The sequence below is a fragment of the Wolffia australiana genome, chromosome 8 (assembly GCF_029677425.1).
Source record: "Wolffia australiana isolate 7733 chromosome 8, ASM2967742v1".
NCBI lineage: Eukaryota > Viridiplantae > Streptophyta > Magnoliopsida > Alismatales > Araceae > Wolffia > Wolffia australiana.
In genome coordinates, this window is record NC_135842.1 from 11,421,674 (window position 1) to 11,493,762 (window position 72,089).

General features: G+C 40.5%; 4 protein-coding genes across 8 annotated transcripts; 2 read left to right on the top strand and 2 right to left on the bottom strand.

Moving 5' to 3' along the window:
* Positions 1 to 16,073: 16,073 nt before the first annotated feature.
* SAE2 (SUMO-activating enzyme 2) lies at positions 16,074 to 27,228 on the top strand. Of its 3 annotated transcripts, none has more exons than XM_078579335.1 (12): positions 16,074 to 16,196; positions 16,301 to 16,390; positions 19,126 to 19,209; positions 19,347 to 19,565; positions 23,277 to 23,378; positions 24,048 to 24,500; positions 24,569 to 24,798; positions 24,934 to 25,027; positions 25,114 to 25,296; positions 25,398 to 25,495; positions 26,437 to 26,743; positions 26,863 to 27,228. In XM_078579335.1, the coding sequence occupies exons 1-11, from the start codon at positions 16,143 to 16,145 to the stop codon at positions 26,729 to 26,731; spliced, it is 1,902 nt and encodes a 633-aa protein (XP_078435461.1). In that variant the 5' UTR covers positions 16,074 to 16,142; the 3' UTR covers positions 26,732 to 26,743; positions 26,863 to 27,228. The 3 variants fall into 3 exon arrangements, with proteins under 3 accessions (XP_078435461.1, XP_078435462.1, XP_078435463.1); XM_078579336.1 differs by having other exon boundaries at positions 19,449 to 19,565; XM_078579337.1 differs by lacking the exon at positions 19,347 to 19,565.
* A 5,876-nt stretch (positions 27,229 to 33,104) lies between these two features.
* On the bottom strand, positions 33,105 to 42,464 carry LOC144707212 (cysteine synthase). Of its 3 annotated transcripts, XM_078580348.1 has the most exons (11): positions 42,325 to 42,464; positions 42,189 to 42,256; positions 41,984 to 42,093; positions 41,825 to 41,882; positions 39,720 to 39,983; positions 39,486 to 39,623; positions 39,351 to 39,402; positions 33,858 to 33,937; positions 33,674 to 33,733; positions 33,510 to 33,590; positions 33,105 to 33,381 (listed from the first exon to the last, which is right to left on the bottom strand). In XM_078580348.1, the coding sequence occupies exons 2-11, from the start codon at positions 42,231 to 42,233 to the stop codon at positions 33,289 to 33,291; spliced, it is 981 nt and encodes a 326-aa protein (XP_078436474.1). In that variant the 5' UTR covers positions 42,234 to 42,256; positions 42,325 to 42,464; the 3' UTR covers positions 33,105 to 33,288. The 3 variants fall into 3 exon arrangements, with proteins under 3 accessions (XP_078436474.1, XP_078436475.1, XP_078436476.1); XM_078580349.1 differs by having other exon boundaries at positions 42,189 to 42,331; XM_078580350.1 differs by lacking the exons at positions 42,189 to 42,256; positions 42,325 to 42,464 and adding an exon at positions 40,883 to 41,039 and having other exon boundaries at positions 41,984 to 42,048.
* An 89-nt stretch (positions 42,465 to 42,553) lies between these two features.
* Positions 42,554 to 43,635, top strand: LOC144707213 (Ribosomal L18p/L5e family protein). Its single transcript, XM_078580352.1, has one exon. It carries the CDS (start codon positions 42,554 to 42,556, stop codon positions 43,466 to 43,468), a length of 915 nt encoding a protein of 304 aa, XP_078436478.1. The 3' UTR covers positions 43,469 to 43,635.
* Positions 43,636 to 45,044: 1,409 nt separating this feature from the next.
* On the bottom strand, positions 45,045 to 45,949 carry LOC144707214 (microtubule-associated protein). The gene has a single exon (XM_078580353.1). It carries the CDS (start codon positions 45,904 to 45,906, stop codon positions 45,178 to 45,180), a length of 729 nt encoding a protein of 242 aa, XP_078436479.1. The 5' UTR covers positions 45,907 to 45,949; the 3' UTR covers positions 45,045 to 45,177.
* Between the last annotated feature and the right edge of the window lie 26,140 nt (positions 45,950 to 72,089).

Below are 72,089 nucleotides of genomic sequence, written 5' to 3' on the forward strand. Positions count from 1 at the left end.
TGTCAAACTCTCACTAAATTTGTCAAAGTACATATTTGGTTGAAGCGTAGAAGTGATCTCTATACGTGGACATTCGACAACGTACAACACCTACAACCATAGGTATTGTAAGCATGATCATCCTGGTGGATGAGTTTGTGGCCCCTACAAATAGCTTCAAATTTTTTATGAACTCAGTGAGCATGTCCCACTCGTCATCAGTAATGTGGAGGTTTGGTTTTTGCATATCGATAAGGAGGGTCATGGTGAACAAGGCCTGCCAACATGTTGAAAGCCCAACATGTTGCGTCATCGCTTCCAACATGTTGCGGGTGGAGTTCCACCTTGTTGGCATGTCAAGGGTGAATTTGTTGCTATTTGGAAGCCCAGTTGTCGCACATGTCTCCCCTTATCATAGTTATCAACTATCTAACTCATGACACAACTTTCCAATGAGAGAAAAAACTAGCACTTGTACCAGATGACTCCCTCATTAGATCATTCTCTCGAGTCATGCTAGTATCGTCCTCCTCTATGAAGGCATGTTCTCAAATGTAAAGATTTGCTAGCCCAGCTTGGACAACAGGGTTAATGATGTGGGTGAAACAAAGAACATGAAGGGCATGCATGACACACAGATTCATATCCATTTCTTTGTCTGACAATACTATGATCATTCTATCGTTGCATAAAGCATTTACATTATAAAACGATCATCTAAGTATTGGTATGGAATATACATTAACTACAAGTTTGAATTCTTCGAGCACTGACATGACAACTTTGCTCATTTTCTTTCCAAAATGGTCGCAGGCTAGTTCCCGAATAGACAACACCTAGTTCCTTAACTTCCACTCATCATCAATCTAACTATAGTGATGCCAAGTAGTTCAATATCATTCTCTGATGTCCACGTGCCCACATTTAGGGAGATATGGTCGACATTTGTGAGTTCCTAAGTAAATTGATTCTTCATCTCACGATAGGACTCCATGAATGACTCTTACGGTACTCTCGAGCTTGGAATATGCATGTCCAATTTTACATAGAACTGAGACCATCACACAAAACCCTTTTGTCTGCTATACTACATGGTCTTCAATTCATATGCGCTGCCCAAGCTCTACTTTAGATGCTTCATGGATAATCCCAGTCCTTCTCAGTGCGCAGGCCACCACATAATTGGTCAGCGAATAATTTCTTTATCTTCCGTAGTCCCTTCAATTCGTCGTGTGTAACACAATGAAAATTCTTGAGATGCCTCCAAAAGAAAGTTGTACTGCCTGCATGTTCCTATTGATGATGGCCTTGATTTGGGGGGGGGGGTTGACCTTCATTCATACCTTACATACGTATTGTTGAGGTCTTGTCTTCCTGAAATACTAGAATACCATGTACCTTGGTGCATAGTGTCTGCTTGCATCGGTCAACCCCTCAATTAGATCAATCGCTTTTCTTGGCATACCACTAACTAGTGCTTCGTCACTTGTTTGATCACCCATGTGTTCACCATCGTTATGCGAACCAATAGGAGATGAGCTTTCAGATGTTTCCTCGTTAGGGGATGGATATCCAAGATATGAGTCTGCATGTTTATCGATAGAATCACCATTGAATCCATCATTTATATTAAGCATAGATAATAATGTTTTATTAGATTTTCATGTAGGGTCCATCGTGATGAATCAAAAATCATGATCAGTCATGAGAAAATAAATAATGTAGGAAAAAAGACTCCAACATAAGATCCCTATTTCTAGGAAAATGACCAAGAGATGCAATTTTGGTGGGGCATGAAGAAGATGAATGACTCATTCATCTTGGAGAGGGTATGTGAAGATATATGTTGGAAACAAAAGAAAATGAGATATATGATGGAATAGTGTAGGCGACTGCTAGTCATTTTTTATCTACGTTTGAAATATAATAGAAAAATGCCTACAACTGAAATATAAAAAAGTAACTGGACCCCAGAAAGCCATTTGTCTTCTCTCTCAAAATTTTTTCATCTTGACAACTTTCACAGACAAATTCCCTCTTTTTCTATCTAGACTAGGTGTAATTAGATGACAAGACATAATCTTCGGCTTATTCTCTCATATTTTCAACATAGAACTGCTCTTAAATCACTTCACAAAGATAAAAGCCCCATGTGATATTTCTCTAGAGTGATTACACCTTCTTACTTCCTCTTTTTTTCCTTTGTCAAAAGTATTTATGGAGAGTGAAAGGCAGTTAATTTGCTTCAAAAAACTCAATAAAAATAATATATTTATGTTGCTCTTCTTCTAGTAAAGACGGAATATTATTTGGATTCCCAACGTGAAAATAAATTCTGTCATCTCTATCTATACTTGTCAAAAAGCTATAAATGGAACATCAGTGAAATTTTTAGTATATTTTTAGCCAAGATCACATGTTTGGGACGTTCATTACCATTCTCAGATTATTGGCTGAAGCATTTGTTGTAGAATCAGAAGTTCCCTTGAAGAGGGGGCAGCGAAGACCTTTGTCTGAAAGAAATACTTCAGAAGAAAGAGAAAGGTCAGGTCCGAATGTGTTTCTCTTAGAGTCATCCAATAGATGGAAGACAGAGAGAGATAAGACAGCTCATTTCTCTTAGAGATTGTGTTTCTCTTAGAGTCACCCTATTTCTGATGGGGATTGCATTCCAAATCACACCATACAGTAGATCCAGACAGCTGATTTAGACTCTCACATGCCCCAAACTCATGGCAAGGTGCATCTCCCAAAAAGAAGCAATGATTCTTGTAATAGGTCATGCACCTTCAAGATTCTCTGCAAACTGTTCGCACATGTCCTTCTCTTGTTGGAAGCTAAGAGGGGGGGTGAATTAGCTTATCTACTTTTAATTTGCCTAAATTACTTTTAAGATTCCTTGGATTGTCGCTCACCTTCTTTCTCTCGAAACCAAGATTTACTTGGTTCCTCAATCCGCTAGTGATCGAGTCAATCCAAGGCCCCCCCCTTCGAGTCCAAATTAGGACTTAGGATAACCTTACTAAGGATCCTCCCTTGTAAGGCACCCTAACCCAACTCACCGAGTTGCCTCTGCAGAGGAGTCTTCCGATGGTACGTCACGTCCTTGGGTGCATGAGCTTCACCCCTGAATCGCCTTCGGGTAGACCGTCACGAGCTCTTCCTCGTAGGTTCACTTCCCTCGTCACCGTCACGTCCTTGGTGCCACCAACGTCACCTCCCTGCCTTCTCGATCTTCAACACCTGTTCAGATTAGTGGAAGAAACGATATACCGCTCCCCGTGATTGATCAAAGGTCAATCACCGCTCTCAATGATGTATGAATGATCAAACACTAAGATTCAAATGTGATATCAAGATCAATTCTGAAAACCTGTCTCATAAGTACTTTCAAGATCAACAAATCAATTCCTCTTAATCACTTTCAAAAATAATATCAATCCCTTCACTATCCTTCACAAAATCTCATAAAAATCACCACTAACTCAATGATTGTGGAGGAAACTATCACCCTTTTCAGTAAATGAATGAATGATGAAAGTGAAAAACTTCACTTGAGATTCGAGAAGCACAAGCACACTGATTGCAGGGGAAGAACTTCACAAGAGGGAGCACTTTCTTCTTCAAAGAGGAGCTCAAGAGAGATGGATTTCCAAGTGGATGCCTCAACCCTTGCTCTGAAGGGGTATTTATAGGGCTAGAGGGATAGATTGTAATTTTCTGAGAATTTCAAAAAAAAATTCAAGCTCAAAAGGAGCTGTAATTAATTTTTTATGATCTTTCAAAGTTTTATAGAAAGTTTCCTTAATTAAAAAATTAATTATAGTAATTAGTGCTAATTAAAGTAGTTAGGTTTAATATAGGAATTCCAAAAGTCGGAAAAAATATGATTTTTAGAAATGACAAATGAATTTTGGAAAGTCAACTGTCGGACCGGACCTTTGGAATAAATCAAATTTCCTAATTCGATTTATCGGGTCCGAAGTGAGTTAAATATAGAAATTTTATTAAGTTCACACGTGGCGCACTAGTCAAGCGCCACATTGCCAGGGCGGAGGTCGCGGGTTCGAATCCCGCCCGCCCCGTTTTTTTTCCTTATTTAGACTTTCTACTGTGGACCCGACCGCGGACTTAACTGGTTAAGTCCGCCCGTCGGGTCCGCCACTAAGGCTAATGGGCTCCGCCCATTGAGGCCTTATTGGGCCCTTTATAACCCAAAATAAATCCAAAAAAAGTGATTAAAAAACCATTTCTCATTCAATAAAAATTCTTTTAATTTCTTTATTATTATTTTTTGACATTTTAAAATATAAATCAATGTTTTAAAGACACTTTAAAACCTAAAACGCCCTTTATATTATTTAAAACATTTTAAAAACATTTTCAGAATATTTTAAAAGCATTTTTAATTATACAGAAGGTTTTAACAATTTCTTTAACAATTATATTAATAGCTCTTAATATTTTAAAATATATTTTTTAAAGCATTCAAAAACCTTTAAAAACCTTTAACTTCAAAGAACTTATTAATTTATAAAGTCATGATTACTATTTTAATTTAATGTACATTAAAACACAAAAACCTCAACATCTCTGTTGATCAAAATCTGAAGTTTTATGGTCTTATAAATTTTCTAGATGCATATTAAACAAAAAAATAACATATCTGTTTGCATTTTTTGTTAAAAAAATCTAAATAGTATTGTAATACTTACTTAATGTCCTTTTAATAAGTGCAATAAGACGTCCGACCAACACTCCAAAATTACTATGTTTTCTACATACTATTGTGCATTTCAAAGTCAAGAACATGGATCCTAGGCAAAGCCTGAATTTAGGGTTCCACATTTCGTCAACCCAATAGTCAATCTCGATCTCAATTTACAGTTCCACATTTCTAGTCTTCATGCCCATTTTCTTTCAAACTAAAAATAAACGAGAGATAAAATTGAGTCGTCAAGCATTTGGCCTTTTTGTAATGTTCACAGAACTCAAGATAAACGATATCCTAGGACTCTTTAATCCCTCCTTTCAAACCAAAACTCCAAATGAACAAATTTCTAGTCTAATTGGAATGTCATTGATCAGTTTGTGCAGAGATGACGGAAATGTGTAACAATGAAACATGGTAAATAATGAAACTTGATAAATAAGGAAATATGGTAAATAACTAGATACACAATCCAAAATATAAAATAACAATGAAACATGGTAAATTCATAGAGACCTCGACTACGCTCCTCTATCTCTTTCATGTTAACACCTCCACAGACATTCCGAATGCATAATGCAGATGCAATATTGCAGAAGAGAAAAATAATTGATTCACCGCACGTATCATATTTCAATTAATAAAACTCCTCTCTAGACCTCCACGACCTAATCTCAATGCAGAAAGCTTTCTCAAATATCCTCACTACCCTGGCCTAGGATTTGCTGTATCACCTTCCTTGTGTCAATCTCCTCTTATGTTGAGGGTGAATGATCCTGTCTTGACCACTCAATCATCTCGTGAGCTTCTTAGTACATCCGAGCTATGACTTGTTTGAATCCTGTGATTAGGGACTCATAAGTCGTAGTCAAAATATAGTTATTCATCCACCAGATGCCCTTGGTGTCTCAGGTCAATTGGTCACTTATACAACTATGACATGAATCAACTTGATTGACATTTACATATAATACCATTTGGGGATTCTTTAGATCAATTTAGTGCAACTCTTTCTCCAAAGAGAACCCATAATTTGTCCATATTATCACCACACTAATAGTCACATGATCACCTACACTCATGTATATGTAGGATTAGATAATGTGATTCTATGCGGATAATTTGATGTTCATCTCGACTATGCATCGAATATGAATATTTTGAATACATGTTTAAAGACTAGCGATCATTGTATTATGATCTCATCATAATTCACTCTATCATTGTACGTGTTAATGAACTTCATTATAAACATCACACTGAAATAGTAATGAATGTAATATTTTATTTAATGAACTTAAATAAAATTTGGGAGTGTGGTTTGGCTTGATGACACATTATACCTTGATTCATCCAAGGGGCATCAAGAAAATGAGCTACTAAAATTTTATGGTAACTGATAGTAGAAATGTTTCATAAGAGAGTCAATATACTCATTTGTATCTTTTAGAGCACTAGGTGTAGCTTAGAATCTTATGGAGCAGAAAGTCTACTTCTTGATTAGGTTTAAATTGATATTTGAGTAATTGATTTGTATGTTGATACAAATAAATAAATAGATCAATGAATAAAGGCTATTGAGATGATAGAGGAATTATCTAGACTGATACAATGGATTAGAAGGTCATGAGCAAATGCAATTTTAGATATCACAAGATATGCTTAAATTTGAAGGATTTTTTATGAAAAATACCCCATTATGTACAAATAGGGGAAGGCCCTAAAACAAATTCAACCAGGCTAGGGTCCTTAAGGTGCAAAACCTTAAGGATTGATAAGGAAGACTAGTGATATAAATGATGAGATTTGACATCCTGGGTTCTCTGAATATGTTTAGAGATTGGTCTTGTGAACAACTTAACACATCTCACATAAGGAACTGACAAGTTGAGCATCCAAGCTACGCCAAGGTGATTTGATTGTTTGATTTTAATGCATCATTGCAAGTCCATGCTCAATCTTTCATGCAACAAATCAGTAAAGTTTCACCTCAATCATGGCCCCACACCCATCTCCATCGCCACCTTGATATCTATGGCTGACCTTGTCATTCTCTATGGTAGAGAAAGCTCTCTCTCCACATCATCCACCACCAATGCCATTTCTTTCCGAAATCATGAAGATACTTTTATCATCTTCTCCCTAATAGATCATGTTATCACCATTGTGTTTGTTGTAGTTATAATTAAAATAGTGTTACAAGATAAATTATTATTTTGTTGGATAACTGAATTGTTCTTTATTAGAAATCTTATAGATAGGTTTACTTGCCATACATTTTCTAAATTCAAAATAAAACTCAATTATTACTCAATATACATCCAAGTCTAATAAATATATTAAAATCCTCAAAAACACGTAATGAGTTTTCAACATAGGTCTTGAGCAGAGACCCATGTGAACCTGATGGGTTCATAAGTAAAAGTTTAAGCCGCACATAACAGAACCAGATCTCATGAATGACACATGTTAATTGAAACACTCCCATTTATGTATTAAACATCATCAATATACTTATCGTGTTGTACAAACTATGGCTATTGATTGATAATAATCAGAACATACTTATCTTGTTTTCCGCTATACTACTTTTTATGGATAATTTCCACCAAATTCTTACTGTAAATTACTTTTATTTGAACTGAAAATTGTAGTTGATTGAATGATTCCTTTAGTGGTTCTTGAAACAATGAATGTTTTTTTGGGTTGTGGGTTTATTATAGACATGATCCTTTAGTGTTTCACGCAAAGAAATAAAATAAATCAAGTTAAAACCTAGTGATTGAATCATCTTACAACTTATTTGATCAATGGTTCCTCAGTTCCTAAACTGCGACTTGTTGAGAGGTTCAAGCGCCCAGACTTTAGATGCCTCTAGTGATCCTTAGCATGTCAAATCTCTTCCATCTTGATGAGAACTATTATTTATCCACCATAGTTGTCTTTTTGATTGGATTAGGAGGGGATGGAACCCAAGGAGAGCCGGGAGCAGAATGGACACTTGAAGAATTCTGTCTTTGGTGAAATTTGATCAAGGCTTTCTCTTATTTAGACTAAAATTAACTTTTCATAAAATTCCTGAATTTTTTTGATATTTTTTTACATCCAAAAAACTATTTGTGTGAGCGATAAACTCAAAACTAGGAGAAAATGTGGATCTTCATGAATTTAAGTTTAATCCATAATATTTATAAATATTTACTCATGAATAATTTATCTAGATAGCTTTGAACATGGGTCATTTCCGCAGGAAATGAAGCTTAGGGAAATAGCTATTTCTGTAGGGGGAATTCTAGAAGATGAGAAATATTAAGTATATCATAACAGATTGTTCTTGGACGATGATAGTGATCATGATAGAGATAGCAGCAATTAAAAAAATAGGAAGACTGGATTAGTATCATACTAGTAATGGATTGGGATCGAATGAGTACGAACTAAAGCTTATGATGAAGGAAGACGTGGCGGTGACATTTGATGGATATTATGTGGTTGTCAAGCCAATCACACTACCATGTTTATATAAGTTCATTGAATAAAATATTTGCATTCATTATTATTCCGTGTGATGTTTATAATGAAGTTCATGAATACGTACAATGACTTAGTGAATTATGATGAGATCATAATACAGTGATCATTAGTATTTAAACATGTATTATAAATATTCCTATTCAATGCATAGTTGAGATGAACATCAAATTATCCGCATAGAATAACATTATCTAATCCTACATATACATGAGTGTAGGTGATACTGTGGCTATTAGTGTGGCGACAATAAGGACAAATAGTGGGTGCTTTTTGGAGGAAGAATTCATTGAATTGATCCGTACGAATCCCTGAATGGTATGCTACTAAAGGTCAATCAGGTTGATTCAAGTCACGGTTGTATAAGTGATCCACTAACCTAAGACACCAAGAACATCTCGTGAGTGGACGACTACATTTTGACTATGACTTATGAGCCTCTAATCATGATATTCAAATTAGTTATAGATCAAATGTAGTAAGAAACTTACGGAGATGATTGAGTGGTCAAGACAGGATCATCCGCCCTCGGTATAAGAGGAGATTGACTCAAGGAAGACGACGCAGAAAAATCCCTGGCCAGGGTAGTGAGGATATTGGAGAAGGCGTTCTCCAATGATCCCGGTAACACATCAATACTAATAAAAATGACAGATTAGGGTTTGGCGATAAACCATACTCTAAGTCATTTGAGAGTCTCGTGCGGATGATGGATTATACATATACGGTAATCGATGACGGTAAAGGTTCCATGAGAGAGTTAGAGACTACTCAGTATCTTCTAGAGCACGAAGTGTAGCTTGGCACCCCACGTGCTGGAAATTTAACCCATCGATTGGGTTAAATCGATCCTTATTTAATTAATATATATGTTGATATAGTTAATTAATAAGGTTGGTCAATAAATGTTATTGGGCCATTAAAGTGATTAACTAGAACGATACATGGGCCTAGAGGGTCACACGCACAAGGTCATAAGGCATTTTTGTATATATTTTACTGTGTACGGTTTTTGAGAAAGCCTTAAGTAAAATATAAAGAGGGAAAGGGGTCTCATTTTAGGCACCCATGCAAGCCTGATTTGAGAACGCCTCCCTTTCTCCACTCTCTTCTCCACTCATCCAAGGAAGTGTGTCTTCATGGTGAGGAGATCTTCAAGATTTTCAAGAAGAGTTGAAGAAGAAGACGTGGAGATCCAAATACCGAGTGATCGCATGGATACTTCTGGAGGCCGGAGGTGTGAACGGCTTCAGAATGATTTCAGAGCGGCAAAGTCAAGGGTGGAACGAGTTTCCCAAAAGGTACTTTCAATGTTTGATTTTAAAGATTGATTGTGAATTGATCGACATGCTTTTGCATCCATGGAAATGTGTTTTCCATGGACTAACCAAGGCACCAAATCCAACAACATTAAGAAAATATGAGAGTTAAATTATAGGAAGTAGCTGATTTAGGGTTTACTAACTTAGGGTTTAATAGAATATAGGAGGATGGGAAGTTGAGACGGGACGAAGATGATAGTGTGGTGCGTAGTGATGAAGGTAGTGAAATGGAAGTAGGGTGATGATTGAAATTGGGATAGATAGAGCTCTAGATTTTCTTAGACGAATGGAGAGGATGATGATGGATGATGATGGATGTTGGTGATGGATGGAACTTATAGATGATCTACCTAGGATCCCAACATTATTCTGGGATCAAGTTGTCTTCCTGATGCAAATCAGCCTCCTCGTCTTCTTTTTTGATACGCCAAGCATTTTTTGATACCAAGAAAACCATTGTTGGACCTTCAAAAACTCACTTTCTTTCGATCTGCCTTTTTAGGAGAAAGTGAGCTTAAATATGTCTTTTAATAAAAAATGGGAGCTCAATTAATAGACCCAACCATATAGATGGATGGAGGACATAAAGACAAACCTACCCATAAAATTACAGGTCAATCAGTTCTAAATCGTCAAATATCAAGCATGGAAGTTTGGTGATTCTCATAAACTGATTTCATATAAATATTCTCTCTCCTCATAACCATCACAGTTGCATGATAAAACATGTAAATTAATGGGTTAATTTTGGGGAATTTACACATTTTTATGCATAAAAAGGAATATCAATGTATGATGTAAATATGATACCTATTATTAGATTGGGATTCTAATTTTTGTGGATTTAATCATATTTTAAATAATTTATCTGACATTTTAAATAATTTGCTTCTTATTCAAGTGGGCTGATTGAAAGATAGTGAGTTTTTGAGATCCATCGAGTGTTTTCTTGGTGCCTTGGGTGTGTGGGAATTATCAACAGATAAGAGGGAGAGCTTACCTACAGTAAGCATCTTCGAAGTACATTGTTCTTTCTAAACAATGCCAGTGGTTTTCACTACACATCCCACTTTTCTATCATCACCATAAGTCCTTCAAATCCCATCTTAACTCCTTCATATCATCATCATACTTTTAACTATTTTGTTAATTATTGTATTTGACTCGTTCTCTACCATATTCCCGTCACGCTTCACGTCACCTTTATTTCATTCTTACATTCACTTGCTAATATCAAACTTGAATTGTCACAATCTACTAACTACTCTCCTCGACTTAATATCACTATCTAGCCTCGTATTTCCTCATCACTTGATTTCATTTTAAGAATTATCTCTTCTCATCTTGATAATTACCATATTAAGAATACTAAATCCAAAATCATCATTCCCTATGGAGACGATCCACACTCATCACTAGCTAAAAAATTACTAAGTGAGTACATGTTTATATTATTATTGAATAATCTCAAATACTAATGACAAATTAAAACATATTAAAATTGTCCAATAATCTTTATAAGTCTTACTTTCTTGATTATTTATGCCATATTTACTAATAAATTTATGATTAATTTAACCTAATTGATAGGTTGACACTACTGCAGTACAATAGAGGCCTTATGCAACCACTACGGGAATTGGTGCTCATGGGTACCCATTACACAAACCATTGTATTTGCCCAAGCCCACCACAATGGTCCTGTCGCTACACACAAACACACGAACACAAGGGCATTGCTAACTCCACTATGGACTCAAATGTCTTAAACATTAAGGCTGGGCCTTGCCAACATGGAGACCTAAACGTAGACTTATCTCGGCCCCTGATCTGAAATCTTTAAAATTGTCTAATAGACCAAAAATCAGATCATATTGGCAACACACAAAAGTGAAAAACTAATTTTTAAGGGAAGGACGAGTTGTAGATGGGTTTGAGAGAACACAAAATTGAGATACTAGGCTACCAAATAAATGTAGGAGAGTGATAGATATTTTTTAGGTAAAAATTGTCAAGCTATGAGGCCTTGATCAACTTAATCCGATCTTGATTATCAAGAAGAAGATTGAATTGAAAACATATCTTACAATAAAAAACATAAATTCATATCACCTAGTGAGTAACAACTTCTGGTGTTACACTAAATCGAGTTTCTAATCAGATTGAGATGACAATAATCTACATTTGGAATCATGTTCACATTGAAAGGAGGTGTAATGTCTTGTAAGAGTTCCAAGCAAATCAATACTAGGAGCTCGATGAGAGAAGCTGTTTATATTCCAGCAAATGAACCTGCCAAGGAAGTACTCATGTTGAAGAAATTCATCCATGAGCTTGGTGTTGTTCTTTCAATCTCCAAACCTATTCAATTGTTGTGTGATAACAATGGTGCAATAGCATAAGTGAAAGAGCTACAGTCTTATCAAAAGTCAAAGCACATTATGAGCATATTTCACTTGAATTTAAAGAGATCATTGCTCAAGGAGATATTGTGATATAAAGGGTTCCACCAACTGAAAACATAGTGGATCCCCTAACAAAGGACATTATTTAGCTCTATCACTTGTGCTATTGCACCGTTGCTCATGAAGCTTTTGAGCGTCATTGTGAAACAATGGGATTGTTGAATCGGGGTGATTGACGTTAGTCCAAGTGGAACATTTATGGATATTACATGGCCATCAAGCCAAGCACACCACCATGTTTTTATTTCAGTCCACTGAATGAAATATTTCATCATTATTATTCACGTGTGATGTTTATAATGAGGTCTATGAATATTCCTATTAAATGGATAGCTGAGGTGGTCTTCAAATTATTCAGATATAATAGCACTATATAATCATACTTATACAATAGCTATGGTTGATCCTATGGCCTTTCGCTTGGAGACACTAAGGATAGATATTGGGCCCTTAGCTTGGAGACACTAAGGATAGAAGATTCCATCTGTATGAATCCCTGAATGGTATTTTACCTAAACATTAATTAGGTTGATTTATGTCACGTTGTATAAGTGAATTGTAATATACCTAAGACACCAAGGACATCTTCTAGATGGAAAAATATGTTTTAACTATGGATCACAAGTCTCTAATCATGGAATTAAAATAATCCGTACCTCAGACATAATAAGAAGTACACATAGATGATTGTGTGGTCAAGATGGATTCATCCGTTCTTGATATAAACTGAGATTGACTCAGGAAAGACATTGTAGTTAAATCTTCAGGCATGTTTGTGAGGATATTGGAGAAGGGTTTCTCTAATGATACACATTATGCATCAATACTAATTGAATGACAGAATAGGATTTCACAATGAACCATACCGTAAGTAGTTCGGGAGTCTCGTGCAAACAAAGCTTCGGTGGGAGAGTTTAAACACTACTCAGTATCTTTTAGAGCATGAGGTGTAGCTTGGTACCCCATGGGCTGTAAACTTAACCTATCTATGGGGTTAAATTGGTCCTCAATTAACTAATCTATATGTTGATATATTTAATTAATAAGGTTGACTAATAATTATACTAGACCACTAACATTATTAACTAGAATGATAAGTGGGCCTACAATGTCACATGCATAAGATCATAAGGACATTGGTTGATATATTTACACTTAATGGGTTTTAGTGAAATATCCTAAGTAAAATATAAATAGGGGAGGGGAACCCATTTTAGGTACATAGGCCAGCTATAGGTGAGCGCCCCCCATTTTCTTCCTTTATGAGCTTTCTCAACTTATGGTGAGAAGATCCAGAATAATTTCAAGAAGAGTTGGAGGAGAAGAAGAGGAAATCCAAGAGTAACTTGATCGCCTTCATACTTCTAGAGGCTGAACATGTGAACAGCTTCAGAACAAACTCCAAGGGAGAAAGTCAAGGGTGAAACAAGTTTCGCATAAGGTGCACGATGTTTTAGAGATCGATTTGTAGTCATTCACAACTTCTACTGCATAAAAAATAGTTCTCTAGTCTCTAATCAAGGCACAAGAACCCATCACCTTGTGCTTAATGTAATGCCCATGACCATCGATGTATTCTTACTCCTGTGGTAATAAAATACGTTGATGTTCTGCTATGTGCTTAGCCCAACCTCCTTAACCCAAGAAATCTTGAGCATATGCAAAGATAGTTCCATTGTCTTCATAAAACTTCTCAATGTTCCTGTCCTAAGCGTCGAAGCCGGTGCACGCTCATTCTGAGCATTGGTTCTTAGCTCTGGATTTGACCGTGTGACACTAGCCACACATGTCTTTGGTTGTGCAACCCACCTGTGGTTGTGATAGCATGTGAGCCCACCACCACACTAGTTGTGCATAAGCTTGCAAAGGCTCTACATAGTGCAAATTGTACCTGAGCTCGTGCTTGTGCACACACATTACATAGTATAGCGCAAAATATCTTATTTATTTACAATTTTCTCACCTTTTTCATTAATTATTCTAACCAAAATACTTTGGTTTTTAAAAATTTTGAAGACCGGATTTTAAAACCTATTTCCCTGACAAATAACCTCTTATCTATGATATTTTTATAGAATCATTATGGTGAAAGTTTTAAATATTATTCCATAAGTATATTTCTAAAAAAAAATAGAGTTTAATGCTAACATTGGTATACTTATGTTACTAATAAATGAATCATTTTAAAAATACTATAAATATTTTTAAATAAAAATATCTTATAGTTTTCTACACACACAATATGGCTCTTTTTGTCTATTACAAATTGCTCGTCTAGGGAGACAGAGCGAGTGTGTGACAAAGTCAAAGTGAGATAAATACATACAGTTAAAGAGAGAGACACTGTCATTCATATGATTGACATTGTGATATTATTAAATACCTTTAAACTCCAATTTAGTCCAGTGAAATATATATTTTTCCTGGAATCTAAATAATTCATTGAAAGTATCACTTTTCTAGTACATATGATATTTATCAACATCTATGTTCTATTTATAACTCATCCATTTATAAGATGTTGAGAGATTTAAGATAGATGAAAACTTGACTGAATTTTTGCCTAAAACTTTTTGTTCTTAACAAAGAAGGAACCACTTTTATTATTACTATTTCCACTTTGCTGATGCATTGAACAACTAGTATAAAGTATTCTGATTCTGGGCATGAATACGCCATGAATCTAGTGCCGAAACTCTGGGATACAAATTTTATTGAAGCGGACATTTTTTGGACCTCTCTGTCTCAAGCAAACATATGTGAAATATCAAAATGGAGAGCTATCAATGCTAATACGGGGAATGGTAAATGAAATATAAAATAAAAGGACAATTATGTTACACCTTTGTTGTGAGGAACGAGAATGATTGTCAATGGTTGTAGACATGAAAATAATGATAATGCATAAATGTTTCTGAGAATATATTAAAAAGGACAAAAAGTATAAGAAAACTGGTCAAAGAAAAAAAAACTAGAACCCAGCCAATGTTCTTTCAGTTATGCATTTGCTGTGAAGAGCTGAAAAGATAGTGCCGCTAATGGTAGAAATATACAACTAGATACAAATTTGATTATGATAAACAATAATTATCATCGAATTAATGAAAGAATAAAGTGAAAATAAAACATGAGAGGAAGGTTTATCTTGCAATGCAGAGGTCTAAAACAATATAATCAGTGCTTCTAAACAACCAAAATATAATTGTGCACTGTAGCAAACACCTAGTAAAAGTATTTTCTACAAATATCCAGAGCAAGAACAATATTAATGTAATAAGACACCAAAGAATAATACTAGGGCTGATCTAAAGTTTTTACATTTCATCTTAATCAAAGAAGTAAGTCAACCATTTTATGGACAATACTCATGTAATAAAAGAGTAATACTAGGGCTGAACTAAAGTCTTTAACTTACTTTTCATGTTACTCAAAGAAGTAAGTCAACCATTTTATGGACAAGACTAATGTAATAACAGAGTAATACTAGGGCTGAACTAAAGTTTTAACTTTTCATTTTACTCAAAGAAGTAAGTCAACCATTTTATGGACAAGACTAATGTAATAACAGAGTAATACTAGGGCTGAACTAAAGTTTTAACTTTTCATTTTACTCAAAGAAGTAAGTCAACCATTTTATGGACAAGACTAATGTAATAACAGAGTAATACTAGGGCTGAACTAAAGTTTTAACTTTTCATTTTACTCAAAGAAGTAAGTCAACCATTTTATGGACAAGACTAATGTAATAACAGAGTAATACTAGGGCTGAACTAAAGTTTTAACTTTTCATTTTACTCAAAGAAGTAAGTCAACCATTTTATGGACAAGACTAATGTAATAAAAGAGTAATACTAGGGTTGAACTAAGGTTTTTAACTTTACATTTTACTGAAAGAAGTAAGTCAACCATTTTATGGACAATAATAATGCAATAAAAGAGTAATACTAGGGCTGAACTAAAGTTTTTAACTTACTTTTCATTTTACTGAAAGAGGTAAGTCAACCATTTTATGGACAACTGATGCACAAAATTATTTATTTTTTTAAAGAACATGAACTGCATTGACTGCAGGGAAGTCCCCATTTTGCAGTCTTTCCCGGTTACTCTTGAGTTCTTCGCTCCGTCCCCTTCCCGATGCCAACGGAGCTTCCTCACATGGCGTCTGAATCCCAGTTGCAGGCGATCAAGGTAACTTTTTTGAGATTCCCCCGTACTGTTTTTGTCGTAATCTTGCGCTTCGAAGCTTTTGCCATGCGCTGGGGTCATGTTTTAATGGTTGATTTTTGATTCAGAACGCGAAGGTGCTAATGGTTGGTGCGGGTGGTATCGGCTGCGAGCTTCTCAAAACCTTGGCACTGTCGGGCTTCGCGGACATCCACATCGTAAGAACTGTCTAGCATTTTGCTCGGTTGGATGGAATGATATGGGTTTGTCGCCGTTCGATTGAGATTGGTATTTTCTTCTGGCGAATCTTATAGCTTTGATCTCTTCCGCGCTGTCCCCTGGGAAAATCCTTTGCAGATTTGGCCTAATGTTCTTGTTCGAACTCCATCGTCTATAATTCTGTCATAAATATTACTCCGATAGCTTTATTTCTTTGAATCGGCGGCAAATTGTGACATAACTCTCGCGCAATGGTGAAATTTTTTTGTTATATACTTCTTAGTGCTTTAGGATGCGAATTTTCTGCTACCTTAGTCGTAAACTACGGCAACTTAGTGAAAATTTTTATTAGTCTTTATAGTCGGGACCGTGCGAACCACCGGAAGTGAAAGAATCGGAGAAATTTCCCTAATGGGAGCCAATGTTGCCCATGTGGGGAAACATATCGATAGTTTTAAATATCTTCAGTTATTACGACTAAGCATTTTTGTGTCTTTGATTCTTACTGAAGATCACTCTCTCATGTACGTTTGAGCACTTGGATCATTGAATTTTTTGAAAGACGTATCATGTGTCGTTCTCATCTGGGAAAAGATAACCAAAGTCTGTTATGTATTTCTTTGATGTGATTTATAGCATCGAGTGTTTCAAAACTTCGGGGTTTGGATCTGAAAACCTTTTTATTTTTTCTTGACTGCGCTACGTACGTTATGTCATTTATGTCGTTAGTTAAAGCGGAGGATATTGGTTGTGTTGTTTCATGTAAGTGTTTGTGGATGGTACCAAAAAACCATAGAGAAAAATGTTGATCTAGTTAATGGTGTTGACGTGAATTTTTCGCTTACAGAAGAAGAAACATGTACATCCGAGCTGGATAAAACTGGCTTTGTTCTTTGCGTGATCTATTTTGTTGATTCAAGTCTTCAGTGTCCTGCTCAGTGAATTCATATGACTAGGACATTCTAACGATGCATCCAATTTTTTTATTTTGAAGTCCAATCAGTTTTTTAAATAATTGTGGGAACTGAAAATTGTGAAATCAAGGTGGTTTAACCTTAACATGCTACTTATGCCCTATCCGAGCTCAAAAACTCAGAGCAGGGTACATATTGAATATTACAACATGGTTATGCTGCTGGCTTGGGCTTATGCGCTAGGTAGGCTTCTTTTCAAAAAAAAAAACAACATGGTCATGTAGTGATGAAAGAAAGATTATGTTACGAATCTTCAAATCTTCTCATTAAGGGAGCCTTACAAAAAGATCCGAGGGGATACAACAGAGGAGGTGGACATAATTTCTACTTGTCGTCGATTATGGAAACAAAAGGTTCCTTTAAAAATTAGGATCAATGGCAGGCTGTTCCTTAGACAGCAGTTGATTTTTTTTTTTTTTGAAGAAATAGAGGAGAGATCACATGAAATCGGTGACCTTCCCATTGTGATGTTCATATCTGAACATTAAATACAAAAATGGCCTACACGGCTGCTCCGTGTCCTGGAAATGGGCCTTTAAACCATGCAGAGGTAAAACACGCCGCTGCTTGTACACGCCACTGCTTAGACGGTGGTTGATGACAAGAGTCCTATGTAAGCGCATACTACCAGATATATTGGCATTGTGTCCCATGTGCGCACAGTGAGAGGACTACTCACATTTGATCTTCGATTGTCCTTTTGCCCGGGCAATGTGGCGAGCACAGCAGCTACGTGGGGTGGATGTGACATCCGACAAGGCTTTTTGGAACTTGCTATGGGACGGCGCGTGCAAATGATGGTCGGGGTGGGGAAGGACCCTCACGGTCCTTTGGGCAATATGGCTGCACCATTATTACATCGTGCTCAAGGGAAGAGCTGTCCCGTTAGATAACGTCCTAAATCATGTGAAGAACAGTGTTTCTTATTGGTCTGGGGGTGGTGACGGACAAAGATGATCGGTCGTGTAATTGTAATGCTTATATATATATAAACATAATTGGGTTGATCACTGGTTTCGGGTGGTCTTCCCTACTTTTATTTCAAAAAAAATGTTACAAATCTTCCAAAGACTTGCAAGAAACGCCCCAGAAGGGAAAGGCGGGCGCCCATTCACACCTAGGAAGATGGAGATTGGACAGGAAAAGGGAACAATCTAAATATATCCGTCTCCCTCCCAAAACGTAGCGTTCTGTTTTGGAGTTGTTGAGACTTCTGAGGCTGGGCGAGAGATCCTCCGTCCAGAAAGGGGGAAGCGGCGGCTTGGTTCCCTGTGTACCATTCTTCACTCTTCCTATTCTCCATTCTCCCTTCACTTCTCCATCGTTTGTCCTTGTCATATGTCTCTTTAACAATGGACATTATCCGATTGCTGTATACTTTATGGAGTTCTTTATATTTTCATTGAAGTTCTACATTGGCATCATATCAGATTATAATACAATGTGAGGTTTTCTGAGAAAGGAATAATTGTCTTAAAGAAGATGAAAAATGTTTTCATATTTTCTAGGAAAATTGGTTTAATTCATGACATCGCTAATTCTGAGAACTTAAAGAGTTGGCGCAGCAAAATAACGTGTCAAATAATTTTATCTCCAGAAGCTAACGTGGAAGTACCTTAATCATATTCTGGTGCCACTTCCATTTTCATGCCATGAGCACTAGTGCCAGGAATGATTTTATCAGTTTTTTAATGCTGATCGAGCTTTAGTTTTCCTGTCAAGCTTTTCTGAAGAACTTAATGGTTGGTTCTTCCATGTAGGTCGATATGGACACAATTGAAGTGAGCAATCTCAACAGACAGTTTCTATTTCGTCAGCACCACGTAGGACAATCTAAAGCCAAGGTACTGTATTTTTATCAGTTTCATGACAAATCACAGTCTGCAATATGTCAGCTAAAGTTGCAGTTGCATACTTTTGTTACATTTCACATTGATGAGGAGTCCATTGGCTTGTTTCGTGTTTCCAATTGCGAAATTAGGTTGCACGAGATGCAGTTTTGAAGTTTAGGCCTAACATATCGATTACACCGCACTACGCCAATATCAAAAATCCAGATTTCAACGTTGATTTCTTTAGACAGTTTAATGTCGTATTGAATGGTCTGGACAACTTAGATGCCAGAAGGCATGTAAACCGGCTCTGCTTGGCTGCTGAAGTTCCTCTGGTAGAGAGTGGTACCACAGGTTTTCTTGGACAGGTAATCTGGAACATTTGTCATATTTATCTAAAATATATCTGAATGCTTCTTTGTTCGCCTGTTTTATTTTATGTGCCTCAACTAAATCTGTTCTCGTTATTTTGAGCTGTACTTGCAGTTTCATGCTCTACTTATGATAATATTCCAAAATGGTGAATTTTTTCTTCTAATGACGTTTGGGTAGACATGCTCATATTTATCTTCTCGTTCGCCCAATTTTATTCCATCTTTCATGAAAGGCGTTGATTATTATATTTTTTTAGCCAGAAAATTCGATCTTCTACAAAGTCTGGAACATGCAAGGTGATGCATCAACAGGCAGCTCAGTTATTGTTATCCTGTTTTCTGAGTCTTTGCTATCTGATTCTTCGTGATATTTGGACTGTTTTTCTTCATTTATTGGACTGTTTGTCTAAAATGGCAAATGTGATTTCTCTTAATCATATTTCCTGGGGACTGATGATCAGATTTTGTTGTGAGATCTGGAGGGCTGGAGCCGTAGCCGACAAGCAGAAGAATAAAGCAACAGAGGAAAACTTTCTTAACTCTAACTACACCCATGTACCCCTGGATATGCAGGGATACTAATATGGACCATACATTAACGGGCCTACTAAGTAGAAAAGAAGTACAAAAAATAGAAAGTACACAGAATAGGGATGTAAATAATGGTAGTAGACTGTCAGCTAATATTTGTCAACCAAAACTTTTTTCAAACCTTGTGTATTAATTATTTCTGTTTTCCGTGTCAGGCATATTTTTTATTTTGGAGTGGAATGTTGCCAATTCACATGTGATGCTATGTTAAGCTTGTTTTTTCTAGTGGGATTTTGACAGACGTCTGTCACCAGTGAACTTGAGAATACCTTTCATTTATTTATTGAAGAGTTGGGTACCTTACGCGACAGGTGTGATTTGTCTCTATTCCTACATAATGATAATTTTGTCAACTTTGCAAAGCTAGGGGAAGAGTTTGGAGATCGTGGTAGGGACGGACCCTCTCCCCTTGAGAACATAATTTTTGGGCATAAACTCACGTACTTCCATGCCATATTCGTATGTCTTAAATCAGATCATGCTGCTAAAAACTACATAGACTATGCTACCAAAAACTGATTGGACATTTTCTCCTTTCTGTCCAGCACACCCCCATCAAACTGGTCAATGAAAGACTTTGTGGACAGCTTTGATATTGTGGATGGGCTTGGGGTAAAAAGTATAAAAGTATAATGTTCTCCTTTCTCTGGCCATGTACCTGGAACAACTCCTTCAGTGTCAAAGCTGACCTGATAGCTCCCAATAGCCCAAACAACTCCTCCAGCTCCAGACGGAAGGAAATCCCACTCACTAGAAGTCTCTTGCTAGATGAACTAGAACCGCCAGAAGTTGTCTTGCACTTGACACCCAACTGTCAGTTTAAATCCGCCTCTTCATGAATTAGTCTCACACCTGGGTCGGTGGCCCTGTCCAACTAGTTACCACATGCTGCTCCATATTCCTCCATTATTTGAGTCATTCCCGAGGGACTTTGGCAGCTTCCCCGAATATTCAGAAATTTTCTACAGAGGCACTTTGTAAAAGCCAGAATATCCTGGGGCAATGAATGGTTGCAGTCATACTCTGAGCAAATTCAGGCTAACTCAACTAGGAGAGCTTAGTTGAAGCATGATGGCGCCATTGCTGTTCCTGGTGGCAGACAGATTATCTTCAACTCTGCTTCCTGAATCATACCAGTCAGGGGTGGAAAATTTTGGAAAAAAAAAACCCATATTCATTCAGGTCACGTGAGCTCATATTTTTAACGTTTTACATCAGTCTTCTTGCATGATTATTATGTGAAAACCATCCAGGGTTATGTGTCCAATTAGAGGAAGCACAAAGACAAATATTTAAAAACATAAAAATGCATGTCATGGTTGTCACTCCCCTCAAGTTGGTCGGTAGATGCTCTGCAACACCAACTTGTCCAGCAGCCAGTTGAAGGCGGTATTGCCCCTGGCACTCCTTTTGTTAGTATATCTGCTACTTGATTCTCAGATTTGACATGCTGGAATTGGATGCTCTTTTCATCAAAATTACCTGGTCATTCTTCCCAGGGTCATGTGCAATGCCCGTTGCAGACTTACTGTCACATTATATTGTAGCTGAACAGTCTTTAGACATATTGAGCACTTCAAGTATTCCACAGCAATTCACAGATCCCTTTGGCTACTGCCCTGAATAAAGCTTCTGTCCTTGATTTATCCTCCACTTTTTATTTCTTGCTTTGCAATGTAATGACATTTCTCTCAAGGAGTGAGCAGAATTCTGTCATCGCACGCCTGTCCTCTGATGAAAAACAGAAAAATAACATGCCGAAACTGGCATGTCCACTGATGTAATGGTGGCCATTTCGTACCTTAGGAAGATCCCTTACTCACCAAGGGTTGGAGGTTCTGAACTGGCCAAACACTTGTTTTTCACCTTTTTTCTGGGCCAAACGATGGAAAGCCCAGGCCCAATTTAGCAAGGGACTGGCCCATTTGATCTGGTTGGCGTGGCGGAGATTTGTGGCCTTTTCTTCCTGTAGATGTCCTCTATGAATTACAGACGATTCTTTGCCATATCTATGTTCTATCAATCTGTGCTCGATGTACTTGCGAGCAGGCCACCTATCTTCTGGCGGCATCATCTTCTTCTCCAGTCCCGTTTGTCAGAATTTGCTGGATAAGTGTTTTTCTCATGGATTTCTCTCAGAAGCTCATTTATGATTTTAATGCGCTGGTACCGTTAGCTTTGAGGGATTGCAGAAAATAATGTAGAAAATGTTCGGTGTTGGGGGGGAGATCCAGCCTCCATTGAACATAATATTGGGCTTAAACTCCGATACCTTCATTCCATTCAATCTCTCATAAATAGGAAGATAGAGGATTTCGAATTTATATAAAACAGCCTTTTAGAAAACTAACGGGCAATTTATTCTATCGTTTGACAAATTTAAGGTTAACTTTGGAATGGCAAATATTAACGATGGTGAATCTATATTCTGATTATTAGGAAATAAAAATAACCCTGTATTATGGTGCATGCAGTTCCAAGGTTGATCACTGTTCTCGGGTGTTCTCCCTTTTTTCAAAAAAATAGTGCATGCAGGTCCAATTATGTCTTGGAATCCCCTAAAAAATTGTCTCATAAAATTTGGGCTCGCTATGGTTAGTTCCTTTTTGTCCGAAAATGTGGGAAGAGACAAATTAATGAGAAGTGGGACAATCGGAGAAGAGGCCTTAACCACCATTTTTGGATGGACAGATGTTCTCCGTAATCTCTTCAGCTTGAAAAACATTGCATCTATGGCCAACCCCTCCCTTTGATCATCAACTTTGTCATCTATTTCTGTCTCTACATGAATCCTTCTGAGAGATTTGTAAACTTTCTTTCACAGAAGCGATATCATCCACATGCATGTTTGTACGAGTTAATTCTTAAAGCTTGGGAAGCTGGGTTGCACATTTCCCTTGACTTCGAATGGTATTAAATAACTCTTGAGACTATTTCTCATGAATCAAGGATCAGGCAAGATAAATGAACTAACTTGCGGGATTATTTCTCTATAAACTATATTTTATGTCAATGATCTAATGGTGTGCCGTTTCACCAAATCCTGTTCCTCCGATTTCTTTTTCTTTTTTGGTTCCTCGATGGTCTGATGAAGTCCTGATTATTCATGGAAAGGTTACCGTTCACGTCAAGGGAAAAACAGAATGCTACGAATGCCAACCAAAGCCAGCTCCAAAAACGTATCCAGTCTGCACCATCACTAGTACTCCTTCCAAGGTACTCAATTCGACACAATCATTGTAGATCCTTTTTCATTTTCATTTCACGAATGCAGCAGTAAAATTAAAAAATAAAGGGTATATTTTTGAAAAAAATGCTTGCAAAAAAAAACTTTTGAAAAGTACTTTTGTTGGCACATAGTGTTGGGTAGTCATTCTATCCTCCAATCATCCAAAATGAAAAAAATACTTTTGTTTAAACATCAAATGATTATTAAGTTCTCTTCATGGTGTAGTAGCAATTGATTGTTGTCATATCTAGTTAAAAGCTTCGGTATGTAAGATAAGTTTCAGAGGAATTAAAGATCTAGTATTTCCGATGAAATTCAGTCTGTTCTATGCTCTGGTGTAAATAGAAAAATCCGCGCGTAAATTGGAATTATTCGCTGTTACAGCGGGGTAGTTGAACAAGAAATAGATGATTAGCACCGAACAAGAAAAAAACTACTGATTATTGATAATATGCCATCTTTAAGGTTTATTATGCATATTAGCTTAAAGGGTTGAAGAGAGAAGGTCTGTTCAATGCATCCGCTAGATCAATAAGATGAGATTATTATGCGAGAATTTTTGAAGGTATAAAAATTACTGCTCCGTTTCATTGTGTGGTGAAATTATTGTTTTCACCACGCTGAGTCATATTTTGATGTTTATTTGCTTCACACAGTTTGTGCACTGTATCGTATGGGCAAAGGAGCTGCTTTTTGCAAAGCTATTTGGAGACAAGAGCCTGGAAAATGACCTGAATGCGCGTTCCAGCCAAAATGGGGATGCCACAAAGCCTATCAAAGACATATTTGAGCGTAAACCAGATGAGGATTTTGCCCAGTATGGTAACAAAATATTTGACCATGTTTTTGGTCACAACATTGAAGCTGCCTTGGTTAATAAAGAGACCTGGAAGAACCGAAATATGCCTAAACCAATATACATTAAAGACGTCTTATTGAGCAATGATACACAGAAAAATGGAGCCCTCAGTAACTGCGGAATAGATGGGCCAGAGGTTTCTGCCGCGCAGTCTCTTGGACTTAAGAATTCTCAGGAGATTTGGAGTCTTGCGGACAATGGAAGGGTCTTTCTGGAGTCCTTGCGGTTATTTTTAGGAAAAAGGCATCAGGTAAATCCACGCTGATAACTTTTATACGTTTACTTTTGGACATTTTTTGATAATTTAAAGAAAAGCAGGAAATTGGGAATTTAGTATTTGACAAGGATGATCAGTTGGCTGTTGAATTTGTCACGTCTGCTGCGAATATAAGAGCTATATCCTTCGGCATTCCTCCTCACAGTCTGTTTGAAGCAAAAGGGATAGCGGGTAACATTGTTCATGCTGTTGCAACTACTAATGCTATTATTGCTGGGTTGATCGTGATTGAAGCAATTAAAGTTCTCCAAAATGATTCTCAAAACTACAGGTAAGTGTTTGACTCCTTTGATTCATCCCTTCCTGTTGTCGCAGTTTCACCTTTTCAAGTTATTTCATGTCATTTAGAAAAAATGTCATATAATTTGAAAATATTCTTCAGCAAAAGTCACTGGTTTATGTGCAGGATGACTTATTGTGTTGAACATCCAATAAGGAAGATGCTCTTGATGCCTGTAGAACCCTTTGAGCGTAGCAAATCTTGTTATGTTTGCTCCGAGGTATGTTCTATCCAAAAAACTAATTGCTCATTTGTTGGCCTGTAATGATGACAAGCTATTTTCCTTGGGTCGACTTGACGTGACAGACCGCATTGTTACTGGAAGTTAACGTTTACAAGACAAGGCTAAAAGACTTCATTGAAAAAATTATCAAGAGGAAGCTTGGAATGAACTGCCCAATGGTAATGCAAGGCTCGACCCTGATCTATGAGGAGGGCGACGATCTTGAGCCTGATATTCTTGCCAGTTATGCTTCAAACGTTGAGAAGGTTCCGTAGAATGCTTTTCAAAAGTTTATCTAGAATTATCCAGTTATCCTCCTCACGGTTGTCGCATTTGATCATTTCGTTTTGCTTTCATGTTCTTTCAGGTCTTTTCTCAGCTTCCAGCCCCTATCGTGAGTGGTACCATTCTCACAGTGGAAGATCTGCAGCAGGAATTCTCGTGCAATATCAATATCAAACATAGGTTTGTTATTTACACGACATACGATGCTTCACGAGCTTAGTTTTGTTGACATAAAACTACGTTTGGTGTACGATATCTTTCTGCTGGTTCATGCAGATTTTCTTCTGGCCTAGGATATCTTTACATTCGTTTGAAAACTTTTACTCCTTGGGTACGTTGAAAACCGGTTTCTAGTTGTCTAGGCCCAAGTTTCAAGGTTTCTGCTTGGATCTTGCACGCAATCCCATGTTTCATCTGTTGATTTTACTTTATTCGGATACAAATCAAATGTCGTCAGACATCAGTAGCATGTGATTTCTTGGCTTTATCATTTCAATTCTTTGTTGTCTGCCTCATTTTGATGTTCTCCTAGCGCAATTATTCACCAAGTTTCTTAAAGAAAGTCATTTGATTGATCAAGATGAACGTATTTTTTGTCTTAACAGTTTTCTTTCGTTCCCTCTAGACACGATAATATAACAAAGCTGCTTTAGTAACGTCTTATTTTTGGCCTCCAAAAACTAAGATCATGGTCATGACCCGGATTTTTAAAGCTTTGGAAGAGGCAACTTGCCAGAGGCTCCCCTGCGCGTCAGCATTTAATCACTTATTTGAGAATGAGATTTTCGAGTAGGATAGGTTAGACGTTCAGAACAGGATTCCTCTCACGGATGGGAAACCTGCTGTTGTTGCGGCGTTTCTGAATCTTTTTCTGCCGTATTTGTAAAATCTTCTTTCCCCCGACATCCTTTCAAAATTGATGGGAATTCACTTTCCTGATCTTGTCGGATACTAAATTAGTGCTGCCAATGTTTTTAGTTGTGTATAGGTTCAGAACATAGAAGAATGCTGCAATAGATAAGCGTGAATATAAAATTTCTAGTTTTGTGTGATAATCCTTTTTGAATAAATAGTTTTATGTGGTTATGATCTCTTATTTTTTTAATCTTTCCTGAAAAAAGGGATGATTTTGACGACGAGAAAGAGCCTGAGCAGATGGTCCTCTCTGGGCTGATTTCCAAGGATAATGCCTCCAATGGTGGCGCTACTCCCACTCATCAAGAAGAAGCAGAAACTTCAGCTATAGTCGGAAGCAAAAGGAAACTATCAGAGATATCAGATGTTAACTCATCAGCCAAAGGCACGGATGTCGATGAATTGGCTACGGTAACTGTCGACGATGGGGAAGACGATCTGCTGGTGTTAGATGCCGAATGGGAAGTCAGCAAGAAGCCCAGAAGACCGTTGGAACAGTAATTCAACCTCATGGTATGTTACTTATATACCATGATCTCTCTCTCTCTCTCTCTCTCTCTCTCTCTCTCTCTCTCTCTCTCCCCACTTCATTCTCTTGGTCTGGCCTCCTCAACATTTGCCATTTCACACAGGTCATGGTCTCTCTTGCCACACACGAAGGGACTACATCTAACCTCTCTCTTTCTTCCTCTCGCTCCATCCCATTTCCTTGCCTTTCTATATCATTCTCCATATATTCCACTACCCGGTAGTTTAGTGAGCTTATGACAAGTGACATAGGTATTTTGTATTGGGGAATTTCACCAGATGCCTGGCCCTTTAGTTTTGCCTTAGTGCTACCAAAAGAAAAATCATGTGTCAAGCTTTAGGCTGTTTCTAGTTGGCCACATCTTTAAAGTGTATAAACATGTATTTTGCTAACCCCCCGTTTTGGCTACATATTTTGAACTGTTTTTGGAAAATTTATTGGAAACAAGGGTGGTCTGTTGTTTAATTGATATTACTCTTGTTTTTTGACACGAGTTATTTGGTTTCCAGGTTCCAGTTTATACTTGAGATTAATATTCGTTAACCATCTCACTTTGTGTTCATCAAAGTTCAGATAATATTTTGATGAGGGGAAGTTGGATGGTAAGGTATTCTAAAATTTGTGATTATGGATTTTTAGAGTATGCGGTTAATTTCAGGTGCAGTTAAAATTTCGGATGCAGTTAATTAAACGAGCCAAGTGAATATAACGTCATTTGCATAAATCATGACCCCGCCTATTCAATAGTGGTTTGTAGTTTTGAAGAGTGTTAAGAAAATTAGAAAAATGAAGTCTACTTCATTCATGGTCCTGGGCTTGAGTCTCTACCTTCATGAAACAACATCTTTATCTCATTTTACCACATAAATTTGCTTGGTATCATTTATAAGAGTTTTTCAAGTGAGGTACTTAAAATGAGTAAATTCAGGGCATACATTCTGTAAATTTATAAGCTTTATAATTATTTAATACACTTGGAGTAATTTGAATTTTGACAAGCATTATGATTATCTGGTTAAGTGGTGCTCCTTGACCAATATGTCATGAGTCTCAGGAAGGTGGAGAGTCTTCATCTGACATCCAAGATAAAAGGAGCCATGATCATGCACTAAATAAATTTGTCATTTTGAATTACCGTTTTTACGCCTACAATTAGCCATGTACGATTGAGGATACAATATAAACGTCTTATGGATCCCATATGTCATGAAAGCCGTTAAACACAACAGCAGGTCAGAAGAAATTATTGCAGTCAATATCATGCAGTCTAAGTTCACCATGGAGTACATGCAGTCCACTGCTGCCAATCCCTTCAGTTATCCCTGTGGCATTCATGGTCTATGATCAATTTTATGAGTGTTAATTAGAGAAAGAATGCAAACACCTTATTTTATGCTTTGAAGTTTCATTCAAGTTGGATTCTATTTCCAGCCCTTAGTTCTAAGTAGAGTACAATCAATGGCATCCATATCCAATATTGGTTATCAGGTAACTCGATATCCAAGATTCTAAATATGTGGTAAGCTACTGATATTGATCTTGATATTGGATACAGATATTGATAGGTTGGTGGAGACTGGAACACATACTGATGTTGATATCGATATCAATTATCACTCTGAGTATAATACTAACAATATTGATACCAATAATCAGGATAACATATATTAACTTAATTTTGGATCTCAAAGACTTTTCCTTAATAATATTGAACTCTCCTATGCAGCTTGCTTTGGGTGTTACTTATTATCCTTTAATATTTCATTACATTTTAATTTTTTTCTTTTCTACACTGTTATTTAACTTTTAACAGTCAGAAATGCCAGCTCCTCATTAATTAAGGTGGAAAGAAAGAGCACGAGGAAAATAAGTATGGACCTCTCTTCTTTACACTCGTCACTAAGACTCAAGGAAAGAGTGTCAGGAATTCGGAATGCGAGGGAGTGGTGATGACCATGTCTCCAGGGAATAGTCCTGGTAATTTAATCTGTTAATCTTTCATAATTCATCTTCACATTATCTTGAGCCAATGTTTCCTAGACTTCTTAGCTCAGTCGTTCATTCTAGTTCAGTTTTGACAAATGGTGAAATGAAGTTAATACTTATTATTGTGTTTTTTTTCTTTTGACAGTAATGTCTTCATCTATCTCACTCTCATTTCCATTTGATATATCCACATCCCATTACCTATTCCTCATATTAGTATTTGTATCATCATTGATAAATAATAAATATCACCCTCTCACCACTCTGTATTCATCACACCACAATCCCCTATTTTATATGTATCTCCTCTCGTCCCTCTCGAATCATCATTTAAATAGTATTTAAATCCTAGTATAAGTTGCCTACAGAGATGACCTTTGCCCATCACTAACTAGTCAAATTATTTTATCATTAAAGTTTTATAAATTATTATTATTAACTCAAATATCAACGACAAATTAACACCCTAAATTTGATTTCATCAAGATTCATTCTGAAGACGAAGTTCACATTTAAAGGCTCCAAGGTTATGATGGATGAAATAAACTTTGAAAAGTTAGAAAGTGAGTTTACTATAAGTGAATAAAGAAAATAAAATTCATTTATTTTGTGATACGGCAATTAGAGTCGTTAGCGGTAATGGGGCTTTATTGGAAACCTCAGAACCTGGGTCATTTAGTCTATACCATTAATTTGTATTCAATATTTTATTTTTTAAATTATTCACTCATTGCAAGTTGTGTGTTAAAATGGCTCTAAACGAGTGAGACATTCTCTCTTTTTAGACCGTGGCTGGCCACTATCCTTTTTTATAATATTGTATTATTTTCCGTAAGAATGTCTCTCTTATCTGTGACTTTTCTTAAATATGATGGCTAATTATTTTCAAAGACCAGCGACACAATCTGATTGATGCTTCAGCTATGATATCTACTAATGATTGCCTAAAATGTTGGGCCATGTCTCATATCTGATTGATATATCCATATCTTGATCTTAATAATTAACTCGTGTTTCTTAAAGAACCTTTGAATAATTATTTCTGCTTGGCATCAACTTTTGATAAAGTCAACCCGATCATGAGAGTAGAAAACAGAAGACCTACATGGTTGTTCAGGTGATGATACTTGGAATAACTCTACCACTTCTACAAAGAATATACTTTTAATGCAATTTAAACATAATTCCATGACATTTGAGCAGCGTCAAAATGATCTTGATGTACTGGGATGTCTCATATTTTTAGAACCTCTAGAAGATGGTTAAAAATTGATTCCAAAAGAACCTATTTCACCAATTAGTACTAATTTATCATTATGAGGAAAAGTTCCATGGACTAGTTTCACAAATTTCTTTTTGTGTGGTTGGCATAAAATCTGATGCACCCAAGAAAATTGTTCCCAACTTAACACAAGCTGTACAATGAATCAGCCCAAATATGGTTTTTTGAAAAAATGCCCTTATCTCTTTTATTTCATAATTTTGGTCATCAAACTTTAAGATTCTGAACAAAAGCATTATTTGGATAAAATTTGATCCCTCTTTTACTTGAATCATAGCGGCTTTCCTGATCCACAAATACATTTATCAGTTTGTGTTTGTGTTTAGATAAAAAAATTATAAGCTTGAAGAGATAAGCTTCTTGAGACCAAGAATTGGAATTAATACCATCAAACTGAGCATAGTCTCATGAAAGATCAAATCATAGCTTCCCTGTCCTTCTTAGTAATGGCACCGGCCTTTTTTACTTCATTGTGGCTTTGCAACATTTCATATTTTTTTCTTGATCCTAAAAAGTGTGACTGGATTTTCCTAATAACCTTAGAACCTTCATAAAAAAACCTTCTACGTATAGAACTAAGATTAGCATTTACTTCCATTTCTGATAAATCATTGACTTGATTTGTAACATTGTTCATTTGAATCTGAATTCACTTAGTAACAATAAAGATCAAGATCAATCGATATTTAGATATTAAGATGAAGTGTTTTCGACTCTCTTTTCCCCTGATGAAGTCATGTCGCTCCTAAACTCACAAGAGTGAGAAAGGCACATAGCAAAGGTTCTGAAATAAAGTTATTTTTAAGATCAAACTCCTAATGCCTTCTCTGAATAGTGTATTTTAATTTATCTGAACCTGCCTAGAGCAAGATACCCCTTAGAACCAAGTAATGTTGGTGAGATATATGATGGGTAATCATCTCCTGCGGTTCGAAGAGGACAGCAGAGTTCTTCCAGTTCATCTAAACCTGAGAATCTTCATTATATACACTTAACAAATAGAATGATTCTCACTAGACTGAGGACATTGATTCTTATGAACCTATGGATTGTAACAAATCATTATTACTAGCAATGACTACCTCTTCCTTTCCATATCCCTCTCCCTCCTTAGATCTTACTTATCAAGTGACATTAACTTCATATATGTAAGTAATTCAATCAGTAAAAAGGTTTAAAGAAAGGGTGATTCTATGAGTACATTGAAAGGCAGAAATGATTAGCCAGCCTATCAGCAGGTACTTTCAAGGACAAATAATGGAGGCAGACATATATAGACATAAATATTTGATCTCAACTCGTAAATTGATGGTTAGAATTCATGTTGGCTTGATGATTAGAAACCCCTGAATTGATGATTAGAAGATCTATGGATGCCCATAGAAATAAGGCACGTGAAATTGACTTACAAGTCCAAGCTTACATATTAAATAACCCGTCATTGCAAAGTTGTTGGTTCATTGGCTTCTCTTTCAGAATAATGATCCTTTTTCCCAAGTTGGTAAATTGTTTTTCTTGCAGAACCTTACTGAACTACTTTTAGCATTGTCCATGTTTGGCATTCTGAGTGGTTGACATTATATGCATTATATATATTATATCATTCAGCATTTTGTATACATATTTATGTTTATTTCAATCCAGGTGCCACTAGATTTAGCAAAAAATGTATGTCTTTCATGTCTCTGTATCTTTATGGATTATTTTTGGTCTTCTTCAACTGTTGCAACATCCAACCTCAGTTGTCATGGAGGTTCGAGGACTGGGGCAAATAATTGATACATCCTCCAGGAGCCATGAGATCACCAAGTGAATTCAATGAAGAGTAATTTTGAGAGCATCAAGGATGGGGTATTTTGGAGAAGATGCATACTAGACTATCGTGACAGGCAAGAACATTTGAAGATTACAATATCTAAAACTTAACTAAGAAAATAAAGTAAGCCATATCCCAACTTCTCTGAGACAAAGACGGTAGTGGCCACCCTAAACTAGATGATTTATTATTTTGTTTTGTAGAAAACGAATACAAAATATACCTGATTAAAAGAATGTATTAAATGTAGGTATTCAAAAAATATCGTCGTTGGTTGGCAAGAATATGAGACTTTATGGTGAATTATTAGATAGTTTTGAAAATTTTAATGTGCCCCCTCTCAGTCATCTAACACCCTTCTGCTAATCATATTAAATACAACACTTTGACTAACTCATAAATAGGTCATCCTAACTCGGGGTCCGAAATTTTATGATACTGTAATCATAACTACACTAATCGATGTTAACTCCTCTAGAGGAAAAACAGACATGAATCTCATTAATTCACTATGTGTAGTCATTTAGATGTAACTCGCAGATGACTTTGTGTTGTGTAACCATAAATTCAGAAGTTATAACACCTTCTGTTGCTGGAGTTTCAATTGAAAAAAGCGCTTAAAAATCAGTAGGATGTGTGCAGAGTGTATCATTACAACCATAGGAAAACACAAATGATCAACTCAGTTTAGGATGATAGAGCTTGTGTTTTGCGAAACTTAATATCGATTCATTCCCTTATTTAGGAAATATTGAAGGCAGCTTTATTTGTCATGTCGCACAGATGAAGAGAAGTAAACAAAACTATACCCAAAAGATTCATTTCCACAAGAGGTTTCCCACCTGATACGAACCTGGATCTAGGCTCGTATCAGAGGGACGGTAGAGGGCGAGGCGAGGTAGAAGTTCCCGGGGTAGAAAGGTGAAATGGGAAAGATCGGAGAGGAGGCCGAGCAAAGGGGGGTAGGGATCGGCCGAGGACGAGCCGCCTGAAGACGCGGTGAAGTAGAGAAGATCACAAGAGAGGGGGATCGTTGAGGGAGACCAGACCTAGACGAGGAGAGGGGAGACAAGAAGACCTTTCTTCAATCTACTTCTTCTTGGCTGCCCTCCTAAAGGGAGGGCATCAGTATTTAAAGGAAATACATATTTGCCAAATGACTGAATTGCCCCCATGGGCTACATGACGAAACTACCCCTAGATAGGTTGAGGATCCTCTCAAGGATCCTATCACCACCCTCATAGTAATAAAAACTGCATGGAAGGACTTCCAACATAATGAAATAACCTGAGCTAAAGTTACACTGAGAGAGTGCCAGATCATTGCAGGTTATTTTGATCCAACAAAAAATGAGAGAGAAATAGATCAGCTTAATTTATGTTCCATCACTTCTCTGGGCGGTGAGATGTGGTCAAATCTTATTCTCAGAGAATGAAAACTCACTTCAAGGCTCAAAGACCATGTTCTCCACTTCGTTCCTCGCAGACTGAAAAAGCACCGAGGAAAGATAACGCTCCCCAAAGCTGGGAAATATGACCTGCCGCACAGCAACAAACCTCAGAGGCCGGAGTTTGAGTTTCACAAGGCATTTTACAGACGACTTTTTTTTTTTTTTTAACACCCTTTAAATAATAGTCCTAATAAAAAAATAAGATCATATCTTACGACTATGAGTTTCCCTTCATTTTCGGGCCTCTTTGCGATCTTAATGGCAGCTGCGGCAGCCGCTCCCGATGATATGCCGACCTGCAAACAGTCACTCATAGTTGACATTATAGGTGAAAATATTTTTATTGGTTTATTGAACTAAGAAGGAAGAAGAGACGCACCAGCAAACCTTCCTTTAAGGCCAGCTGCTTTGCTGTTTCAATGGATTCCTCGCTCGAGATCTGGGACCAAAAGGAAGGGATCGTCAATCAGGGTCCTAGATGTTATCCGCTGTAACTTTTAATGGCAAATGTACAATTTGACCAACATATTTTGAGAAAGATATTAAATGGAATGAACGGTTACCTGGATCACTTCATCGATGAGGCCCACCTCCAACACACCAGGGACAAAACCGGCGCCGATACCCTGGATCTTGTGAGGACCTGGAGAAAAAAATCCACCATGAAAATGAGAGGGTCACCAACTCGTCAGGTGATCGTCCCTTTTAATGTTCAAAATAAAAATCCAACGTTAAAGGGTACTTAAATTTTTTAAGTGTTGAACTGAGCCCATGCAGAATCTCTCTCTCTCATATCTCTATCTCCATTGTAAGTGGGCCACGTTATATAAGTGGCCCACTACGGAGAACTCCTTACATCTCTCGCTGAAGGCTCCCACGTGTGACTCTTCATTAAATGGTCACACGTGGGACCCCATTTAATGAACTTCCCACGTGTGAGCCTACTTAAGTGGCTCACACGTGGGAGACTGTATTGGGGACTCTTTAAAGGGCCCCAAAAAACCCTAGCCTCAGAAAAAAACAAAGTATTCTGCCTTTTGTTTCTTCTCCAAAGGTGCCGCCCAGTGCAGGAGCTCTCTTCCTCTCATCATTCTCTCTCTGTTTGCCCTCTGTTTGCCCTACGTTTTGTCCGTTTTAACATGGTATCAGAGCACTCTATCCTGTGAGTGCATCTCCACTGAGTCTGGAGAATGGCAAGCCTAGGAGATGAAAGTTCGAACCAGGGTACTCCTGGATTGGTTCAAGAAAACACTGGAGTTAGAACTGGGGAAACAAGTGGATCAGTTGCTGTTCAAACTCCAGAGGTTGGAAGAGCAGCAGTTGTGTTTCCCCCTGCAGAAGTTAAGTTTGATGGGGGAAACATGTTTGAGTGGTCAAAAATGGTCACTCTTACTGTGTATGGCTGTTTTCTGGGAGATCATCTTACTGATCAGCCCAGAACCCCAGCAGATGCAGATTTCACGAAGTGGAAGGCCGAGGAGTCCCTTATCTTGGGTTGGATGCTGAGATCTATGACTCCCGAGATGAGGAGGGACTTTCTTTACTGTGATACAGTAAAAGAATTGTGGGACGAGATCCAACGATACACATCAGAGCAGTCACATGACTGGCGCATTTACGAGCTAAAAGTACAAGAGACGATGGCACGCCAAGGTGGGGAAAATGTCCGTCAATATTCATCTCGGCTGAAAGCACTTTGGAGAGAAATCGATCACCTATGGCCAGTACAGAATCCACAGTCCGTGGAACGCCAATATATCTTGAAACCGCGAATCTTTACATTTCTTATGGGTCTGAATTCTATCTTTGAGTCAGTGAGAATCCAACTCCTTCACCGAGAGAAGCTTCCATCACTGGAAGAAGCCATCAGCGCCATCCTGCAAGCAGAGAGCAGGTTCGGGGTTACTCCAGACTCTCAGGTGCAGAATTCCGCTGCGCTGCTTACTAAGAGGCCTGAGAGTCGGACGAATCCCACTGGGAATTGGACAACACGTCCAACTCAGCCAAGTCCAGCAGTGGGAGGCGACGGTGAAGACAGTCGGGACGCCCTCTTCTGCAATTACTGCAAGAAGCGTCGCCATACCAAGGAGAATTGCTGGAAATTAGCTTGGAAAAACCAGAATTCAGGTAAGAAGGCTCTTGTGGTAGCATCGCAACCACAAAATTCTGGACCTGCCGTGACGAGTCCCGAAGTCGAAGAGGTGCAAGAGAAATTCAGCTCCACTGCCCTTGTGAAATCAGGTAACTCCTTACCTAATGAATGGATCGCAGATACCGGAGCCACTGATCATATGTCCCCAAACGAGTCATTGTTCAACCAATATTCCTCTGCTGAGGCCTTACACCGAGTTCAGACAGCTGGAGGAGGATCATTATCAGTGAAGGGGGTTGGAAGAGTACTGTTCCATTCACTTGGCCGACTCAGAGACGTCCTGCATGTGGAGGACCTAAGAGCTAACTTGATATCTATACAAAAAGTCGTTGACGATTATGGTTGGAGGTTTATTCTAGACAGTGATGAGTGTTTTTTATGTGACAAGGTCTCCGGGAAGAGGATTTCATCCTTTAGACGGGAAGGCGGCTTGCTCCTCCTGGATGGCGGTACCCGGCAGTGCTTGGTGTCACAGCGGACAAGTTCCAAGGAGGAGAGGGTGATTCGTCTTCATCAGCAGATGGGACACCCCCCTTTTGATCTTCTTAAGACTTGCTACCCCTCTATGTTTCGGAGGATTTTTGTTAAGGATCTGTTTTGTGAAGCATGTCATATGGCAAAACTTCGAAGAACCTCGTTTAAATCTTTGGATGATCGATTCCATTCTCCGTTTGACTGCATTCATAGTGACTTGTGGGGACCGTGTTCGGTGGAGAGTTTAACTGGATGTCGGTATTTTATAGTGTTCATTGACGATCATAGTCAAACTATGTGGTTACACTTGCTGAAGTCCAAGAAAGAGGCTCCAAATGTGATCGTGGAATTCTGTAAAATGGTTGAGAACCAATTTGGGAAGAGGATTAAACGGTTCAGATCTGACAACGGGACAGAATTTCTCAATTCCGGAGTCAGGTCATATTTCTTAGACAGGGGTATCATACATGAAACGTCTTGTGTGAATACCCCTCAGCAAAATGGCCTAGCTGAAAGACGTCTGGGGTACACACTCGCGACCGCCAGGACACTGCTGTTTCAAGGGAATCTACAGAAGAAATATTGGGGAGAAGCGGTTTTAACTGCGGCTCATCTCATAAATCGGATACCTATGAGGATAATAGATTATGAGAGTCCTCTGAATCGGCTGAAAGAATTCTTTCCAAAGGTTCGATTGTTTTCTGGAATTCCTGCCCGTGTATTTGGGTGTGTAAGTTATATTCATCAGACCTTGGGAAAATTGGATCCAAGAGGGCTTCGTTGTGTGTTTGTGGGTTATTCCGGCACCAAAAAGGTGTATAGATGCTATCATCCCCCATCACAGAAATTTTTCGTTTCTGCCAATGCTGTATTCCAAGAATATGAATTTTACTTTCAGAAGGAAAGCTCAACTCAAATTCCTCCCGCTGATCAAGATTTGACAGACTTTGCATTTCCTCGTCACGTGGGAGCCTTCCCAGTCTCTCCATTGACTTCAAACCAGGCTCAGCCACCTGAAAATCCGCCAATTGGAGAAGTATCTGAGGAAAGTTTCAATGATGAAGACCCAGCAAGTCAACCTGTGATGGAGGAGGGTGAGCAGCCCGAACTGGACAGTCAAGTTGAAGTTGATGCAGAGGCAGAGGTGAATCAAGGAGAACTAGCAGGACAATCTGAAGATTCTGTCAACAGTCAGGGAATTAATGCAATGGAGGACGATCTGTTATAGCCCTTAGAAAGGGGGTACGAGCCTGCCGAGCCAAGGCTAAGTATCCTATTGGTCAATATGTTAAATATGAGAAGTTAAGTGACCGCTATAAGAGTTTTCTATCTCAGCTGGGAGATATTCATATCCAAATAAGATTGAAGAAGCCCTTCAAAACCCGGGATGGAAGGCAGCCATGGATGAAGAGATGGCTGCCCTTCTGAAGAATGAGACTTGGGAGATTGTGACACTCCCCAAGGGGAAGAGAGCAGTTGGATGCCGCTGGATATTCACCCCGAAATTCTTATCAGATGGAACACTCGAAAGACTGAAAGCCAGACTAGTTGCTAAAGGGTATACCCAGACGGAAGGTATTGACTATGGTGAGACCTTTGCCCCAGTGGCTAAATTTAACACAGTACGAGTCTTAATTGCTCTTGCTGCTAAGTGTAATTGGGACATTCTCCAATTTGATGTGAAAAATGCTTTCCTTCACGGAGAGCTAGAAGAAGAGGTTTATATGCAACTTCCTCCAGGATATATACTGACGGACAAGACAAATCAAGTATGCCGGCTGAAGAAGGCGCTGTATGGGTTGAAACAGTCCCCCAGAGCTTGGTTTGGGCGATTTACAAAAGCGATGGTTGAACTGAATTACCACCAGGCCAGAGCGGATCATGCATTATTCATCAAGAAGGGAACGACGGGAAAAGTCACTGTTTTGTTGGTGTATGTTGATGATATATTGGTTACTGGAGAAGACAGTGAGGAAATTTGTCAATTGACTGCATCTTTGTCAAGACAGTTTGATATGAAAGAACTCGGTCAACTGAAATATTTCTTGGGAATTGAAGTGGCATACTCTAAAGATGGAATATCTCTCAGCCAACATAAATACACCCTCAATCTACTCCAAGAGACAGGACAGTTGGGGTGCAAGCCGGCTTCTACTCCTCTCGACGTGAATGTGAAGATTGGAAAAGGCGATGATGGAGCAGCAGTGGATAGAACTTCATATCAGAGACTGATTGGGAAACTGATCTATCTCAATCACACGAGGCCCGACATATCGTATGCAGTCAGTTTGCTGAGTCAGTTCATGAGCGAGCCCCATGAAATCCATTTACGTGCAGCATACCGTATTCTTGCTTATTTGAAATTTACCGTCGGGCAGGGACTCCTTTTCACACGGGAAGGGGGTCTATCTCTGGAAGCTTATACAGATTCTGACTGGGCAGGGTCAGTGGTTGATAGTCGATCTACTTCAGGTTACTGCACTTTCTTAGGCGGAAGTCTTATTACGTGGAGGAGCAAGAAACAGAAAGAAGTATCTCTGTCAAGTGCAGAGGCAGAATTACGTGCCCTGAAGCAGGGTGTTTCAGAGTGTCGGTGGCTGAAACACCTACTTGAGGACATTGGTCTGTATGACAACACCGGAGTCAGACTGTATTGTGATAATCAGTCCGCACTGGCCATAGCAAAGAATCCCGTTCAGCATGACAGAACCAAGCATATGGCGTTGAATCGGCACTACCTGACAGAGAATATTGACCGCGGAACTATCAGACCTACATTTGTCCCATCTGCAGGTCAAAAAGCTGATATCTTCACCAAGTCGCTGCCGGGTCCAAGATTTCAATTGCTGGTGTCCAAGCTAGGCATGGTCAACATCCACACCTAGCTTGCGGGGAGGTGTTGAACTGAGCCCATGCAGAATCTCTCTCTCTCATATCTCTATCTCCATTGTAAGTGGGCCACGTTATATAAGTGGCCCACTACGGAGAACTCCTTACATCTCTCGCTGAAGGCTCCCACGTGTGACTCTTCATTAAATGGTCACACGTGGGACCCCATTTAATGAACTTCCCACGTGTGAGCCTACTTAAGTGGCTCACACGTGGGAGACTGTATTGGGGACTCTTTAAAGGGCCCCAAAAAACCCTAGCCTCAGAAAAAAACAAAGTATTCTGCCTTTTGTTTCTTCTCCAAAGGTGCCGCCCAGTGCAGGAGCTCTCTTCCTCTCATCATTCTCTCTCTGTTTGCCCTCTGTTTTGTCCGTTTTAACAAAAAGAAGTGAGCTTTCTAATGCTTCAAAAAATAGACTCCCATTTTTTTATGTTCTTGATGCTTCCTCTCCACCCCCTTATTTTCTTCCCGTTTTTTTTAAATTTTCCATCAAATCCGAGAGAGCATTTATGAAAGGTAGAGATAGATTAGAAACGAGACCTGGCCTCCCCCCTGAGAGAACTGGGCTCTCCATGGGCTCCACGCCATACAACTTTGCCAAAAAAGGGAAATTCAAATATCAGGCCAAAGGTTTTCCTCAACAGGAAAAACCAAGAAAAAAAAATCGTCAGAAACCTTTATTTCTGGGTTCTGCTCCTTGAGATATCTCCCTGTTCCTGTGATTGTTCCTCCGGTTCCAATCCCAGAAACAAAAGCATCAATCTTTCCTGAAGAAGCTTTCCAGATCTCTGGCCCCGTCGTCTCATAGTGAATCTACAGTACAGAGAGAGAGAGAAATGGCCAGAAAAATCAGACAAGAAAGAGAAATAAACCAGGATAGATGGTTCATAGGAGGATAATAGCAAGCACCTTGGGATTTGAAGGATTCTCAAACTGCTGAAGAATGTAAGAGTTTGGGGTCTTGGCAGCCAATTCTTCGGCTTTCTGCACAGCGCCTTTCATGCCCAGAGACGGGTCTGTTAAAACCAGTTCCGCCCCGAAAGCCTTTAGAATGATTCTTCTCTCAAGGCTCATGGATGCTGGCATGGTGATCATCAGTTTGTATCCTTTTGCTGCGGCCATAAAGGCCAGTCCAATGCCCGTATTTCCGCTGGTGGGCTCAATTAGTACGCTCTGAAAGAAAAAAGCAGCAGAAGAAAAAAAAAGCATAGTTGAGTAAACATGGTTGTTCTTTTCTGTTCGTTTTAAACGAACAAAAAATTCGCACAAAAGAACTGCACAGGGCCTTGTTCTTGGTTCTGTTCTTTTTTTTTCCAAAATGGTACAAAATTCGCACCTTCGCACAAATTCGCACGTTTGCATGAAACTAGAACAAAATTCGCACAGAGCGAACAAAAGAACCGCACACGGGTCTGTGCAATGTTCTGTTCGAATCCGCGCAAATTCACACAAAAAAAACAGAAAGACCACGTCTATAGTTGAGCTCACATCACACAAGAAAGGAAAAAAAAGAAGTCTAAGCGATTCATCTCTTCGCCAACGAATTCATCATAGTCATGTTTGACTTTGAACGAATGATGACGACGAAGACGAAGTTTTCATCAACAGATGGATGAAGAAGAAGATGATACTTTTGTCGATGTCATCATCCATAGACATGGTTGTTCTGTTTTGTTCGCACAAAAGAACTGCACAGGGCCTTGTTCTTTGTTCTGTTCTTTTTTTTCCAAAAACGAACAAAATTCGCACGTTCGCACAAATTCACACGTTCGCACGAAACTAGAACAAAATTCGCACAAAGCGAACAAAAGAACCGTGCAGGGGTCTGTGCGATGTTCTGTTTGAATTCGTTTTTGTTCTGTTCGGAAAACCGTACAGAACAAACAATTCGCACAAAAAGAACAGAAATACCACGTCTATAGTTGAGCTCACATCACACAAGAAAGAAAGAAAGGAGTCTAGCAATTCATCTCTTCGCCAACAAATTCATCATAGTCATGTTTGACTTTGAACGAATGATGACGACGAAGACGAAGTTTTCATCAACAGATGGATGAAGAAGATGATCATACTTTTGTCGGTGTCATCATCCATTTGTCATCGTCAACCCCTCACCGCGTCTTCAGGCGGCTCGTCCCTGGTCAATCCCTGCCTCCTCTGTTCAACCTCTCCGATCATTCCCAGGAACATCTACCTCACATCTCCTCTTTTCCCCTTCAAGATATGAACCTACATCAAGCTTCTTATCACTCACCTTCCCAGGAAGAGTTTAGAAATTGCCGAAGCTACGGTTGGTAGATGATGACAAATTCATTCTTTGGCCATTGACTTGAATGAATGACGACGACGAAGACGAATTTTTTCATCAACAGATGGATGACGATGAAGATGAAGACGATACTTTTGTCAGTGTCATCATACTTTTGTCATCGTCACCACAATCATCAACCGTTATAGTGCAGGGACGCGGACGAGATGGTTTTTTCGTCCCAGGACGAAAAAACAGTTGCATCTGCAAGGTTGGACAAAAACCGGGACAGAAATTCGTCCCGAGACGAACAGACGGGACGGTTTGCATCCACTCGGACGAAAAAACCATCCCACCCGCATCCCTGGACTGATTCCGGACGTTGGACAGGACGATCTTCGTCCCGTCCCGTCCATTGTCCACGTCTTCAGGAAGCTCATCCCTGGTCGATCCCTGCCTACTTGGTACGAGCCCACAACAAGGTTCTTATCGGCTGAGATTAGAGATTAGGATTGGCAGATGATGAAAATTCATCCTTTGGCCATGGACGGATTGATGAGGATGATGCTCATGACGAATCAATCATAGTCAAGTTCGACTTGAACGAATGACAAAAAATGAGAACTGATTTCCAATCAACAGATGGACGAAGATGATGATTGTGCTTTAATCAGTATCATCATCCATAATCCACTCGTCATCTTCTTCATCGAAACAAAATCCTAGTGGAAACAAGAACATTGGAGGAGAAAATCAGTTGGCAAACCTTCCCCGGCGAGATTAATCCCTTCTCCTCGGCATCAACGATCATGCTGTACCCGATCCTGAGAGAAATCATCAACCCCGGAGGAATTCTCAGTTCGTAAGATCGGAAGAAAAAGATAGAACACAAGAGAAGAATCGAAAATTTTGGAAAAAAGTTCACCGATCCTTGACGCTCGAGCACGGTTCCATCATCTCAAGCTTGGCCGCGATCTTTGCCACACAACCGTCCACAACATTGTTCAGATAAACCAGCGGAGTGTTGCCGATCAGCTGTGAAGATCGAAAGGGAACGGAAGAAGATCAGGAACAGCGGTTTTCCGACAAGCAAAACGGAAGAACTCGAAGAACAGCATCCTCAATCGAACCTCTGTGATATCCTTCGCGATTCTCTGTTCTTTAGATTCCCCCATCGCTCTAGATTTGGCGCTTTTTTCTGCATAGAACGCAATCAAAACCTTTTAAAACCGCTTGAAACGAGAGTAGAGATCCGCTGCATCTCACCTCTCCCTTCTCCGATCAGGAAATAATCCGTCGGGAGAAGATGTGAAAGTCGACTGATCTTCAATTTATCATCATTTTCCGGAGACAATTTTTACAAGTTTTCGGACTCGTTGATATAGATTTGATCCATTTCGATGGAGAAACTTCGTCCGTCCATCTGGTGCGATTGAATCGACGGATGATACGGCTCGATGATTAAATGTAGAAGAATGACCTTCAGATCGGGGCTATGGCGGGATTCTTGGCGTCGTCTTCGTTCCCGCGGCGCCGGAACTTGGCCCGCTTCGTAGAATTCATCGCTCGTTGGCGATTATCGTATGATTTTCTGCCGATTCGCCTCGATCCACACCGCCATTTCTCTGTAGATCGTTCCGAAGGTCGAATCCATGGCGGTGGCGGATTTCGATTGGAGATCGTCGACGATGAAGCATGGAAGCTCAGTTCCGCGCTCGCTCAAGCAGATTTCCTTCGTCCGAGCAGAGATTCCGTGGAAGAATCCGTCTTGCACGTTGATTGCCGCTACGATGCGTTCGATTTTGATCAAATCGAGGATCTGCGACTGCGGAAAGGACTGATCTACAAGCTGGATAGGGATTCGATGGAAAACGAGGAATGCAGCATCAGCCTATTCAACCGGCAGAAGAGCAAGTCGAAGAAGAAGGAAATCGTCGAGGATCAGAGAAAACCCCCAAAAAACTCTCGATCCGAAGAGAATTCCTCCTCGTCAACCATTTCAGCAGCGGAAAATTGCAAAAGGGAGAGGATTCCGACCTTCAATCAGTTGACGAACGCCTACCATTTTCCATTCTGCCTCGATATCTTCATCTCTAAGGGATCTGTTCGTGCTTGTATCATCCACAGATCAACCAGCAAGGTGGTTTCTGTCGCACATTCGATCTCCAAAGATATGAAATTCGATCTATCGTCGAGGAAGAACACGGCGGCCTGCGCTGCCGTCGGAGCGGCGCTTGCACAGCGAGCATTGTCCGATGACATCCACAACGTGGTATATACGCCGAGGAAAGGGGAAAAGATCGAAGGAAAACTCCAGATTGTTCTGCAATCGATCGTGGATTCTGGAATTGATGTGAAGATCAAGATCAAACAGAGAAAATCATTGAAAGGACGAAGATTCTTCCCCTAACCCGAGGTCGTCGCCAACATCGGTAGGCCAGAACTCTTCCGATCTTAGCTAGAACAATCATGTGTAGTTGGAAGTCTGAAGATTCATCAAAGATGATAACTTATCTGAAGTAGGAAAATTGCATGTAAACATGCTTTTATTTGAAATTTTTTACTTCCCAATTCACGTATTCTTAGCTAGAACAATCATGTGTAGTTGGAAGTTAAAAGATTCTTCAAAGATGAAAACTTTTTTGAAGTAGGAAAATTACATGTAGACATGCACTCATTGGAAATTTTTTACTTCCCAATTCATGTGTTCTTAGCTAGAATAATCATGTGTAAATTAGCCTTTATGCGTGCAGTTTACAACCTGCCTTTTGTCGTTAGTATGGGAGTGTTTGACGATAGCAAATTAAGGTGTATAATATTATCTTTTTTGATGTGCAATTAATTAAATTCCTATAAAATAATGTGCTGGTCCAAGATCTGCTATTGTAACTTCTTATTATAATTGAGGTGCCAAATCTAAATTCTTATTATAATTTTGACACAGGATCAATAATTCATCAACGTGAATAAAAAAAAAAGATAGGCTTTGTATAATGAGATTTTGAAAGTAAATATGTATCTATATTTGATATTAAAAAACCAAGAGTCTGAAGACATGAAGTAAACCACGATCCAGGTTTATTTTTCAGACCACATATCGATTTCTTTGTACAAGAAACATGTTTAAGATTGTTTGCGTTTTTAAATTTTCGAGGTTTTTATATAGATAGTTTCAAAAGGCTCAATGAGAAACGTAAACATGAAAAGATTTTCAACGAGTGAAGATACTTGACTCTGATAGAAAAATTAATTTCCATTCATTTTGAAATTCAATTGATGTGGTTTATGAATCACTTTTCCTTTTAAGAGAAAAGGGCCATATATTTTTTGCAATCATCAATTAAAAAAACTTTGTATGAGTATACTCGATACAATAAGACAAGTATCAGGAAGTCCCATGATGAGTTCCATGACAAGTATCTTGAATTTGAAAAGTCAGCTTGCAGTAAGGGTATTATCTGAGAAACATTTTAACCAACGGGTTGACAAATTTAAAATTTTCTTAACATTTCTATTCACATTAACTAGCTATGCGTCCAAATTGAGAACATATCTACATTGAAAACTTATTATTTCTGCCTCTTGATTGACCAAGATTCTACTAAGATCCCATATTTTGATAGTGATATTTTGTGTGAAGCTCTGTGTTTTAACATTATTAGCAAATTGTCTAAATTTGCTTGCATTTTCATGTTGCCAATTAGACAAAATGCATCGTTTTCCTTGACATTATGGTCACGATATCGTACACATTGGTCACCTTTTTTACTAGCCCAATCAAGAATGTGAAATCACAAGTGGTTCACAAACCTGCCGACCAATTGGCTTAAGAGAATTATAATTTACGTATTATTGTTTAGGAAGAAATCGAATAAGAAATGGAAATAACATTCTACTTCCATTGCTTTAAATGAACACACTGAATGTGCCCTATGGCATGAAAAATAAACTATGAGAAGGAACCTATCAGATATAATGACTTGTAATTTTTAAGAAAAAATGACTTCTGATTCATGTACTAAGAGCTTCACGAGAAGTTTCAAATGAACATTGAATCTAGAATAGATACCTTGTCAAGACGAATAGTCGTTCAAACTCCCAAATTCTTGGTATACTTGCCTACGGAGAGGCTGACCTTCGAACCAGACGGCGGAGCCGAGGAGAGGTGCGATGAAACACTACCACGGGCTCCGACGCTGAAGCTTCTCCCGCCTTCGACTCCCGAGAGCGATGACGAAACGGAGAAGGGTTAGATTGAAGACCGACAGAAACGCCACCACGGCTTGATACACCGGCCAGCCTATCGAACTCATCCCCCAACTTCCTCGCGCTTCTGCGCAAGGGCCGGATCGACATAACCTCCGGCGTTCTCGCTCTGTCCTTGAGCATCACCGAATCGTCCCGATCTCCGGAGCTATTTTGGCCGATGTCGAGAAGACGCCGCCTCCGCCGCGGCCGAGGAGTTGAAGGAGCAGCTTCGACTTCAAGAGCTTCTACTTCCATAACCTCCTCAAAATCTTTCAACTCCTCGATCACGGCGTCGATCTTTCTCTTGGCTCCACTCTCCGGTTCGATCTTCTTTGCGGTGCTGCTGACCTTATTTCTCGCGGCCTTCTCCGCTTGAGCGCGCAGCTTCTTGATCGATCCTTCGATTCGACCTTGGAGTCTATGGCGCTGGAAGCTGAGCCCTCCCATGGACCAATGCGCCTCGCGCGCCCAGTCGAGGAGCGGATCGAGCACTGTCGGAGGAGCGTCGACGCGCTCGTCGTTGAACTTCACGTCTTCGTAGTAGCGCGGCCTGGGCAGCGCGCTGCCATAGAACCGCCCGGGCCCAAGCGCCACCACCATCTTCTCCAACTCTCGAGCTCTTCCTCTTCGCGAGATCGACGACGACGATTGCAGAGATCGGGGGAGAAGGAAAGTATTTATAGGGTCTGAGGATTGGGCGGGAAAGTCGGTTTTGGCGCGCTTTTTTGGCGCCAAAACTGTAGTCGCCGGAACGATGACAGCGCGGGAAACCGCCGTGATAATAAATTCAAATTCGAATTTAGATAAAAGATTAAATGACTTTCCGGAAATAGATTTATCAGTATTATTTTGCCAACCCTAGAGCTTTATCGCTTATACAAAAAAACATATATATGATAAATTACTTGTGTAGGCGACTGAAAAACAGAATTTGAGTCCACTTTGAGATTTCATATATGATGCCACTTATGATGTGATGAAATATTGGCGACAGATGACATTACGGTGACGGAGGGTATTGAACGCGTGACATGACGGGCTGGTTGTTTTGGATGACAGCTGTGATGGATTTTTAAAGGCTTGTTGGATGGATGATGAACTGTGTTCCATCTGTTTGAAAAGCGTCATCCATCATTGTTTGGAGTCATGGACACATGACTGAACGAATTGTGTTCGGTTGTCTGTCATCTATGACAGATAACTAATGACAGATGTGACATAACGAATGTCAAGGATGACTAATGACGTTTATGGATGACAAAATTATCTATTAAAAAATATATAAGGTATTCAAGATGGGAGCAATGACCCATGATGACAAGAACCCTAACTATTGAATATGGGAAGGACAACTATCAAGGACAAGGCTGATGGTGAAGGACGACTCCCGAGGACGAGGATGGTGACCATGGAGGATGGGGCGGCAACTGAAGAGGACGAGGATGGCGATCGCTGCGGACAAGGACTACGAATGTAGAGGATGGAGACAACAACCACGAAGGATGGGGACGGCTACCATAAAGGACATGGACTACAACTACCAAGAACGGGGATGGCGATGGCCGAGGATGGGGATGAGGACAGCAACCGAAAAGGGCAAGGACATGGACAATGGCTGCTGATGACAGGGACAATGACTGTGAAGGATAGGGACAGCGACCACCAAGGACGAGGATGATGACCATATAGTAATAGAAATATATGTGGCTGGCAAGCCAATCACACATTCCATGTCTCGTTTCATGTTCTTTAATATAACATTTCATTATAAAGCACATATGATGTTTATAATAAACTTCATAAATACATAATCAGACTTACTAAATTATGATGAGATTATAATACAGAGATCATTAGCCTAGAAGCATATTTTCTAAATATTTATATTTGAAGGATACTAAAGAAGGACATCGAAGCATCCTAATAGCATAATATTATATAGCCTCACTCATATGATGAGTATGGCCAATCCCGCAGCCTCGCTCATATGTCACAGTTGTGTAAGTGGTTCTTAGACCTAAGACACCAAAGACATTATTGATGGATAATTGTACTTTGACTGTGACATACAAGTCTCTAATCATGGGATTCTAAATATTCTTAATTCGATGCATCAAGAAGTTCCCAAAGACGATTCAGTAGTCAAGATGGGATCATCTATCATCGGTATAAGGGAGACAATTCATGGAAACCACTTGGCAAAGGTATTAAAATATCGAAGAAGAGTTCTTCGACGATTTTTGAACTCAATAGTTCTCACACGGATGACTAGTGAGTGTTTGACAATTGACCATACTCTAAGTCATCTTAAGAGCCTCAAGTGGATAAGTAACAACACATACTCAATAACTGATGATGAACATGTTCTATGAATGAGTAGATACACACTCCTCTATATCATCTAAATCATGAGGCGTAGCTTGGCACCCCACATGTTGAAGACTTGACCTATTGACAAGTTAAATCGATCCAACATTGATTAATATAAATGATAATATAGTTAATTAATTTAAAATGCCGATAAAGTTTACAAGGCCACAAGAGTTATTAACTAGAATGATACTTGGGCATAGAAGGTCATATGCAAATGGTATTTCGAACGTCGGAAGATATATTTAAGTTTTGGGGGGTTTTATGAAAAATACACTCTTAGTATAAATAGGGGAAGGCTTTGAATGAAATTCACCCATGCCAGAATTGTTCAAGGCCTTCCCATTCTTATCCCTTCTCTCCATAGCTCCACCACTCTCGATGCAATCGAGATAATGTAACGACGACGGAGGGTGAGCAAACCTCATCAAGGCGAAGGAGGAGATTCGACATGCCATGGACTGCGTGGATAAGTCTAGAGGCTGCACATATGAGTAGCTCGACTCATCTCGCTCAAGGATCTAATAAATCATCTTGACGTCATTATTATTCCATCAAAATCTTATGTAGCAAATCGTTCAAGTTATTCATCTATATCCATGCTTCTAGAAACCAACACTAAGGATGGGAACGAAATTCGGTGAAGACGATGACCCGCGATGAGGGAAACAATGTCCACAGATAGTAGACTAATTATAATGGAAATTAAAATTTTGACATAAAGTTATTAAAGCTTCATAATCAAAGACACATTAAACACCAAATAAAATAAAATAAAAGGTCAAATAGCTAATAACTTATTGGGTATATGACTTCTGTTGAATCTCAATGTTTAGGCTTGGCTTGTGGAAGGACACTACAATAACCAAGATAAGTGGAGTTATATTTAAATACAAATATTAAGAAGTTATTAAATTAATAATTTCCTTGTTCATATTTTTAGACGAAGAGACATGATTTTCATCGCTGGATGACATTGTCGATTGCATCCAATAGTGTAACACATACAACAGCTCAATACTCTCCAAATCTAGGAGTGATCTTTGATGTGTCACAATGTACAACCCACTGAAAAGAGCCACTTTGCCGTTGTACTTGTTGCCGGCATAGAGAGGCACCAACTTTGCAAGATGTGGATAAGCTCATACACTGGTGAACATCCGCCATTTGAAAGGTCTTCATTCTCTCCAATGAAAAGCTCATTGATGTAGGCATCCAGATCTTGCATGAGTCATGCTTTTAGTTTGGAGTTGAAGCTAGCTTTGGCCTCCTTTATCGTCTTAGAAATTGAGGGAGTATGCTAGTGACTACCTTCGGACACTTGTGCTTCCATTGGAGTGGGATGGTCATTACCATGATTAAGTGAACTATGGAGACAAGATTGCAGGTACATAATGGAGTCTTCAAGGCTTTGAGACTCAATAAGAGCTACCTTCGTTGATGGATCAAGGCACATTATTGATACCTTGTATTCATTCATGCGTATGATAGTGTCATATTTGTCAAACTCATGCTTCATGGCCTCACATGCATCACCAAATGAATTCCCTATGTGAGTTTGGTGAAATCTCCAATACGAAAAAAATAACAACATTTTTGGATCAATCGAGTACATCATTGATGTGATTCTCTGTAATCTTGATCACGACAAGAACCATGGTTGCGGTGACAATGACGCAGGACGACTAAGGATTGGGCGATTAGTGATGTAGGGCGACTAAGGAATGGACGGCAGGGATAACGGGAAAAGGTTACAGATGGATGAACGACAATGGAAGGTTAGGGTATGGGGGGATAAAACAGTCCACAGAAATCCACACGATCGAATTCGGTCTTTAAAATCGATGAAAAGCTGGTGGTGCAGCTCCGATCCTTATCGAGGGCGGGAGTACTGTCTTCCCCCACCGCGACGATGCCTAAGCACCGAAATCAATACCCGAATTCGCGTTACGAAGAAACACTAGAAAGAGAGGGAGGAAGTGGGAAATCCAAATGAAATCTAATTCTGACGGCAGTGGAAACTTCTCGAGGAAATACTGAACGGAGAACACTTCGACACCAAAGAGTTCAGGCGTACCTCAACACCTTAGTGCGTGACGAGGATTCGGGAAATTCCGACCGAGGCGAGACTTGGCGAATTCGGGCGTTGCGTGGCCCTCTGGACGAAGAAGGATCTGGGCGTTCCAGGCGTTGTGTGGCCCTGGCAGAGAGCAAATGGTCCAAGATCAGTCCCGGAGCGGTCCAAGGACGGTTAGAGAGGGCGGCCAAGGGGCGGCCTTGGGCACCCTTGGGCGGCCAGGGAGGGCGGCCCTTGGATGGCCTGGATGGGCGGCCCTTGGGCGGCCTGTGGAGGGTGGCCAAAGGGGCGGCCCTGGTAGCCTTGGGGCGGCTTGGGAGGGTGGCCCCTTGGCAGCCTGGGAGGGCGCCCAAGAGGCAGCCTTGGGCGCCCTTAGGCGGCCAAGGGGGCGGCCCTGGTAGCCTTGGGACGACCTGGGAGGGCGGCCCCTGGGCAGCCTGGGAGGGTGCCCTTGGGTGGCCTAGGAGGGCGGCCTGGGAGGGTGCCCTGGGGCGGCCTAGGAGGGCGGCCTGGATGGGCGGCCCTGGGGCGGCATGTGGAGGGTGGCCAAGGGGGCGGGCCTGGTAGCCTTGGGGCGGCCTACGAGGGTGGCCCTTGGGTGGCCTGAGAGGGCGGCCTTGGGCGGCCTTGGGCGGCCTTGGGCGCCCTTGGGCGTCCTTGGGCAGCCTGGGAGGGCGGCCCTTGGACGGCCTGGAAGGGCGGCCCTTGGGCGGCATGTGGAGGGCGGCCGTAGGGTGGCCTAGAAGGGCGAGAAGAGAGAGAGAGAGAGAAGTGGAAGAGAGGGAAGAGGGAGGAAAGGCCGACAACGAGACGCGAGGTGCTGGCGGCGGCGGCAGCGGAGGCAGCGGAGGTGGCGGAGGCTGCGAGGTAGGGTTGAAAACGGGATAGGGAGGCTTGGGCAGTCCTCCAATAAGAGTTGAACAAAAACTCGATTCTTGAATTATGACTGCCTAACTGTTTCTTGAAACAATGGCCTATACACATAGGCCTTGGAGGAAAGAGAAAATACAACTTAAAGATGAGAAATTAAAGACGAGAAATTAAAGATGAGAAATTAAAGACGAGAAATTAAAGATGAGAAATTAAAGACGAGATGTTCTTCATGTCACGCCAAAGGGCAGTTGTTGATCTGCCGTAGGCGACGTGTCATGATGCGCGAAGGAACGTGCGTGCGTGGAGACGTGCATAGTGGAGACGGTTGCGACATGTCTGTAGCGGGAGTGTTGACATGCGTGCGTGGAGACGTGCGTAGCGGAGACGGTTGCGGCATGTCTGTAGCGGGAGTGTTGACATGCGTGCGTGGAGACGTGCGTAGCGGAGACGGTTGCGGCGTGTCCGTAGCGGGAGTGTTGATGTCGGTTGGCTATGGCGGCGTATCCGTGGCAGAGACGTTTACTTCGGTCGACCGTGGCGATGCGTCCGATGGTGATGCGTTGGCGTCCTCGCCATCAGACAAGCTTTGAAATACTTATGAAGTTAGTATCCTCAAAAGATACTGCTCACATGTTGTGACAATCCTCCAACATAGCCCGTTCCTAAAGCTCAATGTTGTAATTCTTCGCACTCGCTGAGATGAGTGCACATGCCATTTGATCAAGAACCTCTCACTTATCTATGGCACTGCACAACATAGTGTACATCAAGTTCCACGTTGTTGGGCAATGTAGCTCGACTTTGTTGTTGTTTAGCATTGCAAAGATGATTGCATATCTAGACGTAGTTTGCCTTCATTTGAGGTGAACAAGAGACACCTTTTACAAGTTCATTAACTCAAGCCACTACCTCCCCAAAGACAGTCATGCTACATCAATATATTGTGTAAATTGGATCTCTAACATTATCACACACACTCTGTTATATTTCTATTGGCATCACATGAAGGCTTTTTAGGCCCGATTGCATAATCAAGTTCAAGACGTGTCACACATGACAAATGTTGATCATCAGTAAATGTCATATTCATAGGCTGCAATCTTCTCGCCGTAGAGTTTATCATTGTCATGGTGTTGGCAGCATTGTTGGTGGTGACAATAGAGACCTGCTTGTTAGTGAAAATTTATATATTATATCTTACACATAAATATATATGGTAATAAAATTTTTGATCACTCCTTTGTCTTAAGGTTGAAATCTTCTAGGACCTTAGCAACGAGCCAGCTCATTGTCTCCCCATCATGATTGTCTTCAATATGTTGTAGGCCAAGGATCTGCTCTTGAAGCTTCTATTTTGTGTCAATCTCCCAATGAGGACATAATCTTTTGTAATAGTACAAGCATCCACTATGAGGGACGCACAGTGTAAATCAGTGAACCTATTTGCAAGAGCTGCATTTAGTGAATTGTACACTAGCCTGGAGGTCTCCTTAATTACCAAAGATCCATATATATCTATGTCAGCATGTGCTCTGAATTGCTATGTCTATCAAAGTCCCATTGAGTCAATAGAGGATCATGGCAGTGCATTACGAATGACAAGCAGTAGAATTTCTTGCTTTCCTCCTATGGAGTGATGCTAATGTAGTATTGTTTTGTCGAAGACATGTTGGGAAACAGTTATACAACTGAACATTGTGAACTCACTATACCTTTGAGTTCATCATATCACTTGTGATGAACTGTTTGTAGATGTCACCAAAAAACATTTGTACTCCCATCTTTACTTCGTTGTAAGTATGCTTTGTTCGCGGAGTTTATACCACAACACACTTCTAATATGTACCTCAAGTTGTCCACTCGCGTGAAGTACTCGAAGATTTTTGCTCTAGGTGGTCTCCTTGAATTTTGGCTTTGCCCTTCAAGGCATTTCCTACTATCACATACTACATCCACTACCTGCGGATGTTGCTCAGTGTCATCTTGATGGGGGTGACACCTTGTCTTCACTGGACTGTGTAATTTTACTGGCTCCCTCTTTCTACATACAAAGAAAGTTTTTTAATGAAAGAGTAAAATGTAACATCCTCGTAAAATATTAAAAAAATGTCAAAAGAGGTCTAATTTGGTCCGCTAATATTTTTCCCTGCATTGTAAAATAAATAAACAGCCAATAAAACAACATTGTAAAATAAACTAATTCCATAACAAATAAACATTAGTGTAATATAAATAAACAATCACTACGTAGAGGAGGAAGCATGGGAAAGAGAAATTAAAGAGAGATAACACTAAGAAAAATGAGAAGAGAGAAAAAAGATTGAGAATAATGTGGAGAATGAGAGAAGAATGAGATGAGAGAAATATGAATGGAGAAGAATGTAGAGCTTAAAAGAAGAGTGCGAAAAGAGAAATATGATTGAGAAGAATGTAAAGCCTGAAAGAAGAATAAGAAGAGATAAATGATACTGAGAAGAATGTGAAGCATGAGAGAAGAGTGAGAAAAAATAATAATTTTTAGAAGAATGTAAAGCTTGAAAGAAGAGTGAGAAGAGAGAAATAAGACTGAGAATAATCTGAAGCGTGAGAGAAGAGTGTGAAGAGGGAAATGAGACTAAGAGGATCGGGAAGCATGAGAGAAGAGTGAGAAGAGAGAAATAAGATTGAGAAGAATGTAAAGCATGAGAGAAGAGTGAGAAGAGAGAAGCAAGATTGAGAATAATGTGAAGCCTGAGAGAAGAGTGACGAGAGAGAAGTAATATTAAGAAGAATGTGAAACATGAGAGAAGACTGAGAAGACAGAAGTAAAATTGAGAAGAATGTGTGATGTAATACGAGAGCGTGCCGGGATCGATCGGCTCGTATTACGTCACAAGAAGACGATGAGGGGGTTCATAATTAACATGAATGAATGTTGAGAGAAAGAAATTCCCTTAATGAGCAATAAGCGGATGACCACGAATAGGGAGGGAAGTCAACATCATTCAATAAACGAGATATTGATCCGATTAAACTCCCAATGACCCTTGGGACCAACTAAGACGTCTAAGGAATGAGGGGCGTTCTACGGCCCAAAGGTGTCCAAGTTTAAAGATCAACGCGAAACCCTTTACCACAAGAAAGTCCTGCCCCTCGACAGAGGTGGCTATCCTATAAACGAGATAGTGAAAACCCGACAGAGGAAGCGATAGGAAATGACGGCACTGTAGTGGGTAATAATACTGGAAATGATGAAGGGGAGACGAATAGGTACCTGACTCGACAATAGTCCACGCGTTGATGAAAGTCCACAGTGTCGTACTGAACCGACGTTGGGGAGGCGTCACGCAGGTGAGCGGTGACTCACAGGTGGACGATCGCGGCAGTCGCGTGGCGCGGTGCGCGAGGTGTGCACACGCGGACGTCGGGCGGCGCGCGACTGCGATGTAGGCACTGGGCGCGCCGAGCGGCGCTGCGTGCGGCGGCCGGGCAGCCCGGACGACGAGGGGCACGCGGTGGCGTGCAGGGAGGCAAGGTGGCGCGCGGGCTGGCCGCCGGCGTGCGGCCGGGGCAGAGCGGACGGCGGGCGGCCACGCGGATGCGTGCAGGGGAGTCGATGGCGGCGCGCATGGGCGGGGCGCCTGCGCGCGATGGGGGCAGAGCTGGCGGGGCACCTGCGTAGACGCGTGCAGAGGAGGCGACAGCAGCGCGCGCGGGCGGTGCTTGCGGGCGGTCGGGGCAGTGCGGATGGCGGGGCGGCAACACGGATACGTGCAGTGGAGACGACGGCGGCGACGGATCTTGAGCAGCCTGAGTAGGGCGGATGGCGAGGGTGATCGGCGACAGCTTCCAATAACGTGGTTTATTGAAAACTGATAAACTCAGTTTTGGAGTGTTGTTACTGGTTATTTATCAGTTAAATCGTGTGAGGATAGAGCTTATACAACAAAAATTAGAACCTCACAGCCTTAGGGCAAGTGGGGTGTCGATCCACAGGGAGCAGGTAAAATGGTAGTAGTTCTTTTCAGTTCAATCTGTATGTTCAGTTTTCTATTTCCAAATATCAAACTCTGTTAAAAATTCTTCAGTAAAAGCTACCGAGATTTCTTTAAAAGTATTGGTTTAGTCAAATCTTCAGTTAGGTTCCACAGAGGTATCTTGGTAAAACTCAACTGAGCCGAACCGTCATCAGAGAATTTCTTTGCTGACGGTTTGCTTATGCTCTGTGGGGAAATTGAGCAAACACCCTGCTCGCAGACCGCTACTTGTGCGCAGGGGTGCCAATCAGTCACCTTGGCAGCTTGGGTGACCGGTGGCCCTAGCTGCTAGCGGCATGGGCTGCTGGCGGCCTTGGCTGCCAACAGTGTGCGCTGTTGGCGGCTGAGCAGCTGGCGACCTTGGCTGCCCGCAGCTCACGCTGCTGGCAGCTTTGGTTGCCGGCGGCTTGGGTTGCTGGCAGCGTCAGCTGCTGGCGGCCTTGGCTGCCTGCAACTTGGGCTGCTGGCAGCGCAAGCTGCTGGCTGCCTAGACTGATGGCAACCGAGGCTGTAGCCTTGGTCGCTGGCTGTCTTGGCTGCTGGCAGCCTAGGCTGCCCACCCCTTAGGTAGCTGCGACTAGGGCTGCTGGCAACCTAGGCGGTTGCCTTGGTTGCTGGCTGCCTGGAAGCTGCTACCAAAGGTGACTTCACCTGGACAATGAAGAACAACATGGTTTTTTTGAAAGGCAAAAGGAAGAACGATTCAATCTACTGTAAAACTCAAAATCAAGAGTAGATAGATGAACAATAGTCGTTGGAGAATGCTGAAAACACAGATTATGATCTCCAGCCCAACCCCTGATTGTCTTAGAAGGGAGAAGAGGAAAAAACACTGAAACCAGAACAATCACACCTCCTTGTGTCACGCCCTTCCGGCAAGGAGATGATCTTCTTGGCCTGGCTATGCCTCAGCTTGTCTCTCTCCCACCTCCAATGCTCAGCAGCTCTTGGAGGGTCTGCAGAAATCCTTCTTCTCCAACCCTAGCCTCCTTAGAGAGAAATTCTGGACAACCTACAATGAGCCCTTAAGAGGCTATTTATAGGTTTCTCTTAAACATACTTAATGGAGAAATTAGGGCTTTTCTTCTTCTTGATTTTTGCCAGCTCCTCTTGATCAACTTTATTTCTCTTTGAATGCTTAATCCATATCTGAACTTATTAATCAAACACGTGAGTTCTAATCCACTTGATTCAAAGAATCAAGTGGGGTTAGTAAGTTGGAAAATAATGCATATGAACGATAACCAATATGGATTAAGTGGATGCAATTGATGCTTTTATGCTCAAGAAACTCTTAATATTTGATGACATATTGAGAGTCATCAAAAACTAACCGCCTCAAGAAATCTCAGAGAAGAGGACGGTTTCTTGATCCGCTGGAGAATTTTGGAATGTTGTTGGCAGGATCTTGATGGAAGGCGGTGGTGGTGCTTCTTGGACCTTCCAAGCACCTTCGGAGTGATCTTGACGAAGGGATCTTCCGGTTTTAAGAAAATGACGAAGCTTGAATCTTTAGGCGACCTGGAGTAATCTCGACGGGGCGTTGAAACACGTCGCCACGGAATGATCTCGACGTGACGGCGCAGGCTCTAACCACGGAGTGGTCTCGACGTGGGCGAGGACAGCCAATCCTCTCTACACTCTAGCTACGATAAGGTGGAGAAAATTTTGGAATTTTTTTTCTCAACAAATGCCTCAACCCTTACTTGGGCATGCTATCCCCTTATATAATGAGGATAGGTGCCAAGTGAGATCGTGGAGAGGACGAACCGTCGCGAGACATGGTTCAACCTCTCTTTAGCGGTTACAATCAAAAGAAAACATAAGGCGGACGAGGCCCAAAACACTGGCCCAGTCTGTAAAATCCAAGAACAAAAACAAAGCAAAGACAGAACAAATAAAAGACAAGGATAAGATGCTTTCGCGGAGTACTTAAATGCCAGGTGGCAAGCATCGGCGCGAGCAGCTCGGCGTGGCTGGAGTCGTCCTGTCGTGGCGTCCACAGGATGGTTCCCCATCATCCTCCCGGGGTGGGAGGAACTCGACTCCGGCGAGTGAAGCTCCACGACGTCCTTGAGTGGGTGGATCAGGTCCGGTCAGAGTCGTCGTAAGTCATCCTCGGAAATCCACGTGTCGTCGGATGAAGGCCGTCCCTGGCAGTGGACTAGAAAAGTGCGACCTACCCGTTCCCCCTCAGCGTGAATTACCTCCTACAGTACCATTTCTATCTCTTCGTTCCGTACGAGGGTGGGAAAGGGAGGAGACATCGGGTTACTCTCACTCTCGTCACTACTAAAGTTCGAGTGGCTGTGAGGCTCTTTGATAGGTGGCGAGGGTAGGTATCGGATTAGATCGTTGATGTTAAACGTTGAACTAATCCCCCAAGTAGGCGGGATGCTCACAAGGTAGGCGTTGTCATTGATCTTTTGGGCTATATGGAAAGGCCCGACACTACGAGCATGGAGCTTCGTAGCAACCCCTGGAGAGTATCTCTCAGGCCTCAATCTTATCAAGACTAATTCTCCCTCAGAGAATGACATTGACCTTCGACCCTTATCAGCGGATGCCTTATATTGCTCATTCATGGATGAAATGCGTGAATGTATGATGTCATGCATGCTCTTAATTTGTTCGGCAAATTCTAATGCATTATCTGAGATCCTATGTTGTGAATCTAATGGCATGAGGTCAAGGGGTCGTCGTGGAAGTTGACCGTAGATGATCTCGAACGGAGCTCTCCCAGTGGTGCGATTCACCGAATAGTTGAAAGCGAACTCCGCTCGGGGAAGGACTTGGTCCCACGTGGCAACGTTGTCACCAACAATAGATCTCAGTAAATTGCCGAGGCTGCGGTTAACAACCTCGGTCTGGCCATTCGTTTGGGGATGGTAGGCTGACGAAAACTTGAGTTGTGTGCCCATGAGGATCCACAATGTCTTCCAGAAATAGCTAGTGAATTTTACGTCTCGGTCCGAGACGATTGTCTTGGGCACTCCATGTAGCTTGAAGATGTTGTCGAAGAAGAGTCTAGCTATCCGGGAAGCGTCGGCCGTCTTCGAGCACGGAATAAAATGCCAACTGTGACATTTCTGAGAAATCGTCATAGCCTGCCACAAGGGAAGGAAGAGAGAAACAGAACATGACATGGTGAAAAGAGAATCAATGATAAAAGAAGCAAACGAGAGAGATATGGACGAAAGACTAAGGAAGAGTGTGATAGAGAAGAAAGAGGAGACATGAGGAATGGCATGTGGTAAACAAGACATGAATACTTAATGTTCCCTATTGCCCTTCCACCAATTGGGCAACAAATCATCTTCTTTCTGCTCTATACTTGCGAGGTATCCATACCATTGCTTGGATAGCAACGTGATTCTCCATTGTCTCTCATTAGGGCCACCTCCCATAAAGTTTAAAGATATGATATTCTTTTTTGTCACACTTTGGGTTGGTTACGTCGTTCTCCTCCACATTCATGTGAAGGTGTAGACACCTTTGCAAGTATGCCATGTCATCATTTGGTATGATGGAATAAAGGGTCGTGCCATCATTGAAGGGATTGAGATATTAGCGGTATTATGAAGGTTTTAATTTGTAGGGATGTACCATCAAAGAACTTGTATAAGTGTGTCTCTCACCAATCCTCTTCCTGTATGAAAGAGGATGACTCAAAATGTTGCATATCTGAGTCCAGTTACTTCGTCAAGCCCATCATAATGAAAAATAACATTTGTCTCTCCAACTAAAGTTGAGCCACTCACATATTTTATGAACTACTAAAATGGTTTTAATACTTCAATAAACTCCTTCAAAACATTCCAACCACTAAGTGACACTCTCACGTAAATTTCTCTGGAGGTAAAGACATATTTTTTCATCTGATTAAATACATCTCACTTTTGCAAGTGCAACATACATCCTATTATATGTATTTTTCCCCTGACCAGGGAAATTGAGAGGAATATAATTATCATTTGGCATGTCCAGATCCTTGCATTGAGACTTTGAGATCAATCACCTATATTGGTCTGATGCTCATCTATGAATGACACCATCATCCAATATGAAATCTCAGTTTTCAACTGCTGGTCAATTTTCGGCACTTAATGGGTGTTGTAAAGAGCATTGATACTGGATTCACCTGTAGTATTTATCTCGTACAAGTTATAAGGCTGAACTTAGGGCTTTTATGCGGGCACTAATAGTGAAATACTGAAACTTCAAGACTAGAAAATTTCACATAAAATGTTATTCAATTGAGAAATGCAGTTCCAGCTCCATAAAATAAAGTATAATAATACTCATCATTCCACTATTTTTTGGTGGCATTGTATGTCACCGTGGCATAAAACTACATGCATAAATGAAAATGAATATGATATTATGACTTAAAAGAGACGATGATTGAAGTGCACTAACCGTGTTCACAGTTTAAAGTCTTTAAACTTATTTGCACCATCATACTTATTATCAAGCTACCAAACTGTGAGTACGTGGTAAAAAATCCCACTATCTATCCACGACATGTACCATGATGCCCAGTAAGTCACATCTATTTTTTGGTGTCCAAATATGTAATGATACTTTTAGAATGTTAGCAAACAGCTGCGTGAAGATTGGCTTCACTCATGCATGCATCTTATTTGCCATTACCTTTTATTGCTTTTGAGATGGAAGTCATTGTGATGGATATTGTTTGGACATCAAGCCAAATCACACCATGTTAAATTTAAGTTCATCGAATATTATATTATTTCATTATTATTCCAATGTCATGTTTCTAATGAAGTTTATGAATACGTATAATGACTTAGTGAACTATGATGAGATCATAGTATAGTAATTGCTAGTCTTTAAAAATGTATTATAAATATTCCTATTTGATGGATAATCGAGATGGACATTGAATTATCCAGATAGAATAACACTATCTGATCCTACTTATACGATAAGTATGGTTGATCCTATGGCTATTAGTGTGGCGACACCAGGGATATATAGTGGGTGGTCTATGGAGAAAGAGTTCAGTGAATTGATCCCAAGAATCCCTGAATGGTATTATACATAAACATCAATCAGGTTGATTATTGTCACTATTATATAAGTGATCCATTGACCTAAGATACTGAGAACATCTCGTGGATGTATGACTATATTTTGATTATAACTTACGAGTCTCTAATCAAAGGATTCAAACAACTCATAGCTCGGATGTAGGATGAACCCCATAGAGGTGATTGAGTGGTTAAGATGGGATCATCTGCCCTCGATATAAGAGGAGATTGACTCAAGGAATTCGTGGACAAGTTAGTGAGGATTAGGGATCGCCTGTCCCGATACTCGTACATGATGACAGTATCGGGAAGGATGCTGTATCGGATACCAGAAAGAGAATTTTCAGTATCCATTTTTTTCAATATTTGGATATCAGATATTGATATCGGATATCGGTTGCTATAATAACAATATCCGATATCGATGTCCGCCTCAATGTCATCATCGGCCTCTGTCTCATGGGTAGGATGACAACATTGATTATCGATGTTGGATATCGAATCTCAACAACTCCCAAATGCATTGATCAACATTAAATAAATAATCAGCACAAAAGTATATCTATAATATACTTACCTGATTTTCGCTTTGAAATTTTTGGCGCCTTTGCGGATGGCGGAGGGTGTGGCGGTCGGTGGACGGTGGACGGGGGGCGGCATCGACGGACGGCGGACGGTTGTCAGTTCTTCTTTTCATTCTTCCCATTCCCCAATCCCCATATTCCCCTTTTTCTTCTCATTCTTCACACTTTTCCTTTTCTTCCCCTTCTTCTCCCTGGAATTCACTTCTTCTTCTTCCCCTAATTCTTATCTTCTTCTGCTAGTTCTCATCTTCTTCTTGTCCACTAATTCTCATCTTCTTCTCCTTCTTATTCTTATTTGTAATTCATGTGGGTTTATTTCATTAAAATGTTGAAATCTCCATCCTGATTGCATGTATTTCAAGAATTTCATTTCAAGTAAAAGTATATGTAAATATAATTTATTTACATTCCTCAATGCATTTAGCTTTTGCGTTTTAGTGTTTTAAGTTAAATTTTTTTTTAGTTTGAGCTTTTTCTCCCATTATATATTTACTTTTGTGCTGATTATTTATTTAATGTTGATCAATGCATTCGGGAATTGTTAAAATTCTATACCTCATCCTCTTCTCTTCCCTTATTCTTGTTTCTTCTTCTCTTCCCTTCTTAATTTTGCCTTCTTACTTTTGCTTCTTATCTTCTCTTCTTACCTTTTCTTCTGCTATTTTTTTCATCTCGTTCTTTTTCTTCTTCTCTTCTCCTATTTCTTTGCTTCTCATCCTTTTTTATTTTTTCCTGCTCTATTCCCGTCTTCCTGTCTCCTTAATGGAGCACAAGATCCCACTCCATCAAGGATGATGCCGAAGCCCACGCCATCGCCAGCGACACCCACTGATGCCGGATGTCGTCTAGACGTCGTCCGGTCGTCACTGAGGGTTGCGAATCGGTATCGATAACGGAACTCTTTCAGACAACGACAGAGGGTGTCGTCCTATAATGATGATAAATAGAAAGGAAATATGACAGAATGCAAAAAGTCTTAATGTGGTACATGCAAGCGCCGAGTCGCGGGGCGTGCTATTCCCGGGTCTCAACGGGGTCGCCTAGGGAAGGATAGTCTAGGCTTCTCGAACCTCGTCCAAGGGGTCGAGGACGACTATGCGGCCGAACGGGATTTATCCCGCGACGGGTGAACCCGACTCGTACCGAACAGGTAAGACTCTCGAGTAGTACTTTGTCGTTTTCTCAATCTGTCCCTCGCACCTTCATCTAACCCAAGCACGGTGTAGGCAATTCGAAAGTATACTGGAAAAGATAAGAGACGAAAAGCAAAAAGGAGGGGTACCTTCATCGTGTCCGGCGACAGCTATCTCGGTAGCCCCACTGAGGGTTGTAACAGAGGGCAGCGATGGCGCGTCGGCATGAGCAGGATTGACGGAGAGGAGGCAAGCACGATCGGTAGTAGATGCGGCGTCACAGGTTCAGCAACACGAGTGCGGCGGCACGGAGCAAGGGGGTAGCGCGAGGCCGTCAGCACAATGCGGACGTGGCAGCGTGGACACGCGGTGGCAGCGCATGGCGCGCGGCGGCGCGGTGCGAAGGCGGCGATGCGCTGGCGTGCGTCGCGGCGGCAGCGTGGCGCGGTGGCAACGCGTGCAGCTGCGCGGCGGTGTCGCGCGGCGGTGCGAAACGCACGCTGGCTTGCGGGCTCGCGGACGGCGGCACACGTGGGCGCCGGGTGGGACGGTGCACGCTGGCGCGCGGGCGGCGATGCGCGCGGGCGCGCGGGTGGTGGCGCACGCGGGCGCGACGGCGGCAGCGTCGCGGCGGCGGAAGCTCAGTCGCGGGGCGGCGGTGAGCGGCAGCGAGTGGCGGTGGGCGGCGGCGTGGGCAATTGCGGCGGCTGCGGAGTCAGCGGCAGTGAATGATGGCGGCGAGCGGAGGCGGCGGCTGCGACGTTGGCGGCGGCAAGCGACGGTGGTGGCAGTTCTCTTCTTTCTCCTCTCTTCTTGCTTCCCTTCTTCTTCCTTCCCTTCTTCTTCCTTCCCTTCTTCTTCCTCCTTCTTCCTCATCCTTCTTCCTCCTTCCTCCTTCCTCCTTCCTCCTTCCTCCTTCCTCCTTCCTCCTTCTTCTTCCTTTCCTCAACGAGGGACTCTTCAACTTCTAGACGTTATGACTTTTCAATAAAAATTCAAGAGTAAAGAGTTGAGGGCGCCCACCCATTCCCTTTATAGGAGAGAGGTGGATGGGCCCCTTGAAACTACAAAGGAGAATGGAAAGGACTATAGGGGCTTGGGTCCACTAACGGGAGGGGAAGGTATCCTCATACGGGACGTTCTCCTCACTACAATGCAGGTACGAAGAACATAAAATTATGAAAGAAAACATAAATGCGGAAAACAAAAGTGGTTAATGGGATCGAAGATGGCGCGTCATTACCCAGGATATTTGAATCTGGGTGCATGCATCGTCGCTTTGGCTTGTCGTGCAGGCTGGATGCGAATCGGTGGCAGGGTCGATGACGATGCCGACTCCTTGAGCGATGGTCCTGCGGTCTCGGACTGTGCCGTGCCATCACCCACCGGCTCGAGCCTCGCCAGATCGAATGCCAAGGTGAAGGCGAAGGTACCCTAGTAACTCTGATTTTTGGGCCATATCCTCTCAACAGCCCTTTCGTTTCGATCCCTCTTTAATTTCTTCTGCATTTCTTTTTTTTCTTTCTTTTTTGGGTTTTTAAGGGAGCCCCTATCTAATGGGCCCCTTAGTTGGATCTCTTTCAAGGGGCCCATTACCATTTCCCATATTAGGGATGGAGTGGGCACCCTAATGCCTTGGTTAAGATCAAAAGGTCAAAGTTGAATTTTTCAAGGGAAAATAGAAATAAAGACTAAATTAAAAGAGGGGTCAAAACGAAAGAGCTGTTGCGAGGATAGGGCCCAAAAATCAGAGTTACTAGGGTACCTTTCGCCTCGGCGTGCCAATTTGGAGGGGTTGAGCCAGCGGGTGTCGCTCGCGACGTCATGGGCTTCAGCGTCGTCCTTGATGGAGCGGGATCTCGTGATCCATCAGTCCTCCTAGGGTCGAAAGACCTCGACTCCGATGAGTTGGGGTCGTAGGCGACGATAGTGGTGTGAGCTGCGGCTCGAGTAGTGGTGCAGAACTGCGAGCGGTGATGGCATGGCGGCTAATTTATGTGCAATTCTAGCTAATATATATGTGCAATTATATATGATAGTAATATATATGTGCAATTCTAGCTAATTTATCTACTTCTTTATCTTTATCTAGATATATTATCAACATTTATGTTAAGTTGTGAAAAATCATGAAATAAAATCCCCTTTTTCTAATTTGGAGTTAATTATTGTCATTTGTGGGACTAACCCCACTTAACTCAATGAGTTAAGTGGAATGAATCTCAGTCTCTTCTTAGTTTATGTGGAAGATGCAGGAATTAGGTGAAACTTTCATGAATAAAGGGGATAATTAAATGAAGAAGAAGCTATTTGGCCAAAATGAGCATGCCCATCCACAACCCTGGGCCAAGAAACGAGGCCCAAATCAAGACAGCTGGCCCTAGTCTACAAGCCCACTAAGGAAGCTCCACTTAGCCCACTATGAGAGGCATCTTGGGCCAAAGAAAGGAGGGAAAGGGGAAGGTCCAGTCATGATTATTTATGACCATTTCAGGTGCTTGGATGCTGATTGGAGGACTCCCTTGGACGTGGATCCAAGCTAGAGAAGAAGATCCAGCCATTCAATATATAAAACATCCAAGGGTGGAGACTTAACGATAACACCTTTAATGCTAATTAGGGAAATAAGTCTTGAACGTCCCTGGGGTATTTAAAATGTCTCGATGCTGATTGGAGGACCATAATGGACATGGATCATGACCCAGAAAAGAAGATATGGCCATCCATTGTATTAAAAATCCAATGGCTCTCATTTGCTCTCTCTCCCTATATAAATCCCTTCACCCTATTGTAATATTCATCTTGTGATTCAATCCAAAGTAATGTTTGGTGGTCTAAGTGCAATTGAGTCATAGATCCATTCACCTCAGTAAGTGCCAGGCTGAGCAGGAAGCATCCAGGGCTGAAGAAGCTGGTGGAAAGGAGAAGTCCCTTGGGCCTTGGAGGGTGTGACAAAGAGGTTACCTTCTTATTTCTCCTTTTTCACTCTTAACTGTTAGTTTCTTGTCTTTTTTTTAGCTAGCCAATATTTAGACGGTTCCAATGCATCCAACCACGCTCAAAAATTCATTCTAGAACTCATTCTAGAGTGAAGTTAGTGCATGCCATTTTTTCTCTCTCCTCCGTCAAGCCACTTTCCCATTTAGCATCCGGAGGTAGCCAAATTTGACTAGGTCCAGCTGTTTCATTTCCTATTTTATTTTGGCTTTAAAATACTCCTAAAAAATCCCAAAAAAGGATTTTCTGCTTACTATAATATTATTATATATATTATAATTATATTTTAACTTTCTTTGTTTTATATATTTTTATAAATAGTTATTTATCTTCATATGTAGTAAACCTACTTCTAAAATCATTAAAAAAAATATAACTAAAGCACAAATTCATTAGGAAAAACCCTTGCTCCCTGTGGATCGACCCTTACTCTCCCTACGCTAGTAAGGTTATTATAAATTTTTGTTGTTTTGATTTGGATAAACCAACGACACTAATTAGTGAAGTTAGCTCATCACTAATTACCTATAAAATCTGAATTATCAAAAACTTGTATCCGAACATCACATGGGTACCCCCTCGGGATGACGTTAGCGATGTTGTCTTCATCACTCATCTTCTTTTCTCTCAATTTTCTTTTTTTTCTCCTCTTCTACTCTTTCCCCCTCTTCTCCACTCATTTTTTTTACTCTTTTCTTGCCTTCTTCCTATTCCTTCTTATCTATTCTTAAATTTTCTTCTGCAATGCTCATTCGAAATTTTCCTCTGCTTCTTTTTTTCTCTCTCTTTCTTTTCTTCTCCTCCTCTCTTCTTTTTCCCTGCTCTCCTTTCCTGATGCTTCTATTTTCCTGTCCTCTCCTCTTCCTGGTTCTTATTTTTTTTTCTCCTATTTATTTTTATTCTCCCCTTCTACTCTTTTTCCTTCTTCTCCACTTTTCTTGTTTTTTTCCCTCTTCTATTTCGTTCTTACTCTCACCAGTTCTTAAATTTTCTTTTTCACTTCTCTGTCTAAATTTTCCTCTGCTCCTTTTTTCCTCTCTTTCTTTTCTTCTCCTCCTCTCTTTTTTTCCTTGCTCTCCTATCCTCATGCTTCTATCTTCCTCTCCTCTCCTCTCCCTGCTTCTTATTCTCTTCTCTCTTTTTTCTTTTTCTTCTCCTCTTTGACTCTTCTGCCTCTTCTCCACTCCTAATTTCTTTTACTCTTCTCTTCCCTTCTTCCTATTCCTTATTGTCATCTTTTCTTAATTTTTCTTCTTCAATGCTCATTCAAAATTTTCTTATGATGTTTTTTCTCTCTCTTTCTTTTCTTCTCATTCTCTCTTCTTTTTTCCCTGGTCTCCTCTCTTGATGCTTCTATTTTCCTCTCCCCTCCTCTTCCTGGCTCTTATTTCTTTTCTTCTCCTCCTCTCTTCTTTTGCCTTGCTCTCCTATCTTCATGCTTGTATCTTCTTCTCCTCTCCTCTTCCTGTTTGCTCTTTTCTTCTATCAAGTTTCTTTTTCTTCTCCTCTTCTACTCTTCTTCCTTCTTCTCCACTCCTCATTTTTTTTACTCTTCTGTTCCTTTCTTCCTCTTTCTTCTCCTCCTCTCTTCTTTTTTCCTTACTCTCCTATCCTCATGCTTCTATCTTCCACTCCTCTCTTCTCCTTAGTTCTTATTCTCTTCTCTCCTATTTCTTTTTGTTCCCCTCTTTGACTCTTTTCCCCTCTTCTCCACTCCTCATTTTGTTTACTCTTCTCTTCCCTTCTTCGTCATTCTTCCTCTCATCTCTTTTTAAATCTTCTTCTTATAGTCATCCCTTTCCTTATTGTCTTATCTTCTTTAATTCGTATTGTCTGCGTATGAAGTTGCAAATTTCTATACCTTGTCTAGAGTTTTAAGGAGCATTGTTCACAATGTCTCATTCAAGGAGCTGTTGTGCTACGTGACACAATTAGATTTGGACACCCCAAGTGCAAAGGTCATGAAGCAGTGGATGATCCAAATGCATGACCGCTTGAAGGAAGAGGTGAAGCAGATATGGGAGAATGTGGACCGAGTGTCCATCATTGTAGACAACGTGGGCCACGGAGAATGGTAATGGTCTTCTAGGCATTGTCGTTCATTGGGTGGACGAGAAATGATTGTATCAAGAACGAGTATTTGCCATCCAAGAGATCGTCGGCAAGCATGATGGGGACACCACGACGTCCATCGTTCTCCAGGTCCTAGAAGAATTCTGCCTGCGACCAAAGGTCATCATTCAGTATGGAACTTATCTTTTTAATTGAACATGTGATTTTATACGTGACTTGTGTTTATGCAGGTTTACGTTGTGAATACTGGCAATGCCTCTACAAATAAGAGGGTGTTTTCAGTGATTTCAAAGAAGATAAAGAGTGCTAACCTGACGTTTAGTGCCATAAGACACGTCCCATGTGTTGCACACATATTGAGCATTTTCGTCCAAGCGGTAATTAAAAGCTTCAGCGTTCCTTTGACCCAAGTAGTAGTGCCCGATGAAGGCGATGTGAGCAGGACAACAGAATAGTATGACAACAATGATGACAACGTGCATGGAGATATATACTCAATGTATGAAGACAATGGCAGAGCACGTTGTCTGTTATATTTGGGTGATGCAGTAACGAAGGTGTGGACACTAGTGTACAGTATTCGGAGCTCTGCTCAACAAAGAGTGGAGTATGTGAAGGCATATGAAGATGAACCCGAAGTTGAAGATTCTAACATGGTCATCTTGGACTGTCCTACCCGCTGAAACAACACTTATGCTATATTATCCAATGTTGTGAAGAAATGTGATGTGATTGATGAAGTATTGAAGAATTTTGGCAAAAAGGGGAAGTTGACAAAGATATCGAAGGATGAGTGCGTGTTGGTGAAAGAATTCTATCGCATCCTTGGGTGGTTCTCTGTATCTACCGATCATGTTTGGCGGATCGAGACATCGGCCATTTGTGATGTGTTATTTGTCATCAACGGTCTCATGCGCCACATAGAAGGGGTTGTCCAGAAAATTGAAGAGGGAACTTTCTTCACCTGCGTACAGTGGTTGCATGAAGGAGATCATTGGAACATGGTGCAAGTGTGCAAGGCAACACAATGCGAGCTAGCATAGTATGCAGAACTCCTGTGGGTGAATGATGCAATCACTTCGTGGCATTGATGGACCCATTCCACAAAGGGTCCATGCTCAATGAGGGAGTCAAAGAGGCAACCATTGCATATGTACGATCTCTGTTACCATGTGACTCGCCGAGACATGCAGCGGTTGAGCACTTTGAAATTGAGCACCCAAAAGGTAGATCGTTGGACTCTTGGCTAAATAGCACTAAGCGAAATGTCCAACCTTCATTTGTGTCAGCAAGATCGGCACTGGACAAGTTCAACCAATATCTGATAGAGGTCCTGCCTAATGAGGGAGTGTTCACCCCACTATCTTGGTGGGGCAGCACAAGATAAAAATGCTTCCCTTACTTGCCGCCGTTCAATCACTCTCTCTTCTTCGGAGACTTACACTATAGTGACGTACTCCTTTTCTCGTCGTCAAGTTTCAAGTTGACCTTGTTGGAAACTTTCCATTAGGCCATACTTCCATATTGTACAAGAAAACTTCAAATATAGACTTCCTATCATTTGACCATTACTAAAAACTCAATTTTATGTAGCCCTTGAGTTTCAACCCATCTTCTCCATGAACTCAGACATTTTATTTTGTCTTCTAAAGACATCCAGAATGTATCTAGTATTGTTTTAATGCTCATAATACTTAGAGCTTAGGCCACTTTAGGCCTCACACATAGAATGATGTACATGATTAATCAAATTATCATGGTACAATGAACCTCTATCAAAGTTCCCCATCTCAAAACCCTTTTTGGGATGATATCTATGTTTATAGATTTGAAGCATAGTGATAATGTTTTTGACCTATCTCTAAAGATCCATATTCTCAATACGTAGGTTACTTCTCCAAAATCCCTTCATGGAGAAGATATTTGACAGTCATTCTTTTATCGAGTATAACATTCCTAAATCATTCTCAATGAGTAGAATGAACTCTACATAAAGAATATGATAATTATGATTGTATTTGTGCTCCCACTGGCCGTCATGTATACTCACATGGCACATTTTTCATTCTCAATGAAGACATGAGATCTGATCACTCTATCAAAACTCATATTCTAATTATAGAGTGATCTTTTATGTGTAAAATATATCCACCAATGCCCTTATGACCTTGTGCGTGTGACCCTCTTGGCTCATGTATCATTCTAGTTAATAACTTTAGTGGCCCAATAATAATTATTGGCCAACCTTATTAATTAACTATATCAACATATAGATTATTTAAATAAGGATCAATTTAACCTAATCGATAGGTTAAGTTTTCAGCCCGTCGAGCTACACCTCATGCTCTAGAAGATATTGAGTGTTGTTGAACTCTCTCATGGAACCTTGACCGTCATCAGTTACCATATATGTATAATCCATCATGTGTGTGAGACTCTTGAATGACTTAGGGTATGGTTTGTTGTCAAACCCTAATCCGTCCTTCGATTAGTACTGATGCGTAACGGGGATCATTAAAGAATGCCTTCTCCAATATCCTCACTACCCATGCCAGGAATTTTCTGCATCATCTTCCTTGAGTCAATCTCCTCGTATCCCAATGGCAGATAATCCCGTTTGACAACTCAACCATCTCCGTGAACTTCTTACTACATCTGAGCTATGACTAGTTTGAATCCAATGATTAGAGACTCATAAGTAATAGTCAAAATGTGGTCGTCCATTCATAAAATGTCCTTGGTGTCTCCGGTTAGTGAATCACTTATACAATTGTGACCTGAGTCAACTTGATTAACCTTTAGGCATAATACTATTCAGGGATTCGTATGGATCCTTTTAGTGAACTCTTTCTTCAAAGAGCACCCACTATCTATCCCTAGTGTCGCCACACTAATAACCACATGATCATCTACATTAATTGTATAAGTAGGATCAACTTGTGAGATTCTATCCGGATAATGTGATGTTTGTCTTGACTATCCACCGAATAGGAATATTTAGAATACATGTTTAAAGATTACTGATCACTGTATTATGATCTCATCATAATTCACTATGTCATTGCACGTATTCATGAACATTATTATAAAAATCACTTCAAAATTATGAATGTAAATATTTTATTCAATAAACTTAAATAAACATGGGAGTGTGATTGGCTTGACGGCCACATAATATCCATCACACGGCAAGGCTGTCGGTGTTGGGGCCGGGGGCCTCGAGGCACTGGGAGGTCTCGGGGCACTAGGGATGGGACCGCAAGATCGAATGACTTGGGTTGCTGGCGGTAGAAGAACATGACCGCAAGGGTGAAACTCAAATTTGGGGGGGGAGACAAGTCGCCGTGGCAGAAGATCGCTACAGCAGTGTTGAGGCATTGGTGGAGTTGTTGGGGTCACGACGACACAGGTTGTTGGTGGCGATGGTGGGACCGGGTTCAGCAAATCAATACAGGAGATGGCTGCTTCGAACTCGACAAAGCAACTCGAGGCAGCTCGATGGTGGTTGGTGGCTCAAATCGAAGGTGGCTCATCGGCGGAAGTGGCTGGAAATTACTTCCACTACAGATGATCCTAAAGAAAAACAAGAGAAAATCCACCCCCTAGGGAGAGGAAGGTGGAGACCCCATGGTGAAAAAAAGTTGCTCTTTCTTCCTATGATCTCCAAACTTAGTGTGCCATCACCACTCCCCTTATATAGTAAGGGGGGGGGGTGTGGTTGCCCTAATGGGTCACCTTAGGGGAGGGGCCCAAACAAAAAAAAAACACAGAATGACACACGTGGAGGAGCTGCGTACTCAAGAGAGAGGGGCCTCCATAAGGTCAATGGAAACAAAAGATGACACGTGCAAGAAAATAAAACAACCCTATGAAGCTGTCATCGATAACATGCATTTTTGTGCCTTATATGATCATATTTACATGTTTACCTACATTAAATTACTTATATTTGCATGCTATCACACTTAGAATGATTAAACCTATTCTTAGGATGATTTTCTGAATTTTCTGCATTTTTTGGGATTTTTCTAACAATAGATTTTAAAAGAATATGATTTTTGAGACAGAATATGATTTTTTGACATTAAATTTGGAAAGACATGATTTTCTAAGTCAAAATATATATATTTATACGTATTTTTAGGGCTTTATTTTAATTAATATGGATTTTTCAATATGTTTTAAGCTCTTTTATTTTGCGTCACCACGTGTCGCCGTTCGATTAGTCGAAGGGCGAAGAATTAGAAATGATTATAATGATTGACAACCACCAATCATTAATTGAGTTAACGATTGTGTCAGCCAATCATTTCATCACATAATCATTGCAAAGCGATGATTGCAATTATAGATAATGAATCATTTCGAATTTCTGATGTAGGCGGGTGATGTGGATGAATGAAAACAAGGAAGGTAATTTTTTTGTAATAAATGCGATGAATATCGAGGCGCAAAATACAAAAAATGACTTCTCTCTCTCTCTCTCTCTCTCTCTCTCTCTCTCGATTCTAACAGAGGGAACGTGGCACGCACGCGTCCATCTATTTTTTAGAAAAAAAATATATACCGTGCTGATGTGGCGCACGTTGAAGCGTCACTACGTCAACCGCAAATCTTATTCTTTTTTTTCTTTGTTTTTCTTTTTCTATCTTTTGTCTTTTCTTCTTCCTAGGTGCACGTTGCATGGAATACGAAATGTGCCACATGGATACAAAAATTGTGGAACGCAGAATGGTTTGACTTCTCAACGGGCATGGAAAACGATGAGGATGATGAGGCGAGAGAAAATTTCAAGGGCTAGGATATCTTAAACTTCAAACAGCCATAACTTTTGATCTACAACTCTGATTGAGCTAAAATTTTCAGCACTGCTTAGTCTTCTCCTCTTCTTTCTATCCATACCATCTGATCTATAAATAGAGACCTGGATCATTGTGAAATTCATCCTGAACTTGCTTCCTAGTTGTGTGGGCTGATTGAAATATAGTGAGTTTTGAGATCCATCAAGTGTGTTCTCGGTGTCTAGGGTGTGTTGTAAAAAGCATTAGAGAATAGGGGGAGCTTACCGACACTCTCAAATTGCGATGATCCTGGCAGAACGTAAGGATCTAAGGTCATTGTCTTTGCCTTACGTGTTTCTCTCCCGACATCATTGTTATCATAATTATAGTTTTTATCAACTTTTCATTTTATCATTTCACTTACTTACGTCTCCATCATCTCGTCACTATCTTTATCATCATACCATTCGTGCATTCATCACTATAGTATCCTTCGCACCATCCACCTTATTCCCATAATACTTCACGTAATTCTACTTGTAGCTTCTTGATACCACTACATCACGCATCGTATCCACCATTTAACACGTCATCATTACGACCCCATCTCGTTTATCCATCCTCATCTATCTTAAATGCTTATGAGTAGAATCCTAATTAACCATCTCTAATTCACTTTCATCACACATTCACTACCGTATACGTAACTCTTCTCATCTTTGTGGTTCACTTAATTGAGATCGTATTTTCCCTACTATATTTTCCTTATGGACACGACCCGTACTCAGCACTAACTAAGTATTCTAAAGTATGGTTAAATATATT

Bases quoted from the DNA above. Each gene is read 5' to 3' on its own strand.
- LOC144707213 (XM_078580352.1), top strand. From the start codon at position 42,554: ATGGCGGGATTCTTGGCGTCGTCTTCGTTCCCGCGGCGCCGGAACTTG.
- SAE2 (XM_078579335.1), top strand. From the start codon at position 16,143: ATGCCAACGGAGCTTCCTCACATGGCGTCTGAATCCCAGTTGCAGGCG. The intron at 16,391-19,125 runs GTAAGAACTGTC...TCTTCCATGTAG, and splicing joins GCTTCGCGGACATCCACATC to GTCGATATGGACACAATTGA. The intron at 24,799-24,933 runs GTAAGTGTTTGA...GTTTATGTGCAG, and splicing joins AATGATTCTCAAAACTACAG to GATGACTTATTGTGTTGAAC.
- LOC144707214 (XM_078580353.1), bottom strand. From the start codon at position 45,906: ATGGTGGTGGCGCTTGGGCCCGGGCGGTTCTATGGCAGCGCGCTGCCC.
- LOC144707212 (XM_078580348.1), bottom strand. From the start codon at position 42,233: ATGGGGGAATCTAAAGAACAGAGAATCGCGAAGGATATCACAGAG. The intron at 39,403-39,485 runs GTTTCTGACGAT...TTTTTGGCAAAG, and splicing joins AGCAGAACCCAGAAATAAAG to TTGTATGGCGTGGAGCCCAT. The intron at 33,734-33,857 runs GTAACCGTTCAT...TTTTGGTCCCAG, and splicing joins TCATCGATGAAGTGATCCAG to ATCTCGAGCGAGGAATCCAT.